The 72,089-nt window shown below is 36.1% G+C and overlaps 3 protein-coding genes and 4 pseudogenes across 3 annotated transcripts; 5 read left to right on the forward strand and 2 right to left on the reverse strand.

Moving 5' to 3' along the window:
• The first annotated feature begins 21,620 nt into the window (after nucleotides 1-21,620).
• LOC132364446 (keratin-associated protein 13-1-like) lies at nucleotides 21,621-22,191 on the forward strand (annotated as a pseudogene).
• Nucleotides 22,192-26,463: 4,272 nt separating this feature from the next.
• LOC132365536 (keratin-associated protein 13-1-like) lies at nucleotides 26,464-27,014 on the forward strand (annotated as a pseudogene).
• Nucleotides 27,015-33,651: 6,637 nt separating this feature from the next.
• LOC132364447 (keratin-associated protein 13-1-like) lies at nucleotides 33,652-41,644 on the forward strand (annotated as a pseudogene).
• Nucleotides 41,645-47,546: 5,902 nt separating this feature from the next.
• On the reverse strand, nucleotides 47,547-48,101 carry LOC132365537 (keratin-associated protein 13-1-like). Its single transcript, XM_059922255.1, has one exon. The coding sequence runs from the start codon at nucleotides 48,048-48,050 to the stop codon at nucleotides 47,547-47,549; it is 504 nt and encodes a 167-aa protein (XP_059778238.1). The 5' UTR covers nucleotides 48,051-48,101.
• Nucleotides 48,102-55,743: 7,642 nt separating this feature from the next.
• Nucleotides 55,744-56,253, forward strand: LOC132365538 (keratin-associated protein 13-1-like). Its single transcript, XM_059922256.1, is given in 3 exon segments — nucleotides 55,744-55,999; nucleotides 56,002-56,108; nucleotides 56,110-56,253. Coding segments are annotated over 3 exon segments (507 nt in total).
• Nucleotides 56,254-61,533: 5,280 nt separating this feature from the next.
• On the reverse strand, nucleotides 61,534-62,057 carry LOC132365539 (keratin-associated protein 13-1-like; annotated as a pseudogene).
• A 3,025-nt stretch (nucleotides 62,058-65,082) lies between these two features.
• LOC132364448 (keratin-associated protein 15-1) lies at nucleotides 65,083-65,529 on the forward strand. Its single transcript, XM_059920013.1, has one exon. It carries the CDS (start codon nucleotides 65,083-65,085, stop codon nucleotides 65,527-65,529), a length of 447 nt encoding a protein of 148 aa, XP_059775996.1.
• Nucleotides 65,530-72,089: the final 6,560 nt, after the last annotated feature.

Raw genomic sequence — 72,089 nt, forward strand, 5'->3', positions numbered from 1 at the left:
CCCAGGCACTCATGGAAGTCTGCCCTTGGCTGCTGCTTTTCCAGAGGTCATCCTGCTTCATTGTTAGAGATTCTTCTTGATACGGGTACTCCACTTGCATGACTGCAGCTTTTTCCTGCTTCAGATTGACCCATTTTACATCTGCAGAACTGCATCATCCATAACTTTTATTTGAAGTGAAAAGGCCAGGGTAGCTGACTTCTAAAGTGTTCTTCTTACAGACCTCTCTGATCTTACACTTGCATTTACCCATCGAAAAATGGAAACCATCTTTAAAAAATAACGTAATACTAATATACCTGCCCTCTTTCAGATGTTCATTCAAATCAAATTTTATTGCTTATCTTTATTAAAAGTTTTTTAAAGAAACCAAACATCTTTTAAATCCTATTAAATTTGATTGCTTCAAAATAGAATACACGCTCCAGCTGAAAAGATGCCCCAGTTGTCTTATTGCCATTATTTTTTATGGACATGCCTGGCCACTTTTCTACCTCACTTCCTCTTGCTGCCACATTTAATGGTGTGTTACTAAGGGGCAGAAGGTGGTGATAGGTTTCACCTTGCGTTTGAAGTGAAAATCCTTTCCTGGGGGCTGGGTGGATCATTTAACTGGTAGAGGTTAGTGGAAGTCCTCAATCTCCAGTTTGCTGGTCAGTTAATAAACACTTCTGACTCTTCTGAGAGGATTGAAAAATATCTAACTCCTATTTCCAAAACTTAGCTTTCAAATCTCCATGGAAAATTTTTAAAGATGTGCATAATCTGGAAAAAATTCTTAAGGGACCAGAAAAGGAGTCCAGTATCATATTCAACTCTAAGTTTTTTTATTTTATTGTTTTGTTTGTTTGAATTCAGTGTCGTGAACAAAACAGAAAAGCACCTAACTAGGAATTGAGCAAAGCACAGACATATTTCACAGAATTAGATATTACTGAACCTACCAAGGAAATGCTAGTGTGTGAAACCATGGATTATAAAGTCTAATTTCTTACACCGATAAAGGTAAGTTTTAGTGTATTGTGATGGGAACAACATTGAGTTACAGCACTGGCTATTACATACAGCAGAGGCAGGACTAGATGGCTGCTGAAGGTCCTGACAATGGCGAAATTCTATGACTCTGAGGTAAAATTCATGTTCTGATAATTCAATCTCCACCAGTTTTCGTATGACTACATTTTGTTCTTTATTTTTTTCCGTTTTTTTTAAAATTGAAGTATAGTTGATTTACAGTGTTATATTTGTTTTAGGTATACACAATAAAGATTCAGAAGTTTTATAAATTATCCTGTATTTAAAGTTTTGAAATATTGGTTTTATTCCCTATTCTGACTGTGAAGGAAAGGGTACATTGCCTCCCTAGTGAAGTTCAAGCAAGATTTGAGAAGCACATGGTCAATTTGATTAGAGAGGATACGGATAACAAACATTAAGGAAATCATCTATTTCTTGAAGAGTGTATTAGAGTTCTCCAGAGAAACAGAATCATGTGTATGATGCATGTATATAATGTATATATGAGTACGTGTGTATATATATATATATATATATAATGTGTGTCTTTATACAAGATATGTATACAGTATACACACTTATCTGTAATGTGTACTTATATGCGAGTGCATGTTGAGACAGAGAGAGATTTATTCTTAAAAATTGGCTCATGTGATTGAGTCTGAAACCTACAAAACAGACCAACGAGTTAGAAGTTCAGACTGATGAGGCAGTCTTAAGTCTGAATTCTATAACACAGCAGGCTGGAAGCTCAGGCAGTGTTTCTATGTTGCAACCTTGATAATTCCTTCTGAAAGAAACCTCAGTGTTTGCTCTTGAGGCCTTCAATTCATTGGTCGAGGCCCACCCCCATTAAGAAAGGTAATCTGCTTTACTCAGAACCTACTGATTTATATGTTAATCACAGCAACATCTGGATTGGTGTATGGCAAACAACTGGACACCATATCCTAGGCAAGTGGAAACATTAAAGTTAACCACTAGAGATGGTTCTTAAGGCTTTAAACAATACCTGCAAATCAAGTATTTTCAGGCATTAAAGTGTTAGCAAACAATGCTTTCATCAGAAAAATGTAATTATTTGTTGCTGTACCATGTTCTCCTTTTGTTGATTTAGTATTTATATGTTTGTTTCAATAATATTGATAATATAGAACTTGTGGAAATCTCAATATCTTTGAGTCATCAGGATAAAGTTATATTTCAAATTGCAAGCTTTAAAACCTCAACAGCACTTAAAAAAAAATAATAAGAATCTCTTGATACAAGTATTTTGCCAAAGCAAAGCACCATCTGGGAAAGACAAATTCATCTTGCTTACATATATAAGAAAGAATGTTTCAGAATATTCATATACCAGTGCTATTAAATGTAAACTAAATCTATATATACTCTAAACCTCATCATAAAGTTGAGGCTTGTGTATTTATTTACCAAAAAGTATAAATTAATTTCCCATAATATTGAAATGTTTATTATAATAGTTTTAAGAACTCTTGACTTTGAAATATGAGACACTAAATCTTTGTTATATAGGAAGACACATTTGTTAAGATATATTTATTCACTTAAAGTTGTAAACTATATTTGCCATTTGCTGTAGGATGTGAATTTTCCCTCACTATACTTGTGATTATTAATATTTTAACTATGACATTACTGAATTAATTATCATTAACTCATGTAAGCAGTGGGAAAGCCCTGGAGAGATCTTTGAAACTAGAAACATATAGGAAAGCATTCTTAGTTCTTAAAAACAGAAAAGCAGGTAAAATAGATTGCATGGTCTAATGACTAATTTTTTAACACAATGCCTAATCTCAATTTTCTCTCTTAATAAAATAACATTAGTGAATAATATTTAATCAGTGTTTTACATGGGCCAGACATTGTGCTAAGCATTATACATGGTGAATAAGGAATCCTATTTTACTCACAGTAGTTCTATAATGATTTATATCTTCTCACAGATGAGCAGAGACTATATACCATTATAGATTTATCTGAGTCTACACTCTTAACCGTGTACTGTCTCAGTAACAAGGAAGATGGATAAGGATGGTGGGGAGGGTCAAGAGTAAAAAATTGGAGGCAGACTAAAGAATGAGAAAATATTAGAAGAACAAAGTGAGAAATATTGGAATAATTAGGGTTGAGGAACGCTTAGGATCTATTTTGGTTGCAGTTATCCAATTCTGTTGAAAATAAATTTTAATTAGACTGTAGTCTGTGTATGATTGAACCAAACCAGAAAAACCAATACCTAAGATCTAAATACTACAACTTCATGCCATCCTAGGCTTCAATGACACCAAAAATGTTCTATATTCCTTAATAGAAAAAACAAAATCTTCCATCCTGATTTTCTACTTATTACAAATTCTTGAATCTTTCCTGAATATCTTCGTCTTCTTTTGATTCAACTTTTGATTCAAAGAGTTGAACTTTAGATCCACCTCAAATAATGGTACTCATGAGGACTTTCTAGCTTTGCTCTGACAAGATCCCCTTGGTGCAAATATATTCATCAGGATTATCCTTTTTTGTCAACTCTGAAAATTTTAGTTTCTAATTTACATGTCATAGATTATAAGCATATAAAAATCATAAAAAAGACAAGTTCAGGACTACTAATAATCAGAAGCAAGCTCATACAGGAGAAAGCATAGTCACAAATAATAAGAAGTTGAGAAAATTTAATCCAGAAAGTCTTTCTGGGTACAGAGAGATTAAAAAAAGGGGATATGGCGTAGCATAGAGGTTAGATGGAAAGGAAAGAAAGTAGAAGATTCAATATGTATTAAACAAACAAAAAAAGCAAATACATACCAGGAATTTTACATATACAAACTAATTTAATTCTCTTAAGAAATACATGCCATTATAACTCACATTTTCCAGATGTAGAAGCAGAGACAAACAAAATTTAGCAACTTATGTAAAGTCATTTCTTATAAGTGATAGAATTAAGATTCAAGTTCAGGTTTATTTTACTCCAAATTCCATTCTTTTCATTCATTCATTAATTTACTCTTTCTATTCATTTAATTTGCTCTCATAAGTATGAGTTTCTTACACAGAATAGGTATTTTATTAACTTTGAACAGATGAGTTGATATATAGATACACAAACAATAGAGCAAATGAAGAAAGTCTGAATTATTAGTAGCAAATCCATTCCCACATTCTCCCAAACTATGACTTTGTTAGGAGCCTGCAATATATTTCTGGATGACAAGAACTGTATTCTGAACTTAGTTTGAATTTGGATTCTGCTTCTTTGTGATAACACTTAGGTCTCAAATGGAACAGCTAGCATGAAAGAAAGATCTTTCCTCAGCACATTTCTTAAGTTGTACTCATTGCTTTACCTCACAAGGGATGGGGAGAGGCTAATTATTGTTTGGACTTTTAAAAAATATCTTGCTTGGGGCTCCAAGTTTGGATAGAGACCAAGAGAGGAAAATAGAGAAAAAGGAGAGATGATTAAGAAACTAACTATAACAATGACTTCAATATCTGGGGCACCTGGCTTGCATATTCTCCAGAAACTCTATACCTTGCAGTTACATGGTATTGCTTAGGGGAAGCAGGACCAATGTATGATCATGCCAAAGAAAACTGAGCAAAGGCACACAGAGCACACTGAAATACATAAATAGAAACATACACCTGACTTTTTTTCCTAAGTTAAGCAAATTATTGTAAAATAAGCTGGAATCTTTCTATTCTTTTGTGACATCCTAGATAGAGATGATCCAGAAAGTAGGGAAAATAAAATGTGTTCTGGAGGAGAGGACCTTCAAGATGGCAGAGGAGTAAGACATGGAGATCACCTTCCACCCCACAAATGCATCAAAAATGGATCTACATGTGGAACAACTGCTGCAGAACACCTACTGAACGCCGACAGAAGACCTCAGACTTCCCCAAAGGCAAGAAACTCCCCACGTACCTGGGTGGGGCAAAAGAAAAAAGAAAAAACAGAGACAAAAGAATAGGGATGGGACCTGCACCTCTGGGAGTGAGCTGTGAAGGAGGAAAAGTTTCCACACACTAAGAAGTCCCTTCACTGGTGGAAATGGAGGGTGAGCAAGGGGGAAGCTGCGTAGCCACAGAGGAGAGCTCAGCCACAGGGGTGAAGAGGGCAAAGTACAGAGATTCTCACACAGGGGATTGGTGCTGACCAGCACTCACCAGCCTGAGAGGCTTGGCTGCAAAACCGCTGGGGCTGGTGGGGGCTGGGAGCTGAGGCTTGGGCTTTGGAGGTCAGATCCCAGGGAGAGGACTGGGGTTGGCTGCATGAACACAGCCTGAAGGGGACTAGTGTGTCACAGCTAGCTGGGAGGGAGTCCAGGGAAAAGTCTGGAACTGCCTAAGAGGCAAGAGACCATTGTTTCGGGGTGTGCGAGGAGAGGGGATTCAGAGCAATGCCTAAACAAGCTCCAGAGACGGGCGCAAGATGCAGCTACGAGCGCGGACCCCAGAGACGGGCATGAGATGATAAGGCTGCTGCTGCAGCCACCAAGAATCCTGTGTACAAGCACAGGTCACTATCCACACCACCCCTCCCAGGAGCCTGTGCAGCCTGACACTGCCAGGGTCCCATGATCCAGGGACAAGTTCCCAGAGAAAACACACGGTGTGCCTCAGGCTGTTGCAACGTCACACAGGCCTCTGCCGCTGTAGGCCCGCCCCGCACTCCATAGCCCTCCCTCCCACTGGCCTGAGTGAGCCAGAGCCCCTTAATCAGCCACTCCTTTAACTCCCTCCTGTCTGGGTGAAGAACAGATGCCAGAGGGCGACCTACATGCAGAGGCAGGGCCAAATCCAAAGCTGAACCCCACGAGCTGTGCAAACAAAGAAGAGAAAGGGAAATCTCTCCGTGCACCCTCAGGAGCAGTGGATTAAGTCTCCACAATCAACTTGATATACCCTTTCTCTGAGGAATACCTGAAAAGACAACAAATAATCCCAAAATTGAGGCAGTGGACTTTGGGAGCAACTGTAGACTTGGGGTTTGCTGTATGCAACTGAATAGTTTCTGATTTATATATTTTTCTTAGTTTAGTTTTTAGTGCTTGTTATCATTGGTGGATTTGGTTATTGGTTTTGTTGCTCTCTTCTTTTTTAAAAATTACTTATACATTTTAATAATATATTTTATTAATTTTTATTTTAATAACTTATTTTAATTTTTTTCTTCCTTTCTATTTTTCTCCCCTTTCTTCTGAGCCATGTGGCTGACAGGGTCTTGGTGCTCCGGCTGGGTGTCAGGCCTGATCCTTGGAGGTTGGAGAGCCAAGGTCCAAGTTCAGGACATTGGACCACCAGAGACCTCCTGGCCCCACGTAATATCAGTCCGTGAGAGCTCTCACAGAGATCTCTGTCTCAACACTAAGACCCAGCTCCACTCAACGACCAGCAAGCTCCAGTGCTGGACACCACATGCCAAACAACTAGCAAGATAGGAACACAATCTCACCCGTTATCAGAGAGGCTGCCTAAAATCATAATAAGTTCACAGACACTCCAAAACACACCACTGGACTCAGTCCTGCCCACCAGAAAGACAAGGTACAGCCTCATCCACCAACACACAGGCATCAATCCCTCCACCAGAAACCTACAAAGCCCACTAAACCAACCTTACCCACTGGGGGCAGAAAACAAAAACAATGGGAACTATGAACCTGAAGGCTGTGAAAAGGACACCTCAAACACAGTAAGTTATGCAAAATGAGAAGACAGAGAAGTGGGCAGCAGAAGAAGGAACAAAGTAAAAACCCACCAGACCAAGCAAATGAAGAGGAAATAGGCAGTCTACATGAAAAAGAATTCAGAGTAATGATAGTAAAGATGACCCAAAATCTTGGAAATAGAATGAAGAAAATACAAAAACTTTTAACAAGGACTTAGAAGAACTAAAGAACAAACAAACAATGATGAACAACACAATAAATGAAATTTAAAATTCTCTAGAAAGAATCAGTAGCAGAATAACTGAGGCAGAAGAACAGATAACTTAGCCGGAAGATAAAATAATGGAAATAACTACCACAGAACAGAATAAAGAAAAACGAATGAAAAGAATTGAGGACAGTCTCAGAGACATCTGGGACAATGTTAAATGCACCAACATTCGAATTGTAGGGGTCCCAGAAGAAGAAGAGAAAAAGAAAGGGACTGAGAAAATATTTGAAGAGATTATAGTTGAAAACTTCCCTAATATGGGAAAGGAAATAGTTAATCAAGTCCAGGAAGCACAGAGAGTCCCATACAGGATAAATCCAAGGAGTAACACACCAAGACAGGTATTAATCAAACTATCAAAAATTAAATACAAAGAAAAAATATTAAAAGAAGCATGGGGAAAACAACAAATAGCATACAAGGGAATCCCTAAGGTTAACAGCTGATCTTTCAGAAGAAACTCTGAAAGCCAGAAGAGAGTGGCAAGACATATTTAAAGTGATGAAAGGGAAAAAGCCTACAACCAAGATTACTCTACCCAGCAAGGATCTCATACAGATTCGATGGAGAAATTAAAAAATTTACAGACACGCAAAAGCTAAGAGAATTCAGCACCACCAAACCAGCTTTACAACAAATGCTAAAGGAACTTCTCTATGCAGGAAACACAAGAGAAGGAAAAGACTTACAATAACAAACCCAAAACAATTAATAAAATGGTAAAAAGAACATACATACCGATAATTACCTTAAATGTAAATGGATTAAATGATCCATCCAAAAGACATAGACTGGCTGAATGCATAAAAAAACAATAGCCATATATATGCTGTCTACAAGAGTCCCACTTCAGACCTAAGGACACATACAGACTGAAAGTGAGGGGATGGAAAGAGATATTCCATGCAAACGGAAACCAAGAGAAAGCTGGAGTAGCAATTCTCATATCAGACAATATAGACTTTAAAATAAAGACTATTACAAGACACAAAGACAGACACTACATAATGATCAAGGGATCAACCTAAGAAGAAGATATAAAAATTGTAAAAATTTATGCACCCAACATAGGAGCACCTCAATACTTAAGCCAAATATTAACAGCCATAAAAGGGGAAACACAATCATAGTAGGGGACTTTAACACCCCACTTTCACCAATGGATAAATCAACCAAAATGAAAATGAATAAGGAAACACAAGTTTAAATGACACCTTAAACATGATGAATTTAATTAATATTTATAGGAAATTCCATCCAAAAATACCAGAATACACTTTCTTCTCAAGGGCTCATGGAACATTCTCCAGGATAGATCACATCTTGGGTCACAAATCAAGCTTTGGTAAATTTAAGAAAATTGAAATCATATCAAGTATCTTCTGAGACCCCAGCGCTATGAGTCTAGATATCAATTACAGAAAAAAAAATGTAAAAAATTAAAACACCTTGAGGCTAAACTCTACAGTACTAAATAACGAAGAGATCACTGAAAAAATCAAAGAGCAAATCAAAAATTACCTGGAAACAAATAACAATGAAAACTTGACAGCACAAAACCTATGAGATGCAGCAAAAGCAATTCTAAGAGGGAAGTTTATAACAATACAATCCTACTTCAAGAACTGAGACAAATCTCAAATAAACAACCTAACCTTATACCTAAAGTAATTAGACAAAGAAGAACAAAGTAAACTGCAAAGTTAGCAGAAGGAAAGTAATCATAAAGATCAGATCAGAAGTAAATGAAAAGGAAACAAAGGAAACAATAGGAAAGATCAATAAAAGTAAAAGCTGGTTCTTTGAGAAGATAAACAAAATTGATAAAACATTAGCCAGACTCATCAAGAAAAAAGGGAGAAGACTAAAATCAATAGAATTAGAAATGAAAAAGAAGTAACAACTGACACTGCAGAAATGCAAAGGATCATGAAAGATTACTACAAGCAACTCTATGCCAATAAAATGGACAACCTGGAAGAAATGGACAAATTCTTAGAAAAGCACAACCTTCTGAGACTGAACCAGGAAGAAATAGAAAATATAAACAGACCAATCACAAGCACTGAAATTGAAACTGTGATTAAAAATCTTCCAACAAACAAAAGCCCAGGACCAGATGGCTTCACAGTAGAATTCTACCAAACATTTAGAGAAGAGCTAACACCTACCCTTCTCAAACTCTTACAAACTATAGTAGAGGGAGGAGCACTCCCAAACTCATTCTCTGAGGACAACATCACCCTGATGCCAAAACCAGGCAAAGATGTCACAAGGAAGAAAACTACAGATCAATATCACTGATGAACATAGATGCAAAAATTCTCAACACAATACTAGCAAACAGAATGCAACTGCACATTAAAAGGATCATACACCATGCTCAAGTGGGGTTTATCCCAGGAATGCAAGGATTCTTCAATATAGGCTAATCAATCAATGTGGTACACCTTATTACTAAACTGAAGGAGAAAAACCATATGATAATCTCAATAGATGCAGAAAAAGCTTTCGACAAAATTCAACACACATTTATGATAAAAACCCTCCAGAAAGTAGGCATAGAAGTAACGTACCTCAACAGAATAAAGGCCATATATGACAAACCCACAGCCAACATCATTCTCAATGCTGAAAAACTGAAACCATTTCCACTAAGATCAGGAAAAAGACAAAGTTGCCCACTCTCACCACTATTATTCAACATTGTTTTGGAAGTTTTAGCCACAGCAATCAGACGAAAAAGAAACAAAAAGCATACAAATCGGAAAAGAAGAATTTAAACTGTCACTGTTTGCCAATGACATGAGAATCCTAAAGATGCTTCCAGAAAACTACTAGAGCTAATCAATGAATTTGGTAAAGTAGCAGGATACAAAATTAATGCACAGAAATCTCTTGCATTCTTATACACTAATGATGAACAATCTGAAAGAGAAATTAAGGAAACACTCCCATTTACTATTGCAACAAAAAGAATAAAATACCTGGGAATAAACTTATCTAAGGAGACAAAAGACCTGTATGCAGAAAACGATAAGACACAGATAAAAGAAATTAAAGATGATGCAAACAGATGGAGAGATATGCCATGCTCTTGGATTGGAAGAATCAACATTGTGAAAATGACTCTACTACCCAAAGCAATCTACAGATTCAATGTAATCCTTATCAAACTACCACGGGCATTTTTCACAGAACTAGAACAAAAATTTTCACAATTTGTATGGAATCACAAAAGACCCCGAATAACCAAAGCAGTGTTGAGAAAGAAAAACGGAGTTGGAGGGAACAGGCTCCCTGATTTCAGAATATACTACAAAGCTACAGTAATCAAGACAATATGGTACTGGCACAAAAACAGAAATATAGATCAATGGAACAGGATAGAAAGCCCAGAGATAAACCCACGCACATATGGTCATCTTATCATTGATAAAGGAGGCAAGAATATGTAATGGAGAAAAGACAGCCTCTTCAGTAAATGGTGCTGAGAAAACTGGACAGCTACATGTAAAAGAATAAAATTAGAACACTCCTTAACACCATACACAAAAATAAACTCAAAATGGATTAAAGACCTAAATGTAAGGCCAGACACTATAAAACTCTTAGAGGAAAACATAGGCAGAACACTCTATGACATAAATCACAGTAAGATCCTTTTTGACCCACCTCCTAGAGAAATGGAAATAAAAACAAAAATAAACAAATGGGATCTAATGAAACTTAAAAGCTATTGGACAGCCAAGGAAACCACAAACAAGATGAAAAGACAACCATCAGATTGGGAGAAAATATTTACAGACGAAGCAATGACAAAGGTTTAATCTCCAAAATTTACAAGCAGGTCCTGCAGCTAAATATCAAAAAAACAAACAACCCAATTCAAATATAGGTGGAAGACCTAAATAGACATTTCTCCAAAGAAGATATACAAATTGCACAAAAACACATGAAAGGATTCTCAACATCACTAAACATTAGAGAAATGAAAATCAAAACTACACTGAGGTATCACCTCATACCTGTCAGAATGGCCATCATCAAAAAATCTACAAAAAATTAATGCTGGAGGGGTGTGGAGAAAAGGCAACCCTCTTGCACTGTTGGTGGGAATGTAAATTGATACAGCTACTATGGAGAACATTATGGAGGTTCCTTAAGAAACTAAAAAGAACTACCATATGACCCAGCAATCCCACTACTGGGCATATACTCTGAGAAAACCATAAATTCAAAAAGTGTCATGTACCACAATGTTCACTGCAGCACTATTTACAATAACCAGGACATGGAAGCAACCCAAGTGTGCAATGACAGATGAATGGATAAAGAAGATGTAGCACATATATACAATGGGATATTACTCAGCCATATAAAGAAATGAAATTGAGTTATTGCTAGTGAGGTGGATGGACTTAGAGCCTGTCATATACAGTGAAGTAAGTCAGAAAGAGAAAAATAAATACTGTATGCTAACATATATATGCAGTCTAAAAAAAAAATGGTTCTGAAGAACCTAGGGGCAGGACAGGAATAAAGACGCAGACATAGAGAATGGACTTGAGGACACAGGGAGAGGGAAGGATAAGCTGGGAAGAAGTGAGAGAGTGGCATGGACATATATACACTACCAAATGCAAAATAGATAGCTAGTGGGAAGCAGCCACATAGCACAGGGAGATCAGCTCGGTGCTTTGTGACCACCTAGAGGGGTGGGATAGGGAGGGTGGGAGGTGGACGCAAGAGGGAGGGGATATGGGGATATATTTATATGTATAGCTGATTCACTTTTTTGTACAGCAGAAACTAACACAACCATGTAAAGCAGTTATACTCCAATAAAGATGTTAAAAAAACAAATGTGTTCTGACAAAGGGAGAGGAAGAGAAAGGGAGAGAGAGTGGGGAGTGAGAAAGAAAGAGAATGAGAGAGAGAGAATTTCAGAAGTAATAATTCGCAGATTCCTAGTTGTAGCTTGAATTACTGGTGAATTAAAAAGTTTGAGTTAGTGATTAAAAATGGATTTTAAAAGTGTAATTTCTTGGAAATTTATAGGCAGCTCCTGAGTTAGCAGATCTGAAATTTCCTTAGTAATAAAGTTTAAAAAATTTAGTTCTTTGAGATCTTGGAAGTGTGTTACACTGACCTGTATACTTCTGAACACACATGGGTTGGGAATAAGGTGAACCAACCTTTCCTGGAGAAACAGTAGAACTGTCCAGGAACCCCAGTCCATCCCTAGAGGTGAGGAAGGTCCCTGATCCATAGCCCAGAGACTGGAAACCACAGAGTCCACAGCCCCAAGCACACAGTCTCATCTTCCAGATACACTGATGTGGAAGAGCTCTCATACATGGTCACAGGATGGCTGGAAGGTTCCCTGGTGGTCAGAAAAATCTTGGTAGACACTGGGCATAGGAAGTCACTGTGTTCACTCTGTTCCTGGGAAGGGAGGATCCCCCCTTTGACAGTAATGTCCTCACTATAACTTGATTACATCTTTAAAGTCCTATCTTCTAACAAGGTCCTGTTAGGAGGTATTAGGATTTAGGACTTCAACCTATGAATTTTTGCAGGGGCACAATTCAACTCATAACAAGAGACAGTCATTAAAAATGGAAAAAGAGGCACTTTACAAAGTTGATCAGATACAGTTTCCCAATTTCACCTTTCTTTGGGTTTAATGAGGATTTGAGGTGAATTTTCTCCTAAAGAACTTTATAGACCTTTACCACTGGGTATGGTATATGCAGAAAACATCCTGGTAAAGTCCTCTGGGGTCTCACTAATCAGTTATATAATTAAAATGAAATTAACTTTCCCCTGCGCAGACATGGCTGAATATGTTTTATTCACTTACTTAAGAGACACAAATCACTCTTTTCTCATTGACAAAATGAAGGTAGCTATTTTCATAGCCAATAATCCAATAATCACCATGCAACAAAGCAGCACTCCCTGCTCACTGTCTGCTCTCTGCCATCTTACATTGACAAGATACCATGCTCTTTTATTTCTGTTTCCTAAGGAACAAGGCAGCACAATCTCAGTTCATGAAGTGATGATCAGGTATTTTCAATTGTCAACAAGTAAAAATAATAAAGTCAATACTAAGAGTTCTGATAGTCATCTTTTTAATAAACATTACTGAAAGTCCATTGTGAACCAGTAACTGAGAAAAGGACATCATCCTTCTCACCTAGGTCCTTCCAATCTGGTAGATTAAGACATGATGACAAGGGATTATTAATATCAAAAACACAAACAAACAACCCCAATCAAAATATGGGCAGAAGACCTAAATAGATATTTCTCAAAAGAAGATATACAGATGGGCAACAAGCACAAGGAAAGATGCTCAATATCACTAATTATTAGAGAAATGCAGATCAAAACTACAATGAGGTAGCACCTCACACCAGTCAGAATGGCCAACATCAAAAAGTCTACAAATAATAATTGCTGGAAACGGTGTGGAGAAAAAGGAACCCTCCTACACTGTTGGTGGGAATGTAAATTTGTGCAGCCACTATGGAGAACAGTGTGGAGGTTCCTTTAAAAACTAAAAATAGAGTTACCATATGACCCAATGATCCCACTCCTGGGCATATATCCAGAGAAAACTAATTCGAAAATATACATGCACCCCAATGTTCACAGCAACTCTATTTACAATAGCCAAGACATGGAAGCAACCTAAATGTCCATTGACAGATGAATGGATAAAGAAGATGTGGTTTATATGTATTATGGGATATTACTCAGCCATAAAAAAGAATTGAAATAATGCATTTGCAGGGACATGGATGGACCCAGAGATTATCATATTAAGTGAAGTAAGTCAGACCGAGAAAGTCAAATATCCTATGATATTATTTATATGTGGAATCTAAAAATATGATACAAATGAACTTATTTACAAAACAGAAATAGACTCACAGACATAGAAAACAAACTTATGGTTACCAAAGGGGAAAAATGGGGAGGGATAAATTGGGAGTTTGGGATTAACATATACACACTACTGAATATAAAATAGATGAACAAAAGGGACCTGCTGTATAACACAGGGAACTATATTCAGTATCTTGTAATAATATATGATGAAAAAGAATCTGAAACAGAATATATATGTGTATATACACATGTATATGTATATGTATGTATATATTTGTGTGTATAACAATGACTTTGCTATAAACCTCAAAGTAACACAATTTTGTAAATCAACTATACTTCAATAAAGAAAAAGTTATTGAAATTCTAAAAAAAAGACATGATGTGCACAGCTGAAGATTCCTAAAGCACCATGTAAGAAACAGACTAATGCTCTGGAAACCAGAGAGGTACAGTTATGAACTCAGTTTTATCAGGGCCACAGTTGCAAGTCATCTTGAAATTGTTTGACCTTGGTGATATTGGCATTATTACACTGAGATTTCAACATTTAAAATGAACAATGGAAATTTTTCATTCAAATATTTCTATTCTAAAATTAAATAAAATACCAATAAAACTAATTAAATTTCAAGCATTCTAAGAGAAATGAGTAGAAATGCTTAACTACTCTTGGAAATGACATAAAGAAGCATCAATTCTATTCAACCCATGAAACAAATAGAAACATTTCATTGAGAGTATTACCAGTTTAGAAAGTTAAACCAAGATGAATGGCAAATGAAATAAAAAGAAAGGTAAAAAAGAGAGAATGGAAAGAAGGGGAAATTAAGAGATGGATGGAGATGAGAAAGAAAGGAAAACTAGAGAAGGAAGGATAAAAGAAGCAGCACATCATGTGAGCACAACCTGGAATCATTCAGTTAAGAAGTCATTTATCACTGGTTTTGAACTGCTGATTAGTCCTATATAGGTTTAAAACAGTGCTTTCTGCAGGGGGTTGCAGATGTTATGCTCTTAGTTTTAAACAAGTATATTTTTTGAAATCCCAAGTTTTTCTCATTTAATCAGAGACATTTGGCTCTTTGGCTAAAGGATGACTCAGATGATAAAAATGTACTTCAGAGATTTATAGCAGTGATTCTTAAATTTGATTCCTCAACACCACGTGGGAAGTATTTTCTTTGTTTATTTGAGCAAAGATTTACATATATTCCTTACTAACTGCCAGGCCGTACTCTGGATATTTTACATTCATTATGTCCTTTAATTCTTATAATAATCCAATGAGGGAGGTACTGTTATTTGCATGTCACTGGTGAGAAAAGTGGGGCATGAAGTTCTCAAGTCAATGGCACAAGATCTCAGTACTAGAAAAGGCAGTGCCAGGGTTTGCCTCCCAGGGATTCTGGTGACAGAGCCTGTGCTTTAGCGTCTACCTTACATTGTCCATCAATTGGGATGGGAGGTCCCCTCCCCAGAGCTTCTCACTGTGCTGGTGGGATTCTGAGATCTGTTTTATCTCACCAGAGTTTTACATCCTGAGTGGTATATATACACAATGGAATATTACTCAGCCATAAAAAAAGAAAGAAATAATGACATTGGCAGCAACATGGATGGACCTAGAGATTATTATACTAAGTGAAGTAAGTCAAAGAAAGACAAATATCATGTGATGATATCAAGTGATGATATCACTTATATATGGAATCTAAGAAATAATACAAATGAACTTATTTACAAAACAGAAATAGACTCACAGACATAGAAAACAAACTTAAGGCTACCAAAAGGGAAATGTGGGGAGGGATAAATTGGTAGTTTGGGATTAACAGATACACACTACTATATATAAAATAGATAACAAACAAGGACCTACCGTATAGCACAGGGAACTATATTCAATATCTTATAATAACCTATAATTGGAAAGAATCAGAAAAAGAATATATACAACAGAATCATTTTGCTGTATACCTGAAACATTATAAATTAACTATACTTCAATAAAAATTTAAAAAATAAAAAATGAAAAGAGTGAAGAATAATATGTTATCAGTGAATATTTTGAGGTGATAAGATTCAAGTGTTTCTTACATATTTATTTGTTGCTTATCCGTACTTCTCAAATTTTCTGCATGAAATACTTTTGTAATAAGAAAAGCACAATAAAAACATTATAAATTTTTAAAAAATAGATAAACATCAAGGTCCTACTATATAGCACAAGGAACTATATTCAGTATCTTGTAATATCTTATAATGGAAAAGAATCTGAAAAAGAATATTTATATGCAACTGAAACAATTTGCTGTACACCTGAAACTAACACAACATTGTAAATCAACTATAGTTCAATAATTTAAAAAAATAAGATTCTGAGTGATCAAACATACTTCATTCCACAGTGCCCTATATGCTTGTTTGTTTTATTTAAATTCCACGTTTTTAGAAATAAATCAAATAGTGGTTTTAGGATAAGTTCAAAATTCAATATCAAAAAAGATAACAAGAAAGGAAGAAGGAACCCTGTGCATAACACTTCCCTAGAAATAAATGGACTAAACTATGCCTTACAGCCCTTTAACCACTCTTATCAAAACCTTAGTCTACTTTGTCTAAGACAGAACTCTCTGGGCACCAGCGATGTTGCCAGAACCAAATTTTAGCATCATAGAATTTGAGCACTGCAATGGGAAAATAAATAGAGTTAAGCAGCTTACCCTGCAAGTTAAGCGAGAAAACCAAAACAAAGACCCTAAATTAGAGGTTTCTCAGGTGTCAGAGCTCTCTCCAGTTGTCTCCAACAGACACTGGGATACCATGGCCTCTGCTATGTCTGTATCTCCAATCATCCAACCACTGCTGTGTTCAGCCAACCTAGCACTACAAAACCAGTCTGCTCGAGAGAAAATCGGGCTCCATTCCTGTCTAGGGCTCCACCTAATTACAGGGGTGAACAGCCTAGGAAACAAAGAAATCTCAAGTATCCTCTACTTTTAAGGCTCTGAAAATCCAGAAAGATCTTGGGATAAACTTTTCCTCTTCAGCATCCTTTTTCCTGCTCTCCCCTCCAGATATTCCCTACCCATATTCCCCCAACGCGCCTACCCCTACCTCTGGAGATGAAGAGAGTTTATGAACAGAAAGCTCATCCAATCCTATGTTACCTTCCAGAGGTTAGAAGAATAAATACAGAGTAAATATGGGTCTGCCTTCTGTATGCCACTCATCATGCCTTCAATCAGCAAAGACTTTGGGCAAAAAGAAATGAGGCAGGGGATGGTGACAACCCCAGATCAGGAAGAGGCCAAACCTCCACAAAGTGGCAGGAGAGGAAACGTGCTCACACACACATGTCTTCTAGCATTTTCTCTTTCCCCATCTCACTACTCTCCACTAGCTCAGGACTTGATACTAGCTGGATAAATCCAAGCCTATGAGTCTTATCTGAGCATGACTTCTGAGGGGAAAAATTTCCAAATCTGTTAATAGGTATAGTCAACCTTCACTCAGCTACCCGACCAAAGAAAGAACAAACAAAAAGTGGCTAATATTTGCATAACCTTCTTACATGCTTTATTTCATTTAAGATATCTGCTATCTAAATTCCCTTTTCAGTCAATCAACATATATTTATGGAGTGTCTACTATATGCCATGGACCGTCTCAGTTCCCCTCATATATTCAACATGCCATTCATCTGATTTTTAACTAAAAAGCCCTTTTTATTCCACTTCCCAATTGTAGCTATCATAGTCTGTCAAAATTGCTCTTCTCTCCTGTATTTATAGTGAGTCATTACTAGTCATCATGAGGCCATCTGCACTGTGTCACTGGGTAGTGACACGCAGCCTTTGTTCAATCCCTAAGATGCCGCATCTTGCAAGATGGATATTAGTGTTACTAAATCCATCTTCAACATTCCCAAACAACAGTGTTCATAACAGCTATTATATTTCTGCAGTAACAAGAAGAAGGGGTACTGCATATTATTAGCAGAAACCTCCCATTACAATAGAATTATGGTGTTATAAACAGAAAATAGATTTCTCTTTCTCTCTTTTTAATGTTCTGCTTTATATTCTTGGAAAGACAATTCCTGTACAAAAGTGGTTACACTTGTCAGGCATGTAGCATGATTTCACACAGCTATAAGCATCTCCTATGGGCTACCAGCTAGATGTTAAACCTTTAGTTTAACAATGGTTAAATTCTGATTTAACAATCAGAATCACATATGGAGTGGCCTGGGAAGGAGTTCAATCATCTGGGTTATTTTTAATTGTTTATGTATTTTTCAGGATGGTTTGTTGCATATTCAGCAGTAAGACACCACTGATTTAAGTCTTTGCCCAGTATATAAAAACCAACTCAAATTCTGCTGGCATCTAAAGAACTTAAGTCAGAGGATCATCAACATAAGTGAGGTGGTCCAATTGGCTTGTGATTTGTTCCATAATTGATGTTTTATATTCCAGCCCATCAACACAGATACATGGTATTTTCCTATTAAACACGGAAGAATATCCTTCAAGTGCACAAGGGAGTTGGTTTTCACAAATTGTCTTAACACCCAAAGCTTCTAATTCATCTCTCATTCTCCTATTTATGATGGAGGCATTAACTAACACAACAAAATAGTAGTGTCAGCTCAATGACTAATGGTAACTGAAATTAGTGGAGTGGTTAGAGTTGTTGGGAATTAGAGGGAAGCACACCCCATATGAATGGAGCAGCTTGTATGCAGCTCCAGGCAACGACAAGCAAGGGAGCCTGGTGTAGCCAGAGTTTCAGAAATTTTGGAAGTCATAAATCCACATTTTATGTGAATTCTTTTGATTTTTAAATATAGGCAACTAATTTGGAGTTTAATTAAAAGCGTATGGAGACCCACACTTGTGCAATAAACAAAACTATGTAGGTTGGATTTGATAGAGGACCTGAGAGTTTGTGATGTATTATTTCAACTGGTATCATTGATTACCACATTGATGTAAGGACGGTTAGAGGTGTACTGAGGAGAGAAGGGCATCATTGCAGCCAGAAGGTCGTGTCACTACAGACAAATTTTGCTGAATTTATTATTTTAATTAACACTGGTCCTGCCTTGAGCCAGTAAAAAGTCATTCTTACTTGTGATAAGGCAACTATATTCAAGAAAGAAAACAGAGATTTGAGAAAGGCATGGTCTTCACAGCATTGCATGGGCTAGGATTTTTACCCCAGTGGCTAGGAGTCCATATGAAAAAAATTAGAAAATTAAAAGATCATAAGATAAGCTTTCAAAAAGTAGCTGTTTGATGTGGGTGCAGCTACTTCATCATTCCTTTGACTTATAAAAATGCTGGATAGTGATTTCTTTTTTTAAGTGGCAATTAAACATAGTTTTACATTGAGGAAAGGTTGATAATTTAAGCATATATAGTATAATTTTATTTCATTTTTATTAAATAAAGCTACAATTCAGTGCCATAAGCCACGACATTAACTTCTTGAGTTCCTGCTAACACATATTTGACCATTGGTGTGTGTTACATCAGTGCATTTCTCTTGAAATTGTCAGAAACATAGCAATATACTTAAAGAATATGATAAATCTGTCAGACATGTTCCTATGTATTTTAACTTGGAGTTAAAGAAGATCAAAGACAAATAACAAAAGCGGCAATAAGTTATAACAATGTAATGATCAAAGCTTAGGTTGGAGCACTGGAGAGAGGCGTTGCCGTGGAAGGTATCTTGGAGGGAGATCTGGGCACTCCACATAGGTTCCTGATATCTCAAAGAGAACATCAATAGCACATATTCAGACATCTTGGGCAGGGTATCTAAGGTAAAGACAGAGACAGATTTAACCTAATGAAGCTTAAGTGTGAGGGTCCTCCTGAGGATTCTTTCACCTAACTTTTTCCAAAGCTCTCTTGGCACTCCTCTGGGGAGGCTTGGAGAAAGCTGTTGTTCCAGCTGGGCTGCTATGGACTTGATGTCACTTCTGTGTCCTTGTGGTAGTGCTGGGGCTGTGGATGAATCCAGAGAGCTGCCTCTACTACCTCTAGCCAACAGAGTCAACCTGATGAACCTCAGGACCTCAGGGAGCTTTGACCTCAAGAAGAAGTATTTGAACCAGGATACTGCTCTGCTACCTGCTAGGAGGCCACTAAAACCTAGGGTCCACAGCCATTTGCAGCTGATCCTCACACAAGCCCCCAAACCCCAGGGCCAGAAGACTTGGAGGGGAGGTGAACCAGGACACCTGGCAGAGCTAAGCATAACTCCAGGCTTGAAGCTCTGACCAAGAAGAAGTAACGGAGGATGTTACAGGTGCAGCATTAGTAATAACAAATGGCAATGTTGAAAGAAAATTTTCCATGTCATCAAAAATAATTTAAGTGTTTTTTGATATACAGTTCTAGAGAAAAACTGAATTATATTTCTATTCTTTCTAAAGAAAATCATGTTGATAAAACCATCATCCTACGTAGAGGTGATCAAGGACTGTGTAGCCAAGAAATGTTGGGGAAAGTTTATAGATGATATATTAATGTCTTGATTTTGTAATATTTGTGTCTTTAGTCAACCTGTAGGTTTTTGCTGGTTAATATTATCTTTATTCTAAAGTAGTATTCATATTTATATCTACTATTATATTCACATTGTTGTATTCTTTGTGCTAAAAAAGGACCCTGAAGTTATAAACTTCAAGGTTTTCAAAACCTGGGTCCACCTTAAGTAAGAAAGCTGGGACAGAATCATGTATTTAAGTAGGGATCTACCAAGGCCTTGGAAATGCTCAGAAGGCATTCAAAATTTTGTGATGGGGTTCAGAAATATCATGGGAGGGGAAACCCTAGGACGTTCTACAAATATAAATGTATCTACAAAAATCATGAATTGAGTTCATTTTGAAACAATTTTGATTTGGTTGAATTAAAAGTAGAGTATCCATAGGTTGTCCACTGGGTTAGAAGAAAATCCTGGCAGATTTGTCCCTCTTTCTACCACTGTCACTAGTTTCCTCACTTCATCTCCATAGTGTCTCCCACTTTGTTTTTCTTCACATATGTCCATAGTGGTCTGTTCTTGCTTTAGAATTGATTAACTTTTTAAACAATTTAAAAAATTTATTCAAGGTATCCCCATTCCTAGTGATCTCTCTCAATCCCTTTGGCATATTTTATATGGCTCTTCTAGAGTGGACATAGTAAGCACTGCTAATAGTTAAGCAAATTGGAAATAGTAAGTAAGTAAGATGGAAAATTATGTTGGAGAGTGAGAATCAATGGTTTGCTATAAAGGCAATGTTTGTAAGGTTTCTCGTCAAGACCTGATTTCTCCCTCTTGACAATTGGCACAAAAGGGAGATGACAGCATTGCAGTCCCCACTCTAGGAAGAAAACCTTCCCCAGCTGGACCAGGAGTAGATATACAAGTAGTTATTGCCCAAGAAAATAAGAGAGGCTTCCTTCGCCATGGTGAAGTAGACATTAATTCCATACCGTCAGACCATTCGTAACATAGATGTAATTCATTGACATAGAGCTATAAAAACGGGTTCACTTATAAATATAAGATGAAGGGAGTTAGTTAACTGCTATTACAAAAAGAATTACTGAGTTACATGTAAGCAAATGAGTGGGCTCAAATATGGAAAAGATGTTACTGTAAGGTGCTACACCCATTACTGTGAATATATAAATACCACAGTCCAGGAGTAACATTCAAACTCAGAATATTCTCACTGTAATTCAGCTGAACTCACATCTCCTGTCAATATGTCCTACAACCGCTGCTCTGGAAATTTCTCCTCTCTCTCCCTTGGGGACCACCTGTGCTATTCAGGTTCCTCCTGTGGCTCTTCTTACCCCAGCAACCTGGTCTACTGGGACTGGGACTGACCTCTGCTCTCCCACTACCTGCCAGCTGGGCTCCTCTCTCTACAGTGGCTGTCAGGAGACCTGCTATAAACCCACTAGGTATCAGACATTCTATGTGGTGTCTAGACTTAGCCAGATATCCTGCTACCACTCAAGAACCTCCACACTCTGCAGGCCCTCTAAGACAACTTATTCTGGGTCTCTAGGCTTTGGGTCCAGCAACAGCTGCTCCCTGGGCTATGGATCTGGAAGCTCCTACTTACCAGGCTGTGGTTCCAGTAGCTTCAGACCCGTGGCTTGCAGAGTCCATGGTTTCCCTTCTCTAAACTATGGATCTGGATTCTGCTACCCATCCTACTTCACTTCTGGGAACTTCCAGTCTTGTTACAGACCAACCTGTGGATCTGGCTCCAACTGATCATCTTACGTAATTTTTAATCTTGTCCAATGTCTTCAATGACTCTATTCATAACCTTTATTGTTTTCATCATCTACAGGAAGAATTGCCCTCTTATTTCTAATTATCAAATTGTCACCTTGTCTCTGGTCCTAAACGTTGACTGACAAACTTTATCTAAATTTTTTTATTATTAAAGCACTAACTCAAAATAAAGTCTAAAGTCTGCATCAGAGATAGAATTTACATTGTATTTTCTTCCAAAATTGTGTGAAAAGTCATTAAATCTAATAAATTAATTGATTCTGATATCCAGCTATGTTTATTGTTGTTAGTGTTTATTATTGTTTATGTGATTGTAATAGATAAAAGTGTGTATTGACTAGGGTTTGATTGTGATGGATAAAAGAGGTAATATGAAAAGATCAATATGCACATGGGAATAGGTTCTGAAATCCTACAAAGTTGGGGATTTGAACAAATTTTAGAGGACCTCAGATATTTTTCTTACTCAGACTATAACTGGTGGAAGAGTATTGTTTGAATAGAATATCTCAGAATCAGAAATTAGATTGATTCCCTTGTAGGATGTGGATTCCCACATAGATACAGTTATAGATATAGTTTTATATAGCTATAATTACCAATGAATATATAGCTATAAATGAATATGTAAATATAGATGAATATATAGATGATACAAATATAGTTATAGTTTGATATCCAAGGAAAATTTATCAGACTTCAAGACTTTAAGAAATTATTAAAACCAAAATATGTGTTATGTGGTATAAACAGACTTACAAGGGATTCAGTAAATGGAAAGGTAAGACGTAGATCTTATAATAACTATAATCCATATGCTTAGGAAATAAAGAGATAGAAAATTTTGGCATAACATTGAAACATATTAAAAGAATCAAGTAGAAATTCTAAAATTAAAAAATGCAATAAATTAAATGTAGAATTGGTTACAATTGGATTAAAAATAAATTAGGCATAGCTGAAGAAACAATTAGAGATTGTTCAGAAGAGTATGTTCAAACTAAAACGTTAAGAAAGCATAAAAATATTGAACAGCACTCCAGAGCATATGGAACATGGAGAATATGGAAAGGTCTAAAAATTTCAACTGGAGTCCTAAAACAAGTTGTGTGTGTGTGTGTATACATACACATATATGTATATTTATACACAGACACACATATATATACATATATATAAATATATATATACACATTGATATTCAATGAAAAATTAACAGCCATTGACAAGTCAAGACATCACCAAATCTAAGAGAAGAAGCATGGAATAGAAACAGATCCAGAGAGAATTTTCCAAATAGAGGAAAATCAATTCACAAATTCAAGAAATGTTACAAATCCCATGTATGACAAATATGAAGAAAGGCCCACACCTAGGCACAATGGAGTCAAACTGATGAACAAGAAGAAGAAAAAAAAAAAAATGTAAAACAACCCACGGGGAAAAAATCAAGTTACTTTCAAAAAAAGCAACAATAAAATTGACAATTGAATTCTAAACATATAGAAAGGGGAAGGTAGGAAAACAATTACATAGCCTCAAATTTGTGAAGAAAGAACAATTTAAAACTAGAATACATGACTAGTGAGTATCTGTTTCAAAAAGGAAATAGAAATACAGATATTTTCAGACAATTGAAAACTTAGAGAACTTGTCACTAGCCTTCTAGCACAAAAATATATAGTTAAAAGTTATACATAGTCAAAAGCAAAATGATCCTAGCATATAGCAAAAAGATGTAGGAAGGAATAAAGAGTAAATGAAAAATATATATTGGGTACATTTAAGCAAATATTGCCTGTAAAAACATGGGGACAAATATTTATCAATATGCATAAGCATACATAAAGCGAAAATACTAACATAATAATACATGAATTGGGGTTAGGATAAATGGCCTTAAGACTTCTAACATTCTTGCATTGTACATAAAACAGTAAAAATATGAATTTATATTAGCAAATCAACAATCGACTGTGATCTTTAAGGCAGCACTGCCCAGTAGAACTTTCTTTGATGCTGAAAATATTTTTTATCTGCAGTTTCCAATATTTGGTATCCATTAGCCACACGTTATCTGTTGTGCACTTGAAATGTGATGAATATGACTGAGGAACTGAATTTTAATTTAATTTAATTTAATGCATGCAAATTGAATTTGATATATGTGGCTAGTGCCTACTCTATTGGACGGTATGGCCTTAGTGTAACATTTAAATAACTAATGAAATAATGTGCATCCTCCTGGAAGTCTGACAGATTGATTGTTAAGAAACATCTTGCTTAATATACAATAAACTTCTTAACATATAGCAAACTTTGAGATTAATAAAGTAGAACTAGCATTTTTGTTTCTTTTGCCGGATATATCTTTTATCTTTCCTTTTCTGTTTCCTCATATTTAAGAAAACCTCTTTTTTTAATTTTTTTTTTAAAGAGAAGAAAGAAATTCGCCATGTATTTCTTCTTTAGGTCTTTTTTAAAAAAATTTATTTCTGTATTTATTTTTGGCTGTGTTGGGTCTCCGTTTCTGTGCGAGGGCTTTCTCTAGTTGTGGCAAGCGGGGGGCACTCTTCATCACCGTGCGCAGGCCTCTCACTATTGCGGCCTCTCTTGTTGCGGAGCACGGGCTCCAGACGCGCAGGCTCAGTAGTTGTGGCTCATGGGCCCAGTTGCTCCGCGGCATGTGGGATCTTCCCAGACCAGGGCTCGAACCCGTGTCCCCTGCATTGGCAGGCAGATTCTCAACCCCTGTGCCACCAGGGAAGCCTAAAGAAAACCTCTTTTATGTAGAAAATAGTTTTGATTTTCATTCCAGTCTGATATTCTAAGTCTTTTATATGGACTATTTTGTCATATTATATTTAACTTAATTATTGATACAGTCAGATTTCTACCTACATATTTACTATTTTACTGTTATTTAATCCATATTTTATGTTTCTTTTTGTCTCCTTTCATGCATTTGAGGAGTAATAAAATGGTTTAATACTATAATTTTGCTCTTGTATTATTTTTTCCAGGCTTTTCATTTTTAAGCAAAATCTTAGATTTTAATGATCATTCTTAATTTATTATGTTTATTTCTTCTTATATATTAAGAATCGCTTTATTAGTGCTGTGTACAATGTCTATTTAGACATAATTCACTCATATTTCAGTCTTCTTTTCCTCTCCTGCAATTCCAAATTTCCCTCTGAGATCACCATCTTTTTAATTTGAGAAAATCCTTCAATATTCATTTTAGTTCAGGATTACCTGATATGGAAAGCTCTATAAAAAGAAGATATCTGGATATTTTACAGTGGAAAAATAATCTTAAAGGAAGAGAGTAGGTAAAAAGTATGTTTTACAGTGAAAAAGAAAATCATATGAAAGAATCTGAAGGTAGAAATGTTCAGAAGGTATTGCTTGATGGGAGTTGTTCTAGAGAAGAAAGACCTTTAGAAAATTTTAAATATAGATGACAAAAGGGACAATATATATATGAAAAGCCATAAACTATACTCATATTGAACTTTTTAATTTAAACTACAGAGATGGAAAACCCCATAAAGTCACTCCTTATCTCCTCTTGCCTCTAAAATATTTGACTCTGAGTCTTTTCACATGTGCACATATTGGCATCCCCTGAGTCTCTGCTTCAAAGTAGACTTCTTTAGTCATTTTTGCCTCTAAACATTTGTTCTGGTTTATCTCTGTGATTCACCATATTTCTTATTCAATTTATCTGATCTATTTTCTCTTTCTAAAGAATTTGAGAAGCAATTTTATAATAAAATATGTAAAAGTAATTTTAGGCAATGAAATAAAGTTAGGGAAAGAAAATCATTGGTGGCAAATAGGGTGCCTTTATTCCACTGACAAAAAAAAATTTACTTCATCTTAATCTCTCCCCTTAGAACTAAGCATCCACCAGCCAATATACAGTCAAATGAACAAAGAATCTTGGCCAGTGAGACGAGTAGGGGATTTTCTGGTCATGATGAGATGGCATCAAAGGCATGTAGTCATAGAATTTCTGACTTTGGAACAGGTCACTAGCTTAGTGCTTTAACAACACAGTGAATTCACCCATGAATACGAGATGAAAGGAATTTTTCATCTTCAATTACAGAAAATATTATTGAATTACACATACAGAGATGAGAGATTACAAGCGTGAGAAAGGTGACTGTGTAGAATGCCACACCCATGGCTAAGAGTATAAAAACACCCCAGTTCAGGAGGTGACATTAAATCTCAGAATCTTCTCTTTGTCACTCATTGGAACTCACATCTCCTGTCAACATGTCCTACTGCTGCTGCTCAGGAAACTTCTCCTCCCGCTCCCTTGGGGACCACCTGCGCTACTCAGGCTCCTCTCCTCGTGTGGCTCTTCCTACCCCAGCAACCTGATCTACAGCACTGATCGCTGCTCTCCCAGCTCCTGCCATCTGGGCTCCTCTCTTCAGAGTGGCTGCTATGAGCCCATCAGGTGCCTTACATCCTGTGTGCTATCCAGTCCCTGCCAGACATCCTGCTACCATCCAAGGACCTCCATGCTCTACAGTCCTTGCTGGACAACTTATGCTGGGTCTATGGGCTCTCGGTCCAGCAGAGGCTGCTCCCTGGGTTATGGATCCAGAAGCTGCTACACACTGGGCTTTTGATCCCATGGCTTCAGACCCCTGGATTATGAAGTCTATGCCTTCCCTTAGCTGAACCATAGATCCGGATTCTGCCATCCATCCAACTTTGCCTCTAGGAGTTGCCAATCACTGTGTTACAGACCAATCTGTGGATCTGCCTTCTATTGATCAGCTTGTCGAACGTTCAGATGTGAGCAATGTGTCCAACCTCTATACAGAGCTTCTATCATCTTCATGACCTTCGGGAAGATCAACTGTTCTTCACCTTTTTTCCATTCATAAAATACTGACCAAAAAACTGTCTGCCACATATACTGAACTTAATGATTAATTTTATGGAATAAAGTAACAGAATTAGTAAAATAAATGAAATATATTACTAAATCAATTAATGAAATTCATGTTAACAAACAATGAACTAATGTTAATGAATTAATGGGATCCTTGTTCATGCATTTTATTCACAAAATGGATAAAAACCTAAATGAATATAATCTAATAAACTCATTCAATCTGGCTTGCAAATATGTTACTAATTTTATTGTTAGTTTTAACTAGTTAAGTGTTTTTTTTTTTTTTTTCTTTTGCTTTTTTTGGAGGTTGTTTTTGAGTTTACGTTTACTATACCGCTGAAAGCAAACTTTGAAAAACTAATATTGATAGATTTGAACTAATTTATTTGAGGGTTTAAACATTTTCTTCTTCAAAACTTCTGTTTTCTGAAATCCTTACATTGCATGCATAAACTTCACGTGAATAATAATCTCAGGAGTGGCATAGAGCACAGTTTCTTCAAAGGATATGGGGTCTTGATGTTTGCTGACTGAAGGACACAAGCAAGCAATTTGGAAAATACAACTGAATGGGGAAAATTTTTAGGTTATATGAAAAGTTTTGTATGTTAGTTTAGAGAGCTTTCTTTGATTCAGTCAGTGTTGGGTGGCAAAAAACCATATCCCTTCATCTCACTGAGTACCTTTGTATGTAATTGATTTCTTCACAGGTGTAAAGAGGGAGCCAATTATATTTGGTGAGAATTAATTAGGTTCATGAGATGTAGAGTTTCACCTTCTTGTAGCCAAGATCCAAACTAAACACGGCTGGAAAAAACAAGGCTTTCAAACCATCAGAAGTCACTATTTCATTCATATCGTAACACACATTTACACACTCCTTGTTTTTATGTTTTATGTTGCCATTCTGACATTTTATAGGTCACATATTTCAGAAAACAGCATAGTGCTAAGATAGATAACATACTGATAAGGTCTAAAGCAAATAACAAAAAGACAGTATCTTTATACAGAGATAAAGAACAAGGTTCAAAGAATTTTCCTATTCATCATTTTTCAGACTGCTATAAGAATCATGAGAAACACACATTTTATGAACTAGTTATTTTACACAGAAGGAAATGAAGACTCAAAGCAGATTAAGGGTTCGCTATAGGTCCCAGTCTTACAATAAAACCAAGATCCAAGACTTTATGATAGATGAGGATTCATATAAGAAGTGAAGACGTAAGCAACATGGGAGAGAATAAGGAGAATTCTGAGAAGGTGAAATAAAATGATCAAAGCAGAGAGGTACAAAGGTACTTGTGTTCAGGAAATTATTGAAAATCAAGTTACAATTTGTATGGATTAGTAATGGAAAATCAGCTAGAGAGGTATAATAGGTCTCTTTCACTTCATTGTTTTGGATATCTTGAGTTTTGGATCACATTAATCTTAGGATTCATCTTCTCTTATTCATACTGTTAAAATAGCTTTCTGCCTGCTCATTTTCATTCTATTTTCTACTTATTTAAACATTTTAAAATACTTTATAAAATAAAACTTTTGTCAAACATTATGTAAAATAGTATGTCGTTATATTTCCTTATTTTATATAAATATATTCATATTAAATATATAACATAATATAAAAAAATAAAATATATAACAAACAGTTAAATCTCTTAAATCCTCTACTACAAATAAAGTAGCAGAGCATCTGGTAGGCTTTTTGGGGTTCTGGAACAAACATACTCCCCAAGTAGAAGTACCTCTCCGGCCTATATACAAAGCTTCCTTTAGACCAGGAGCAGGAAAAGATTCTGTAGGTCTAGTCTCAGATGCAAGCAACCTTACTAGTTGGATCAAACAATCTGGCAGACCATATGGTGTTGGCGGCATCTGTGGCATTGAAACAAATAAAAATAAAATAAAATAAAACTGCAATGTGGAGTTTACGGCACACCTCAGTGGGAAAATCACAATGCAGGCAAATAAAGTTGTAGAACAAGGTCTTATAATTTGTAGTTGAAAATTAACATATCTTTGGATAATCAGATCCTTGGAAACTACTTGGATCTGGTAGTGATACAAGACTTGACTGTGGGACAAGTGATCATGCATCTGTAGCTGTCCATCGTGAGCTGCGTTCTGTTGAAAATTCCAAGTCATGAAGTCAGGTGGACTCAGTAGCAATCCATTGTAAGACGGAAATAGCTCAAACAGGAATGAACACTAGCAGGACAAGAAAGCAGGCTCCATAAGCAGAAGCCCAGACCCCCATGTCACCGACCAGCATTGCACCACCACCTCTTTCTCACATCACATGTGTGGTCACATTTGGTGCCTCAAATGACCAGCTGAAGGAGGAAAGGAAAAGCCCAAGAAAGGCTTGCAGATGGATTGGCTCATTGCATGGATGCCTTTAAACACCGTGATGAGAAAACTATTTTCTCTATGTGTAGAAGCATATGTCTAGCACCTGGTTATTCACTTTGTATAAAAGAGAAAAAGTGGTCCCAGTTGATGATACATCTAGATTCCTGGACAGTCGCGATTGACCTGACCAGCTAGTTAAAAACCTGGAAGGGAGAATATATAATATTCAGATAATAAAATCTGGTATAGAGACATATGGATGGATATATGCAAGTAGGTCCAAAGTGTCAAGGTCTTTGTATTTCTTCTTAATGCCCACCAGAATGCATCTATCATGGAAGAGGAACTAAAAAATCAAGTTGACACAATGACTCTGTCAGTCGAGCTAGCTTGCCTTTGCCAGAAGTCCTCACAATGCTGGCAAGATGAGCATGTGAATAAGTGACCACAGAGGCTATGAATGGGTCCAACAGCATAAGCTCCCACTTACAAATATGATATAATTAATGCCACTACAAATGTCCAATCTGTCAGCAATGGAGGCTAATGCTAAACTCCCAGTATGGCACTATTCCTCAAGGAGACCAACCGGTCACTTGGTTGCAAGTTAACATGGCCCCCTTGTGCTCTGAAAGGATCAGTGGTTCATCCTCAAACACATAACTACCTATTCAGAGTAAGCCTCTGTTTTTGTGCTTATCTCAGCAGCAATATTATTCAGGAGCTAATGAAAAACTTGATCCACCAGCATGGAATTCCTCACAAGGCAGAATCTAATCAGGAAATCCACTTCATAGTAGAGATAGCAAGAAGGCAGCATCTAATCAGGAAATCCACTTCATAGTAGAGATAGCAAGAAGGCAGCATCTAATCAGGAAACCCACTTCATAGTAGAGATAGCAAGAAGTGGGATCCACAAGTTATCCACAAAAACCACAGGACCCTGAAGCTGTCTGCCTGATAGTGCATTAAATAGTCCCAGTGACAGCAAAGCTGAAATTTGCTTGGAGCATGGAAGCAATGTCTTCAAAGATTGGGTCCCAAATATCCACTTACTCTCATCCCCAATGACCCATTTAAGAACTTTGTGCTTCCTATTTCTGCAACTGGAATTTCCAAGGATAGAAGACCTATTCCCAAAGATAGACTTTCTAATGGACATATCAAGGGTCTCATTGAACTACAATTATGACTGCTGGCTGAGCACTTTGAGTTCCTTGTTTCAGGTACCAGCAAGCAAAAAAAGGAGAGAGAGAATTACCATCTAATCCAAGGGTAGATAATCCTGTTTAGCAGAAAATAGTAGGGTTACTGTTACACAGTGAGGGTAGGAGGGAGTATGTGTGGAGCTCAGTTGATCTACTTGGATGGCCCTTGAAAACTCCTGCCCAATTGAGGATGTGATTTGTCATATGCAGTAACTATAGCAAGAAAAGGGTATGGTTATCAGTGTTCATACCTCTTAGGAAAGGGCATAGGTAATACCACCATGAAATCCACTGAGACCAATAGAAGTGGTAGCTGAGGGTGAAACAAATTTCTAATGGTTGTGAAGGAGGGAAATAATGAGTACCCACCTCAGGTCCAAGATCAAATGCAGTGACAGAGTCTGCGTTTCATCCCACTGAGTCACTCTTGAACATTTCCCCTCAGGAAGGGAGGCCAACCAGAGCTACGGAGAATCTCTCTCCTGATAAGTTGACCCTCAAGGTGAAAATGGTAGACTGTGACAGGTACAGATCTGCACTGGAACTCGCATCACATCACTTCAAAAAAGAATAGCTATCCAGCTGTGACAAGTGAGGTTAGCTGACAGCCTTTCTCTGTTGGCTTCTTTTGAATCTGCCTCGATTTCAAGCCAAGGTCAGGTTTTTCTCATGGCAGCCCCTTGTCAATGACTGAACAAGATGGTAGAATGGCTTTTTTTCTTTCACAAGTGTTACTCTCTTACAAACTTTTTGTTCTTCCATTCCTGTCTCAGTGCCTGCTTCCTGGAGAATCCAACTAGCAAATATTCTATTCTTTCTTGAAATTTAATGTTTCCTTTTAAGATTATTTTCCTTCATCCTAAAGAATTTCTGTGCTTATTTCAGTGCAAGTTTATCTGATATAATTAGCCCCCTGGAAATTAGCACTCAGCTATTATATTATACAACAGAAAAAATAAAATGGAGAACAGGGGTGACAAAGGGAAAATATTTTATATTTTTGAAAGAAATTACAGAAAAGGAACTGACTTTGAAAAATGCACAAAAATCATTCACAGTATGAGCAGAGAAAAGCCTAAGTTGTTCTAGGATGCAGAACCCAGGTTCTTTTAAATTTTTTATGAGGTAAATAAAAATATATGAAAATATATAAATTATATTCATTTTTGAAGTTTTTTTTTTTTAATGGCATTTAGATCCATAGTCTCAAAGCAGGTAGAAGAGATACCTGAAATCCCTGTCTCTTCATCCCTTTTCCCAGTTTTTCAAGCTACCATCATTATACCCACTCCCTCTTCACATGCCCCAAATCAGTTTCTTCCTGTGGTTCCATCCCAATTCAGTCTTCTGGAGTCACTTTGTCTTTAAATGTTTGCCTGGTTCCTTTCTGTTTCTAGCCATTTCTCATTATGTGTTATTTTTCTTCCCTCAATTGGATATGAGGAGCATTGTATAATAATATGTGATAGATGGAAAATAAATTTGAAGAATGTGAATCAGTAGGGACAAGTAGAATCAGTCATTAGAAGCATCCTTATAAAAAACAAAGCTATGCCACTGATCACTTGACATGGTAGAAAAGTGACAGAAGAAATCCCAGAGCAAAGCAGGAGTAGATATACATGGAGTCATGGCCAGGAAGTAAAAAATGGGCTTTCCTGGCCTTAATAGGATGAAGATAACAGACAAATTGTCCTAGAATTTCTGTACAGGAATGGTCATTTGCTTTGTGTTATAATAAATCATGGCACCAGTAAATACAATAGGTAGGAAACTAGTCAACTGCAATTACAGAGACGATTAATGAATTACACACATGCAGAAGGGGAGTGAAAAATGTGAGAGGATTGCACCAGTACTGTGCCAAACCATTGACAAGAGTATATAATTACCCAGTCCACAAGATGACCTTAGACCTCAGAATATTCTCAGTGTAATTCTGCTGAACTCATATCTCCCATCAAGATGCCCTACAATTGCTGCTCTGGAAACTTCTCCTCCCACTCCCTTGGGGCTACCAGTGTTAGCCAGGATTCTCCTGTGGCTCCTTCTACCCCAGCAACCTGGTCTACAGCACTGACCTCTGCTCTCCCAACACCTGCCAGCTGGACTCCTCTCTCTACAGTCAGGAGACCTGTTGTGAGCCCGCCAGGTGCCAGACGTCCTGTGTGGTGTCCAGTCACTGCCGACATCCTGCTACCGTCCAAGGACCTCCACACTCTGCTGGAAAACTTACCCTGGGTCTCTGGGCTTTAGATTCAGCAGGTGCAACTCCTTGAGCTCTGGCTCTGGAAGCTGCTACTCATTGGGCTGTGGATCCAATGGCTTCAGACCCAGGGTTCCCTCTGTTAGTAGCTTTCCTCCATTCCGTTTGTAACATTGCAGAGATCTCATATCCAATGGGCCTTCTCCATTGGATATGAGATCTCTGCATTAATATTTAATACTTGGAAATTAATTTTGGAGAAAAAAATGAATAGTCACAAGTAGTTTCAATCTTTAGAAGGCTTTTTAGAAGGCCAAAGCTATGCCTCTAACCAAATAAAAAAGAAAGATGGTACCATTTTGATCTTCATCCTTAGAAGGAATGCATACCCTAGCAAAGCCAGACTCAGATACACATGCAACGTATACCAGGAAGGAGGGACATTCTTGGCTGTGATGGGATGGCCATTAATATAAAACGGTCATAGCATTTGTGACATGACTAGTTTATTGGCTTTGTGTTGTAACAAAAACTATTATAGCACCCATAAATACAATGTGTAGGAAACTATGCAGCTGCAGTTACAGAAATGATGATTGAGGTAATACTATGCCAATCAGGGAGTGGACATGTAGGAATGGTGACCTTACCTAGCTGTAAACACCTATTTCTGAGAGTATATAAATGCCACAGAATATTCTCAGTCTAATGCCACAGAATACTGTCAGTCTAATTCAGCTGAACTCACATTCCCAGTCAACATGTCCTACAACTGCTGCTCTGGAAACTTCTCCTCCAGCTCCCTTGGCAGTCATCTGTGCTACCCAGGCTCCTTCTATTCCAGCAACCTGGTCTATAGCACTGACCTCTACTCTCTCAGCACATGCCAGCTGGGCTCCTCTCTCTACAGTAGCTGTCAGGAGACCTGCTATAAGCCCAAAATGTGCCAGGCATTCAGTGTGGTGTCCAGTCCTTGCCAGACATCCTGCTACCGTCCGAGGACCTCCACTCTCTACCATCCCAGCTAGACAATATATGCTGGGTCTCTGGGCTTTAGGTCCAGCAGAGGCTGCTCCCTGAGCTCTGGATCCAGAAGCTGCTACTCACTGGGCTGTGGATCCAGTGGCTTCAGACACCTGGGTTATAGAGTCTGGGGCTCTCCTACCTTGGGCTATGGATCCAGATTCTGCCACCCAACCTATTCTGATGTTCAGCCTATCTGTGGATCTGGCTTCTAAAGATCCATTTATTGAATGTCCAGATCTTTTTGCAGAATGACAACTATTTTATTCTCACAAGAAACAACCCTCTTCATGGTCCCCAAAGACTGGCTGTTCACTCACTCTGCAGCCACCCAACCTAACTTACAGATTGGGTCTTGTAGAATGTAAAACTAAGTAACAAACCTAAACTTTAAATCATATACCTACATTGGTGATAGAAATCATCCAATTACTAGATATCCTTCAAAATTTAACAGTATCTAATTATCTTAAGTAAATAAACACATTTATTCTGGCATCCATATATGTTGTTATTATTATTATTAGACTTAGTATAAACATCTCAAGAGCTATAAAAGCCTTGTTCTTTAAATCATGTGTCCTTATATCTCTCTTCACAGGAGAAGAAAACACAAAAGTTAGTGAATATGTATGGAATGCAGAGAGAAAGAATAAAATTTAAATATACTGCTAGGTTTGTACATAAAACAAAAATTAAATATAAATCTAACTTGTGTCTGTATATTTTCAGAAAATACTAAATATAAAGCTTAAATAACTTCTATTAAGTTCATCCAAATTTGGTTGGTAAAAGTGACCGAATTTGTGAATCTCAGTAAGTACTTTTCCACGAAAGTCATTTTTTTACAGCATGTAAGAAGGAAGCCAATTATTCTTGTTGTGAAGAATTTTGATTCAGGATGTGTGGGTTTTTATCTCTATGCTTTCCAGTGGCTCAGGCTATATATGGCTGAGAACCACAACTCTTATGTCAGCAAAAAATGGATATCCTTTACTTTTATTTTTTCATAGTCATGTGCTAATCTTTTTTATAGGACACAGATTTCAGAAAATGGTACATTGCTGTTGGACACATTTTGAAAAGGAGACAAATCTAATAATAAAAGGGCATTATCTTTGTGTTGAGCTAAATAAACGTTCAAAGAAATTTTCAAGTCATTATTTCTTTAGAACCTTAAATAGCACTCAGAGGAACATAAATTTTGTGTGCTACATGTTTGTATGTTTGTTTGTTTGTTTGTTTTATAAACATGAGGCAATGGAAGTTCAAAGGGACTCAAGATCTGGCCAAAGATCCCAGTCTTACAGAGAAATTGGTGTTCACAATTTTCCTAAAAGATGGAACCTGCTATGAAAAGCAAAAACAGAAGTAGTATAGGATATAATAGAAAATGTTTGGAAAAATAAAATGGAATGGACAAAGCAGAGAGATATAAAGTTACCTGGTATGTTCAGGGACTATTTGGGCAATTAATTTACAGTGGGCAATTAATTCTTTTGGTAAATAGGTTTAGATAGCATTTCTAATGGCTGCACATTACTCCATCATTTTGAAGTTTGAGTTTTGAATGACGTTAATGACATTAATCCTAGGTTTCCTATCCACCTATTAAATTTACTGGAACAGATTTCCAGTGATAATTCTCATACCAGATTTCTTGTCTATTCTAAATAATTTTTCATATATTGTAAAATAAATATTTTTACCAACCATCCTTATATATAGAAGTGTAACATGATATTATTTACCAAGTATAACTTTTGTCAGCATCAGAGTGGGTAGTTCAAATCACTACTAGAACGCTAGTAAAACTGGATAAAATAATCTGTGCACAAACACTGGAGCATTACCAGGCTAAGAACTGCTAGGTCAAAATTAGGAGAGGTTTTAAGTCAAAAGAAATGTTGGTATTTGGGCTAATTTCTTCCTAGAGTTGCCCACTAAACCCAAAAACGTCAATGGGCTCATAGTGTGAATGAACAGAATTAGACTCCCATGGCATTGTAAGGAACTGGGGATATTGGTAAACATTCTAGGCTTTTGAAACATTATAGGATTTTAAAGACTCCACTAGAATTTTAAGGGTATGCAAACAGAATATGTTTCACAGGAACTGAAGTCAACCTTTGAATTACATCAATCTTGATGATATGACAGTATTAGTAAACTTACCCCAGCTTGGTACGTCCAGAGTAAATTCTTCTGCAAATAGACCTCAAATTACCTATAGTAATTGATTAAAAACTATCAATACTACAAAAAAAAGCAAGACAAGAACAAGAGACAACATAGAGTACAAACAAGTCTACAGGAGATCCAGATAATGAACATATTAGAAATGTACACAAAAATAATTGTGGTTATTTTTCTTAAGAAATTAAAGACAAGTTTAAGAATTTTGACAGAGTGCTTGAATATATAAAGATGAAAATGAAAAATGCAAAAACTGTAAAATACAGCAACTAAAATGTACAAAACTCAAATGACTTCAAAGGCAAACTAAAACAGTCTGAAACTATGGGCCAATATCCCTCCCAGCTGAAATAAAATATAATAATGAGCTCAGATCAGGGAGTGGCAGAATACCTGGTCAAAGTATAGGCAAACTAGAGGTTCAATCAAGCTGATTAAAATTTGATGACATATATACACTAATATGTATAAAATGGATAACTAATAAGAACCTGCTGTATAAAAAAATAAATTAAATTAAATTAAAAAAATAAAAAAAATTAGAGACAGTGACTGCCTAACTCAGTTATTAGAGGAATATTACTGATAAGCCCTTGACCCATCTAACATGCAGAAAAAAGGACTTACATTCTCTTGAAAACATTAAATCAAAATATTTTCATATATATATTTGTGTGTATATATGTGTATCAATTACATAATTATATAATCATGTGTACAAAAATATAAATATTTATACTACAAGATACACTGTTCTTTTATATACAATGTCCTAATGCAATAAAACATTACAAAAAAAAGTCAGAAAGCATGTAAGTGTTACTACCCCCATCAAAAGAATAACAATCAATAAGAGGAAATTCACATTTAACACACTTATTAAAATTAGTTGGCTAAAATGCCCATGATGGATATGTGAATAATTTAAGAGAAAGATGGATATAACTAATAAATATATAGGGAATTTTAAGAGATATGTACATTTAAAAACAACAACAACCTAATGGATATTCTCAAACAGAAAGTTAAAGATTTAAAATTTTTTAAAAAGTCAACCTATATCAGTTCAAAACATCCTTCAAAAATAAAGAAAAAATAAAAACATTTTTAGAAAAATTTTATCCTCAAAAATTTTCTGTAAAATAATTAATTTGACCCCGCCTGATTTGATTAACAATTTCTAGAAGTAGGTGCAGTTGTAAAAGTACTATAATCTATGGATAACACTTCTCATATCAGAAAGACTCAGATCCATATCTAAGGAATACAGAGTCACAAACAAAAAATTTGCAACTCAATATTTCCACAGTAAAGACCACACATATTTTGGAAATGCCCAGTTTTATAATTAAGTTTTTTTCTTAAAAAAAAAAAAAAAAGCTACCCTTGGAAGCCTACACTGTACAGAATAATCAATACAAGACTGGAGCTGGGTTGACCAGGTTCTGAGTTCCTGGGAAGTCTCCTTCAACTGATAACCCTCATCATTCACTTTAATACAAATGTAGACTTAAAGATGAAAATAAACTAGTAAAGAATGAGGCCATGAGCCTCTTTGATTGGTGCAGAGGTTATGAACTAAGATTCTATACCCTTGGAAAACAAATGGATTAACTTTCCACTTTGTCTAAGAGTAGTTCTGCTTCCTGCTCATCCTGTAGTTACTCTTAAGTTTGCCAACAGGGCTATTTTGAGGAAGTGTTTGGAAAAGAGGGAGAATGAGGAAGGCTAAGATATTTACCTCACTTACTGGAAAAAATGAAAAAAAATTAATTCTGCTTTGGAATATAGAAAAATAAATATTTTTCCAAATAATTATGAACATTTTGTGAAGCTATTGGTCACTTCTTTTCTTATATGCTGTTTCTTTTAAAAATTAAAATAATTGATTTTCTCAAAATCTAAATTTTGACCTTGTTTTTTTTCTGTTTCATATTTGACTTCTCTTTCATTGATTTCTGTTCTTACCTTTCTTATTTCTATCTTAAATTTACTTTTGGTTTAAATTGCTATTTTTTTCTAAGTTCCTCATATAAAGTACTAAAAAAATTGATTTCAAGCTTTCTTGAAGTGTTATATATACTTTAAAATCTAAAATTTTCCTTCTAAACAGCTGTACATCTCAAAATTTACTGGGTTATATCATCATTATGCATTTTAAAATATTTCCAAATTTTAATTCATTTTTTTCTTTGATGTTTGAATTTTTATGAATGATGTTAATTAATTTACAGCCATATGAGGTTCTTTTTATTTAAAATTTGTAGTTTATTTTTATCTTATATCTACTAATTTCTCATCTTTTAAAAATGTATTGCCAGCAGTAAACTGAACAATAAACCAAATTTAAAGTCTAATGTCACCATTTGTGATAGAATTTATTTCAGTAGCTTTTCTCCTCAAAATGAAATTCACGTGAATTAAATGTAATAAACCCCTTAATCCAAAAACAATGTGGTGGTTTGTTATCTGTTTATTTTCTAATTTTGTTCTCTTGTCCATTTGTGGGATTAAAACAAAAGATCAATATTCCCCTGTGAATGGGCTTTGAAATCTTAACTCTGTGCAAGGTCTTAACTAATGTCTTCAGAATTTTAAGTGTCTTAATATGGTAATTTCCTGGAATTTCATTGAAGGCACAACTTTCTCTGACTATAAATATCGAAGCAGAGGAGAGCTGAATTCACTCATGAACAATTGACTATGTGTTTGTATCTGCAGAAGGACAGAATTAGGAAAGCAAGGAAATAATTTAGTTCATATGTTCTGGTTCATATGAAAAAAAAGTAAATGAAGGACTAGTATACATTTGTAAACTTGAGGAAAAAATGCCTACGATCTTTCCTTAACTGTAATTGAATTAGCCTCATTTTGGTTGGCAAAAATATCTGAATTTTGCATTTCAACAACCAGTTTCTAGTCTGATTCATTTCTCTTAAGTGTATGTAAGGAGGTTATCTCTAAACCTAGGTGAGATAAAACCAAAACGGATATATGGGCTGCTCTAGAAGCTCTAGAAGGGTCAGGTTCAGAAGACATGTGTTTCATCTCAATGCCTTCCCAAGGCTCAAACTCAAAGCAGCTGAAAATGAGCTTCTAGAACTGCTCATATGTCTGTTTTGGTTGCATCTCACCATGAAATTGGATATTATTTGATTTTTTTATGGTTATTTTCTAAGTTTTTATAAATATACATATAATTTCAGGAAATAATAAGTTGCTAAAAATATAACTTGATGTAAATGAGCCAAACATAAAAATAAAATGCTATCTTTGTGTAGAGCCAAGGAATCTATAGAAATTTCCTGTGGTTATTTCATTATACCCTCAGGCAGACCTGCGAGGAATTTGCTCATTATATTTTAAGGTCCTTTTAGCATTTAAGAAAAAAGACGCTCAAAGAGAACCTGACTTGCCAAAGATGGCATTTCTTTAAGGAAATGAAAATGTCCCACTCTCTTCCTAAGTACATTAAATATGAGTGACACAAGTAACTGTATAGATCCCCAAGTTGAACTTATTTATCGTATAGATGTAGAACTAGAGAACTAGAAGCATTTGTTTCTCGGTCTCTCAGAAAGTTAATGGTAAGGCTAACAGCAGAACTCCTAATTCCTATTTCATTTTAATGTAATTTCAGTTGTGCCACACGATCTCATCTTCTCTCCCCTTCAGTCATTTCTCTCTCTTCTTCTCCTCCGCATTATCATCACCATCATCATCACTATTAGAATGCTTGGGAAATATTCATGGTTTTAGACTGTTACTGGGAAATCTAAAGGGATCAAAATAATGAGAGAAAATATAGAAATTTCATTTGGCATCCCTGACAGAAATTGAAATAGTAATGTCGGGTTGCTCCCCTATGAACGTAATCTTATTTTGTTTATAACTTCCATAAGTTTTGAAAATGTAATAATCTAAGTTATCGCCATATGCAAATGCCCACTTTGGTTACGTCGGAGCAGCCTCTGATGATTAAAAATTACCTGCGTATTTCAGATGTGAAAGTGGTTCTCTGGCCTCTGGAAGTACTCTAGTTAAAAAGCAAACTTCCTTTTAAAGAAGAATCAGGGATAGTTTCAATAATATTTATACAGCCATAAAGTGAAGTACTCACACACAACTAGTAATTATAATGTTGGAAAGAATAAATTTGTAATATCACAACTGGTGCTGAAGTTAAATCTAATAAAGTCTCATTTAAAGATATAAGTATCAAAGTATAAAAACTTTTATCATTATTTCTCAAGAGACTGTCCCAATCCCATACAACAGCTGCTCTAGAAACAGCCCAACCCCTACCTCTGAAACTGAGCAGGACCCTGTGGAGTTCCTGGGCACAAAAGCCTTTCTGTGTCCCCTTCCCTGAGTTCCAAAGGGCAGGTTCAAACCGTTGCTAATCAGGGAAGGGAGGGGATGCAGAGATAAGGGAAGAGCAGTCAAGAAACACCAGGGGGCAGCCTTGGGGCAGAGTCCTGGTTCCCGCTCAAGGGAAACACATAACAATATCTTGGAGCTCTTCTGGAGAACTACAACCACCACCAAATGAAGATGTTAACTACTTGATGAAGCATTCTTCATTCCAGAGAAGGTCACAGTTCAACCCTCATCACCTGATGCCAGATGATCTCCGGATTGAGGGAATGTGCGCCCTGCATGCACCACGATCCCTATCAGTAACCCTGCCCCTTGATTATAAAACTCCTTACAACCACTCCCCTCCCCCCCAGTTCTTGGGACACACAGTTTTGAGGGCACTAGCCTGCTGTGTCTCCCTTTGCCTGGCAAAGCAATAAAGCTATTCTTTTCTACTTCACCCAAAACTCTGTCTCTCAGAACTCTGTCTCTGAGATTTAATTTGGTGTCGGAATACAGAGGCCGGATTCAAATCTTTTTTTTTTTTTTAACATCTTTATTGGAGTATAATTGCTTTACCATGGTGTGTTAGTTTCTGCTTTATAACAAAGTGAATCAGCTGTACATATACATATATCCCCATATCCCCTCCCTCTTGCATCTCCCTCCCACCCTCCCTATCCCACCCCTCTAGGTGGTCACAAAGCACCGAGCTGATCTCCCTGTGTTATGCGGCTGCTTCCCACTAGCTATCGATTTTACATTTGGCAGTGTATCTATGTCCATTCCACTCTGAATTTATCAGGATCAAGATAAGGTTCTCCCTATATTCCAGCAACAGTGATTCTGGGTCTTCAGTTCCCTACAAAAGCAGCCCTGCTCTCTACCAGATTCCCATTACCTCTTTTATAGATCCTGCCCCAGCTAGACTTCTGATTTCCTCCTGCTGTCTTCCTTGTCCATCTGTTACACTCAATGTCTCTATGAAATTCGAACTCAGGTGTTCAGCTCCCAACCTCCTGCTGCCAAAGCAACTTTATTTCCAGGAATTGCCAGTCATCTTTTTACCAGCCAGCATGTGGTTCTTACTTCTGGGGATTAATGTATTTAGTTTCCCAGGAAACTCATCGTGAGTCATTTCCATGCAATTGATTTCACCAATTTCTAGTTATTTATTCTTGTCACATTAGTGATTATAGGTAACAGCTTTGTTCTCCCCGGCCTTAACTCCCATATTTTTTATTAGTCATGCCTCAGTAGTACCTTGTCAAACATCTTGTCAGCACCAGTCCTTAAAATAATATTCATTTAGCTCTGTTCTTAAGGAATGCATGATGAACAAATGTTCTATTACATTTTTTTTTCAGGGAGAATGCATTCATTCATATACTTCTCTATATTAAGAAAAATTTAAAGCTGGTTTTTAAGTGGGATTCCCATTTCTCTGAACTTACCAACTAGCAAGGTTAACCAAATAACGATTTAATTACAACAATAAGTAAAGCTATAAAAGAGCAGTTCTTCAACATATAAGTACATTTAACAATGAGACCTTAATAACGATCTGAGATGTTAACAAAGCTTCCCAGAGAAACTATTTTATAAGCTAAGTCTGGAGAATGAGTAAAAATGGCTTGATCCAGGTAGAAACTGGAGCAAAGATACCCAATTAGATGATTGTACCAATTTGAACAGAAATAATAAAACCTATAATTAATGAAGTCAGCATATCCACATGTACCCATCCTATATTGCTATCTCTGTCTCTCATTTCTACATAAATTTCTTCTTTTAGTATAAACCAACTGAACTTCAATTCTTCCCTGAACACGTGTGTATTTTTCCCCTCTGCTTTGGTCATTTCACTTCATCTTCATATATTTCCCCTTATCTATTCTCATAGCTTTTGTGTTTTCAATATTTAAGAGAGTCTCAACTTTTACATTCATTTTTAAATGCCATTTCCTTTATAATTCTTACATCATCGAATAAAAGTTTTCTTTCCATCTTCTGAAATTGGAACTGAACTGAGTTACAGTGAAATTTAAAGAGTGAGGTAATAGGGATAATATGGTAGAGTGAGTATGGCAATCTTGAATTAGACATTTAATTAGTCAATTACTATGTGTAAAGACCCCATTTCCTGATCTCAGGAGAGTTTGAAAATGGAATTCCCAGGCTCATGGGGATAACAGAGCAGGGATTTTGTTGCAAATGCCTTCTAAATGTACTAGATTAATAATATCAGTCATTTTTCACTCACTCCCTTTGTCAGATATACTTAGATACTATAAACAACAGGCTCATAAAACTAAAAAGATACATATTTATCAATTGTGAATAGAGAAGGTAGCACACTACCTACTCATATAAACACACACAAAATCAGCCACATTACCATATTCCCACAACATTTCCAGTCATCATTGTACTATAGGTCTTAGCCGGAGCAGTAAACAAGAAAAACAAATAAAAGGCATAAATATCAGCAAGGGAATAAGAAAGTTGTCTTTATTCACAGGTATAATGTTTGTCTACATAAAAAATCCTAAGGAATGTACAAAATTACTACAGAAAACTCTATTTTATTTCTATATACAAACCAAAAATACATGAAAAATTAAGTCTAAAATATGTTGTAATGACAACAAAACATATAATCTAAAAATACATTTCAAGATTCTAGATTTCCATATTAATACTTATAAAATACTGCAGAAAGAAATTAAATAAGACTCAAATAAATAGAGACATATCACAGATTGAAAGCTATTCAATATCCCTAATTTACAGATTCAATACATTCTTTTTTAAATTAATTAATTATTTTTTTATATCTTTATTGAAGTATAATTGCTTTACAATGTTGTGTTAATTTCTGCTGTATAACAAAGTGAATCAGTTATAAGTGTACATATATCCCCATATCCCCTCCCTCTTGAGCCTCCCTCCCATCCTCCCTATCCCACCCCTCTAGGTTGTCACAAAGCATGGAGCTGATCTCCCTGTGCTAGGGAGCAACTTCCCACTAGTCATCTATTTCGCATTTTGATTCAATATATTCTGAACAAAAAAGCCAGCAGGCATTTTAATAGAAATTGAAAAACTGATTCTAAAATTTATATGAGAGCAGGGATAGGCAAAATAATCTTTAAAAAGAGAATTAAATGTGGAAGTCTTTTATTATCTCATTTCAGGACTTAATATAAAGATATATTAAGATATTATGGTACCGCAAAAAGTATAGGTGATTATTCGGGGGAACAGAATACAATTCTGAAAGAGATTCACAAGTATACTGTCGATTTCTTTTTACGAAGATGCCAAATCAATTCAAATGCAGAAAAATGTATTTTCCACAAATGGTATTAAAATCACTGGATACATTTAAAGGACTAAAAAAAAAAAAAGGAAAAATGTGTTGTGCAACAATCTTATACCTCTGCTTAAAACCATTCAACAGCTCTTGTTGCTTTTAGAAGAAAATGCAATGCTGAGTTAGTACTAAAGACCTGGGGAAAATGGCCCCAAAATCTTTCTGGTCTAATTTCAAGTCATTCTTTCCTTTCCCCTCAATGACCAGACAAAATGGCTTTCAGTTTTATAATGCACATCTCAAGACTTTGGTCCTAAAAACACTTCTGCAAGCCCCACCTACCTATGCCCTACTTATTCCTTAGACCTGTTTCAAATGCAGTTCCTCTGGGAACCTTTTCTTGACTTCTAAGACTAGATGAGGTTCCCTTGATGTATGTTATTGTAGCATCAAGGACTCATTCACAGCTCATTATTTTATATTTGCTTTCTCTGTTAGACTTTCAGTCCTGTTAGAACAAAGAGCACACATTTTTTTACTCTATTTTTCGTTATGGAGTAATACACAAAACAATTTTATTTTAAAAGATATATTCAACAATATATTTCCATAGCAGAGATTTTGGCTCAGGGTAGAGGTTTAATGAAAATATTGTGAAAATAGTAATACTGGCAAAATGTTTGACAATGTGTTCTGAGGTGTGACTAATTAAAAAACAAACAAACAAACAAACATGGGTACAGGGAGTTGGGAAGGATAAAGATGTTCTCTGTAATTACTAATGAGATAAATATTGATAAATAGAAATTGTTATATCAAGTGCCTAGAAATGATTCATGAGAGAATTTCCTGGGAAACTGAGTATATTTATTATTGGAAATCAGAACTGGAAGCAAGCTGATAGACAGATAATCAGCAGCTTCTGGAAAGTTAGTTGTGGGGGCAGCAGCTTGGGACTCAAACCCCTGGGTTCACAGTCTATGATGTTATGAATCTGTGGAAGCATGCAGCAGGAGGAATTCGGAAGCTAGAAGCCAGATAAGTGCCAGCTGGTGTCCTCTTCTTTGTGCAGAGTGGGATTAAGTTAATGAAATCTTGATGACCACTATATTATTCACTATACTATAATTAATTGATGAAATAGAGAAAGAATAAAATCTTTACTCTGGGTAATTTATAATGTGCCAGAGACTTGGGACAGAGGAAGATGCAGTTTTCTGAGTGGTAGAGGCAAGACATCAGTTCAGGAGTTGTGTTTCTTGTTGTAAAAATAATACAGTTTTCTTATTTTGACTATCTACCTGAAATGGGATATTATATTTAATTTCAGACATAACTGTAGTATTATAAATTCATTGTCTCCACCATTGAATTTTAGTGTTTGTTTTTGATCACTTCATTATACTGCTAGTTACACTTAATCTTTGAGTTGTTTTTATAAATTTGCTTGTTTACTAGTTTTGGTAGGGAGGATAATGGCCTCTTAAAGTTATTTATATACCTTTTGAATATGTTACGTTATGTGGCAAAGGTAATGAAAGTAGCAGATGTAATTAAAGTTGCTAACCAGTTGATGTTAAAATAGAGATTGCCCAGTGGACCCAAAATGATTATAAGCATCCTTAAAAATGGAAGAGAGAGGCAGAAGAGTAGGTCAGAGTCATACATTGTAAGAAGAATTTGACCCACCATTGATGGCTTTGAAGATGGAGGAAGTGGGACATTGGCTAAGGAATTCGGATGGCCTCTAGAAAACAAAAAAAAGAGTAAGTAAATAGGTTTTCCCCTAAATCCTCTGGAAAGAAATGTAGTCCTTCCAGCACCATGATATTAGTACAGCGAGACTGCCTGAATTTTGTCCTACAGAATTATAATAAATTGTTGTTTAAGGTATTATGTGTATATGTATATGTGTATATATATATATATATATATATATGTATGGCTTATTTGATATAATTTGTTATAGCAATAATTTAAAAAGTAAGATATTAGTATATTCCTAAAGTCAGAAAACTTTCCACTCCTGCATCTCAAATTGAGAGACATTAATAGATGAGGCATCAGCTTGGCCAAAATCTTCAGTTGTTCTGCATGAGTGTTTTGCAGTTGCTTATGTTTTGAAGTTTAAAATTTGATTATTTCTTTGGTTGGAGATTATGCACATGAGATGAACTTGAATCATTAAGATTCATAAGCAGGACAGTTTACAGAGGAGTTTACTGTTTATCATTTAAATTTTTATAATGCAGTGGCTGATGAATTTTTTCCCAATTTTTTTTTCATTATTCCTTTATTTTTTTCCTTCTAACTATACAGTCACCATAACTATTTCCTAAACATGGGGGAGGAGAAGGAAGAGAGATAAGAAGATGAGGAAGAGAAGGAGCATATGAGGGAAGAGAAAAGAGAGGATGGTACAGTTGGATGGAAAAAGCCATTCTACTTCGTCACTCTACTATAACTTGCTGTGTAATCTTGTAAAATTCTATTTAACTCCTTTATGTTTTATATTTTATCACGTTGGTAGTAAAGGAAGAAGTAAAGAGAATGTGATGAGAAGACTGAGAAATACTTATAAGACTAGGTTTTTGCTAAGCCTCTCATACCCTGCAACCCATTTTCTAATTTCAGGGATGTTTGAGAATCTTATAAAATAAAGATAGGAAGAATATTTGAACATTACTTGTCTTATATGGATATTAAGTTTCCAGTTATTATTATATTATGTCAGTATGTTACTTTGTGTAACACTTGGATGTCAGAAGAATGGCGTAAAATAAAGAATATCCAACTTTATTTCAATATACAATTGAAACATTCATTTTTGATAATATTAAAGCTTTCTTCTTTGCAGTTAGATTCAGTTTCTATGTTGGCTAAGAACCCAGGTGCAACGTCACACCTGCTGAGCCTAGTTCCTTCCCATGTAAGTTTGTTGCTTGCCTTCTTATACAAATGGTGATAATTAGAGCAGACTGAAAAAAGTAACTGGGATACAGGGATTTAGTCAATTAAAAAAATGAGAAAATTTCCACCACTGTGATAATCTAAAGCTCAGAGGTGCTCCTAGTCTAAAAATGTACACCCACACACTAGTCTTCCATTTTAATAGCCTTTATGCACATGCCTCACCATAGAAGTCTAAATTTTATTCCTACACTCTTAAAACCACTCTCATACATAATATCTTTAGAGATGCATGGTCCATGTTTATTGTGTGAATAAAGATATTCAAATCTCTTGGATTTTCTTTTAGAGAAAGTCTGTACCAAGAAACTGTGGGCATCCGGGGAAAACTCTTGCTTAAAAAAAGAAAAATATCTAAACCTAATCAAAATTAGTGCATAGTCCCCCAAATCTGAGCTTACCAAAGCCCATTAACAGAAGCAATGACAATACAAATCCTAGCTGACACATTACTAGTAAATAACAATATTCACTGCATATTTGGATAGCAGAATAAAGAGTTTATTAAAATCAAATTATTTGACTTTCCATCTATCTTTGGGAGAAGAACAAAACCATAAATTCTATCAACAATTCAATTTGAGTTTCTCATTAATTTTGTAGGTTGACAGAGTTAATCTATCACCCAGTGTTTGAGGGCTGGAGAGGTAAAGAGTTGCGGGTGATCAGGGAATATCAGAATACTTTTCAATGGAGGAAATTAAGATAATAGATAATCACAGTACAGAATCTAAATTTCTTAATGGATTTGGCTCTTCTACAAATTAATCAGTAGAAGCCAGATCTACAGATTGACCAGTGACAAGATGAATGGAAACTCCTGGAAGGAAATTTGATTGGGGGCCAGAATCTGGATCCACAGCCCAGGAAAGGGAAGCCACAGACTCCATAACCCAGGGGTCTGAAGCCATGGGATCCAGAGCCCATTGAGTAGCAGCTTCTGTATCTAGAGCTCAGGGAGAGGCAACTGCTGGACTTAAAGCCCAGACACCCAGCATAAGTTGTCCAGCAGGGACTGCAGAGCCTGGAGGTCCTTGGGCCGTAGCGGGATGTCTGGCAGGGAAAGGACACCACATGAGATGTCTGGCACCTGATGGGCTCATAGCAGGTCTCCTGACAGCCACGTAATAGAGAGGAGCCCAGCAGGCAGGTGCTAGGAGAGCAGAGGTCAGTGCTGTAGACCAGGCTGCTGGGCTGGAAGGAGCCTGGGTAGCATAGATAGTCTCCAAGGGAGCAGGAGGAGAAGATTCCAGGGCAGCCGTTGTAGGACATGTTGACAGGAGGTATGAGCTCAGTTGAGTTACAGGGAGAAGATTCTGAGTTTGAATTTAACCTTCTGGACAGGTGTGTATATATATATACTCTCAGCAGTAGATGTGGTAACCTACAGGGTCATTTTTTACATATTTGTGCTCCCTCGTTTACATGTGTGTAACTCAGTAATCTTCTCTGTAATTGCAGTTGGAATCGTTTTCCCCATATTGTATTTATGGGTGCTATAATTTTGGTGTTATAGCCAAGGCCAATGAACTACACCTATGTCAGAAATGCTATGACTGTTTCACACTAATGCTTATCCCATCATAGTCAGGAAATGGTGAGATAAGCATCATTTTCCTTTTCCTCTTGTCATAATCCTTGGGTGTCTTGTGTCTGGCAATGATGAGAAAACACTTTTCTCAAATGGTGGTTAAATAAGATAAAATTATTTCTCTTCTTTGTCAATGGATCAGAGCTGCAACTTTGGCTTGAATGAGGAATCTACTAAAAACTGACCTTACTTGTCCTTATGTTTTCTCGTTCTCCAAAATTATTGCCTATCTATTACATTCTATTACACATGTGTCTCATATACAATGGAGAGGAAAAAATATCAGCCAGGACAAACTGAATATCACTGATGGCTACAACCAGAGAGAAACCTGGACAATTATTTGGAGACATAGTGACAGTGAGGAACAGAACCAAGACAGAATCACAAGTGCAGGCCAGTTTGGACCCTTATGAAGAGAATCAAAGAGCTAAGAAATATTGAGATGAGGGAAGGAAAAATTGAGTTTTAGATTCAGTGTATCTGATATGAGACCTGTAGTCTTAACAGATTCTCATCTGTATGTGTAGCAGCCCTGAGAATTTACTTCTCAGATCTTCATCTGCAGGAGGCTTGATTGACCAAAGGCCCCCCCATGCTATGGTCTGAAATCTAACACTTCATTGGCATGGAAGCCTTCCTTTCCATGGGGCTGCTCCCAGGCAATGACTGAGCATAACAGAGACACATGGAATCCTCTGATGGCCAACAAGTGAGGATTCTCCAATGGCCTTGAGGAACTATCTTTAATCTGTGACTACCTGGGTCATGTCCTCCCCTCTCTTCTTCACTCTGGTCAGACTCGCATGGAAGTCTGACGTCTCCTAGCCTTCTTCACTCCCTCCTCCAATTCTTTTCTCCCACAGACATTTCCCAATAAAATCCTTGTACCTTTAATTCCATCTTGGTGTCTGCTTCATGAATGACCTGTACTAACACAGTAAGTTATGGAGTGACTTTTGCCTGCCCAACTATGTCTCTTCCAGGTCTTACGGATTCGTTGCCAAGAATCTATCTGGTGTTACTGATTTTCCATTTCCTTATTTTTTTAACAGTATATTCTGCCCTTTTGTTATTTCACTCTTTTGCTTAATCTGGGATTAATGTACTTTCCAATTTCTACTCCTTAGTGTGGATACGGATTCAGTGACTTTCAGCCATTCTTCTAAAATGTATGCATTTAAGGCTATAACTTTCCTACGAAGCACAGTTTAATTTTGATATTTTATATTTTATTGTGCTTTCTTCTTTGAGGATGGATTGTTTACAAGCATAATGCTTAACTTCCAAAATATGAGGATTTACTAGTTAATTCTGTTGTTCTAGTTGCTATTGCTTCTTAGCTTATACCACTATGATCAGCATATGATCTATTTTGGTAAATGCTTTGTGGGCACTTGAACATAACTGATATTCTGAAGTTTTGACCGCAATGTTTTATGCATGTTACTTAGGCCATATTTGCTAATCATGTCGTTAATATTTTCTATGCCCTTATTGTTTGTTTGTCTGTCATCTGTTTCTATCAAAAGTGAAAGAAGAGTGTTAAATTTCTAGTTGTGATTGTGGATTTGTATATTTCTCTTAGTAGATTGTCATTCTTTTTGGTGTGACAGCTTGAGCCATCTTTATCTTTGTATTTATTGTGTTTGAAATTTGTGATGGTTCCTTAATCTCTGTGTCAAAGAATTCCCAGATGCACTTCTCTGTTTTGCATGTTAAACATTCTAAATGCTTACTTTAAATGTAAAGGAGAGAGTCGTTAAATTTTGTCTTAAAGAAGCAAAGGCAAGATAAGATTTAAAATACAAAGGGGAGGGCTTCCCTGGTGGCGCAGTAGTTGAGAATCTGCCTGCCAATGCAGGGGACACGGGTTCGAGCCCTGGTCTGGGAAGATCCCACATGCCGCGGAGCAATTAGACCCGTGAGCCACAACTACTGAGCCTGCGCATCTGGAGCCTGTGCTCCGCAACAAGAGAGGCCGCGACAGTGAGAGGCCCGCGCACTGCGATGAAGAATGGCCCCCACTTGCCACAACTAGAGAAAGCCCTAGCACAGAAACGAAGACCCAACATAGCAATCAATCAATCAATCAATAAATCTTAAAAAAAAAAAAAATACAAAGGGGAGACTCTGGTGAGGGAAAAATGCAGGAAATCAGTATGTTGAATCTTGTTTACACATTTTTGTAATTAAACTAAATGGTTGGTGGGTAGTAAAACATTCAGACTGGACATTCTGTCTTGTACATGCCAACCCGGGTTAACAAACAAAATTATTTCAGTTATTTAATAATTAAAGAAAACAATTTGTAAGTTTAGCTTTGGAGCATTTGTTGCAGGCTGTCTCTGGGTAACGTTTGCTAAAGCCCATCTTTCAGCCATCTCAACCTTAAGCCAGCTCTTCTTATTTTCCTCATTACTATTTCACATGTGAGATGATGCCTTTCACAATTTTGATAAATTGTCAACTATAGTCTCTTCAAATATTGTTTCTGTCCCATTCTTATTTCCTTTTTACCCTGAGATTCTAATTATAAGCAAAATACACTATTAAACTATGTTATATATGCCTCTTACAGTCTTTTCTCTATTTTCAATCTTTTTGTCTTTTTATGCTTTAGTTTGGGAATTTCTTTCTATTCCATCTTCTAGTTCACTAATTGTCTATTCAGCAATGTTTAATCCCCTGATAAAACATATAAATTAGGTTTTCCAAATCAGTTATTATTTTGTAAATTTCTAAAAAAAAAATTTCAATTAGTTTCTGTTGTTTAGTTTTCAGTTTTCTGCCAAAATCTTCAATCTTATCTTTAATTCTTTAAACATAACTATTCCTTAATAATAGTATTTTCCTATTTCCTATTGTTAAATTCTTTACATAAGTATTTTAATGTCTGATTTTGACATGTCCATTATATGGATTGTGTATTTCAGATTCTATTTTCTGCTGTTCTGTTTTGTTCCAGTCTTATTTTCTCATATTCCTGCTGTATTTTTAGAGTAATAGATATTTCATATATATTTTAAAAACCTGGGTGACTTTACCTCCCTCCAGAAAGATTTGCTTATGTTTTTGGAAGGCTGCTAGGATAAAGATGTCAGAATTCTAGATTATTTTAATCCAAAGAGGGATTGAGATAATTCAAACCTGGGCTTCAGTTCTTTAGGAAGCTGTCTATTAGCAACTCAGTTTTACTTCTAGGAACTGGTTCTCCATGGTCTGGGATATTTTCCATGGTCCCAACTCTTTGGTAAGCCCAAAATTCTAATTTTATTTCTCTAGCCCTGTTAGTTTATGAAAATTCTCTCAGCCTCTTAGTCACTACTTTCAAAATCAACATATAATTTGAAGGGAATAGCAACTCCAGATATAGGCTCTTTTCTTTTGATTGCGGTTCTGACCCATATAGTGTCTCTGTGACTCTGGAACATTTTGATTGGCTCTGAAGTTTTCAAACACAGATTTTTTTTTTTTTTTAAATTTCTCCAGCTTTTCTATTCTCATTGAGAAGAATTGTTCAATGTTTTAAACAATGTTAACTTGCTAATTTTATGTAATTTTTAAAGGTTTATTTATGTTTAGAATACATAAGAGCGTTTCAAATAAGGGAGTACCTACAGTGAAGATGACCATTTAAAAGTCTGTTACAGCAGTTTAAGTAGTAATAGATGACACCAGAAGTCATGGAATTTAAATGCCACTGTTGTGAGTATCAACCTTTCTTTCTAACCCTGTCTCCCACCCCCATACCACTTCCCGTGCCTTAGACTATTAAAATATGGCCTACACTCCCCACGTGCCTTCATACCTTTCTGATTGTCTCACCCCGTTTTAACCTTCCAGACCTTATTTTGTTCTGTTCCATATTTATTGCATCTTTGCTTTTCTAAGTGACACCCCACTCCCAACGGAAGCTGTCCACACCCTGCCTACGTCTCCTGGGTAATCATCTGTACAATCTGAAGGCTGATTCTTCAGGGCATCTGTAAAGCTCTGCCTAAGGACTTTTTCACTTCCCAGGGCATGCTGAGCCCCTGCACAGGGAATCCTCCACTAGAACTGAGCTCCAGCTGTCTACAGTGGTGCCTGGCTTAGCAATGCACCCTGTACTGCCTTCCTTCCATTCCCTGTCAATCTTCCCACCCCCTGCAGGTGTTTACTGTGATCACCTCCCAAGTAAAAAACTTGCCCTTGAATCCATGTTCTCAAGCTTTGTTTCTAGATAATTTATAGAAAAATACTTGGATGCCTCATTAATACATTTACTGAAAAATCTTCGATGTTTCTCCACCTTGTAAAATTGTAATTATAGCGCAAGGAACTATACTCAATATTTTATAACTTATAAGAGAAAAAATCTGGAAAAATATATATAATATGTACATTATAAGTGAATCTGTGCTGTACACCTGAAACTAATGCAGTATTGTAATTCAACCATACTTCAATAAAAATAAATAAATTGTAATTTTAAATTCCTAGGGAAAAATACCAAGAATATATTACAAAGGGAAATGTGCTTTAGTATTGTATGTGGCACATTTAAGAAAGGCAGCCATGATATCTTTGTCCATTGAATATATTTTTAAGAACACAGAATTCAAAAGTCTTCTAATCTATGTTGGATAATAGTAAAGAACATATTTTGTGGCTAATAGGTAATAATAGATAGTGATTAAAGGGGATCTTTATATAAGAAGTATTGGCTTTTGTTTATTGTTTCAAACCTAGATGATTAATAAAAGAAAGATCCCCAGCAGGTTAGTGACCAGTTGACTGGTAATTTGGAGAAGAGCAGTAGGTGGGTGCTGACCACTGTAACTTTCAACTATGGATGAGATTCTGCTGGAAACACACCTCACATATCAAAACTATTTTGTTCATAACATAAGGGTTTAGACTCTGCAATTAAAAAATCAGAAGTCACTGGATGCACAGCTCAAAGTGATAAATTTTACATGAAATATATATCTCAATTTTTGTTATAAATAACTCAGTTTAAAAAAAAAGAACAAAAATAATGGTGGAGGTTTATGTTACATAGAACAAACAAACAATCTAATCTCTGGGCTTAATTTAGTCCACGTTTAGGGAGTTTACAAATTCTTCTTGAATTTATATTAATTTAAGGTAGATGAAAATTTAGCAATTTAGATCAAAGGGAAGAGAAGAATACCTCTTGTCAGGGAATAGTCCTTGAACAAGGAAACTGGAGTAACTGAAGACAAATTCACTCAATTTCCCAGTTTTGCCAGATAAATTTATGCTCCCCTTTTAACTCAGGTATTTTATATTCAAATATTTTTAAAATTTTGTCTAGCTTTATTGAAGTATAAATGACAAATAGCAGTTGATATATATAGTATGCAATGTGGTGTTTTGCTATAGGTATATATTGTGAAATGATTACTGAAATCAAACTAACATATCAATCACTTCATGTGGTTACAATTTGTGTGTGTATGTGTGGTGAGACCACTTAAGATCATCTCACTTAGGAAATATCAAGTATACAAAATAGTATTAGTGGTATCATTAACTATAGTTACCAGGCTGTACATCAGATCTGCAGAAATTATTCATCCTGCATAATTAAAATCTTGTACGCTTTGGCCAATATCAGAATAATTTTAGAGTTGTGTTTGAAAACAGAAAAAATGGGGAAGGAATAGTGTCCATAGTATTGTATCAATTAGACATTTTACCTGCTTGCTGAGGCACAAAGTAAGGAGAAATGAATTCTGGTCTTGAAGAACAGAAAATAAAGGACTCACCAAGTAACTATTTGAATTGAGTGTATTTACTTCTTTCCTCGGTCCTCTTCCTTCTAGACGGTCTACATTATGTTACTTTTAAAGTTGCCATAGATTTTATTGATAAAATTCAATATTTTTAACATTATTATTTTTTGTAAGTTTATAACAGTTTTATTAGAAAATAGAATAAGAAAATATTGCCATCAACCATAACACCATATTTCCTTGAGTCTGGAATATAATTTAACTGGTTTTATTCTAACATTGAATATTTTGTGAATGAACTAGAAAGTATCTGTTTATACTCTCAGAATATAAAAATTTAGCAAACTTTGTTTTTAAACTTAGAATCTATAGTTAAGGAGAGGTTATATATATATATATATATATATATATATACACATATATATGTATATGAAAAAACAGAAGAGAAAGTCTAAGTAAAGCACAGAAAAAGAAGGAAAGAAAAATGCTACTGTGGGGACAGAAAAAGAGAAGAGAGAGAGAGATTCATACGTTCTGCAGAGGAAAGAAAACTGGAAAGAAAAAATCCTTCAAACTGCAGCTCTGCAAGTGCCAGTAAGTCATTCAAAGCCTGTGCAGAGAAAAACTAGAGATATTACAAGACAATAGAAGTCCTAGGTATTTATAAATGTAGATGATAAAAGGGACAACCTATCAAAATTCATAAAATATACTAATTTTGAAAATTTTAAATTAAGAAGACATTAGGAAACAGACAGTAATTTGAGTGCAATAGAAAAAACAATTTTCCTGAGCCTTCCCTGTTTCACTTTCATTTGTTTCCTCCCCTCATCAGACTCGTGTTTCCCTCCTGGCTGAATAGAGATGGGCCCAGATTGATCTTCCCCGGTACTATTTCAACTGAGCTTTTTTTTCTTTTTTTTTGTCGTCTTATCTTTACATACACAGCAAAGTGTCTTTCAGTTTCTAGCCATTTCTCTCTCAGTCTCTTTGTTTTATCTATTTTTGGTCTCTCTTCATTGGATTAGAGACACACTGTAACTGTGATACTTGGTGTATTAGTTTTCTATTGCTGCCATAACAGATTACCACCAAGGGATTTTGGAGAATGGGAATGAATGTTGACAAGGTGGATCATTCCAGGAAGGATTCCATCCAGCTAGAAACTGTACCTCTGATCCATTGTACCAGAAGAAAATTGATTTTGTCTCATTCCCCACTCTTAGGAGGAAAGTATCTACCAGTAAAACCAGATGTGGATACACAGGAATCAGATTAGCATAAACCAGAGGAAAAGCTTTCCTGGTCTTGTTGCTTTCCTGGCCATCATGGGATGTGCATTAATGTAAAACAGTCAGCATTTCTGACACAGCAGTGGTCCATTGGCTTTGGCTATAACAAAATTACAGCACCCATAAAAACAAATGCGGAAAACTATTCAAATGCAACTGCAATTACAGAGAAGACTATTGAATTACACATATGCAAAAGAGGAAATCTAACATAGGAACCATGACCCCATAGGTGTCACACCCATTGCTGAAAGTATATAAATGCCATAGTGCAGGAGTGACATTCAAACTTAGAATCTTCTCACAGTAACTCAGCTGAACTCACATCTCCTGTCAACATGTCCTATAATTGCCGCTCTGGAAATTTCTCCTCCCGCTCCCTTGGGGGCCACTTGTGCTACCCAGGCTCCTTCTACCCCAGCAACCTGGTCTACAGCACTGACCTCTGCTCTCCCAGCATCTGCCAGCTGCATTCCTCTCTCTACAGTCAGGAGACCTGTTATGAGCCCATCAGGTGCCAGACATACCTTGTGGTGACCAGTCCCTTCCAGACATCCTGCTACCGCCCCAGGACCTCCAGTCTCTGCAGTCCCGCTGGATAACTTATGCTGGGTGTCTGGGCTTTAGGTCCAGCAGCTGCAGTTCCCTGAGCTCTGGATCCAGAAGCTGCTACTCACTGGGCTGTGGATTCCGTGCTCTCAAACCCCCGGGGTTATGGAGTCTGTGGCTTCCCTTCCCTGGGCTGTGGATCCAGATTCTGCCGTCCAACCTACTTTGCCTCCAGTAGCTGCCAATCATCGTGTTACAGACCAACATGTGGATTCTGTTTCTATCGTTCAACTTGTTGAGGGTCTAGATCCTTTCGAGTATTGAGATCAAAGTCTTTACTCAGTACAGCCATCATTTTCATTCTCACAATTTACCACTGTTCTTTTATTCTTAAATCATCAGTTTCTTGCATCATCAACTTTTGAGAGACTCTGAATTTAATGAATAACCCAATATGAAGTCCTAATATCTGTGCTATTGATAGAAAATATGCTATTGGATTTTCATGGAAGAGCAATTGAAAATGAAAATCTTAATCTGATAAATTTATGTCGTCATCTAGCACCAAAATATATTGTTCGTCTTATTATTATTTGCCTATAGTTTATTTAGGATTTGGGAATTTTAAATAAAGATCACTATGACTCTGAAACTGGGTTTGGGAACACACATTTTGATAGATTTGAGCAAATTTCTTTTGTCAGTGCATGCATTCCCTACTGGGAGTATTTATTTCCTGGAGGTCCATATTTTGTATGTCTCAATATCAGTGACACTTGCCTGAGAATGGAGGCATGGATTTCTGCTGATAAAGGAAAACAGAGGGATTGGCACATAACTAGAAATGCAGACAACAAGAATACAATATAATTTTTAAGATAAGGTTACACGTAGACCAAAAACATACCTGAAAGTCTAGTATCTGAGTGTGGATCTTCAGCTAAGAGAAAAGATGAGCCTTAAACAACTGCTAAGATGGATGTTTTGCTCCCTGTTGGATGGCATAAGAAGTGCCATGATCCTTCCTTGAGCCTGGTCCCTGAGCATGATCCATTCCTCAGCCGTCCCTATGAACATATGTAAAGAGATTCACAATGACCTTAAGTGGGGAGTAACTGGGTTAAGGAGGTTGGGAAAACCTCCTGATGCTTCTCCAAGGTTCAAACTGCATCAACTAAGAGCAACACACCTGAGCAATGCTGAACAAACATTTGTATCCATTAGTCTTAGCCTGAACCCCTCTCTCCCCGAAAGCAGAGCTGAAGTCAATACCTTGGGTGCAGACAGTGTATTTGCCACGAGACCCCAGGGAGCTAGTTTGGGAGACCATGGAAGGTGAAAGAATCAAAGACGAAAATTTCACAAAGGGACATATTTTTTGGTTGACTTTATGGTGGGCAATGGGGACTCAATCGTTCAGGGCCTTTTTAGGAATGTATAGAATGACTTTTGGAATTGTCCACCCCAGGATCTGATCAACAGGGGGAAGCATTTATGCATCAGCTTCCGTCTTCTATTGCTAGAATGTTGTCCCTGATGTTGGTTACTTTCCTGGAACCTCATTACCTGTGCAAAGAAGATTCATAGTGTGTTCCTTTTGTTTTCCTGGCTGTGCCCTCTGAGAAGGCCAGGTAGAGAGTGAAAGAAAAGTTGCCTATGCATGAAGGGAGAGACTGTGCAAAGAGGGTTGAAAACTGCATGAAATTGTTCACCATAGCTGTGCCTGGGATCATAGGTGAGAAAATGAGGATATAACGGAGAATACAAGGGTACCAGATACACCACTTGCATTTAATGCTCAAACATCCTTGTGAGAAAGACAGACATTGTGTCATATAGACCTTTCTAGACATGAAGGAATGAAAAGTCAAAAAGTATTAGAATCTTGCCCAAGGTTATACATCAAAGATCTAGTAGAATCTGATCTCTTGAATTACTCTTTTCTTGTTCTTTCCTGAAGTTTTTTAAAACTCCTTTTTTAACCAAGATCCGTGAGTATTTCTCTACAGAGATTGCTTTATCTGAATAGACTTCAGCTCCTATTGGATTTAGTTTCATTAGCCTCATGAGCAGTATTCATAATAAAGAGAAAAATAAAAATAAATGCAGCATTTAGGAGAAGGAAGTTAAAGAAAGATGAGCTAATTTCTCTTGAAAACATTTGCATTAACCATAATATTTAATAATAGTCCAAGAGAAATACTTGATTACCCCTCAGGAAGATATTGCTAGAAATCTTGAGTGCTATGACAAATCCTATATTAATTATCATTATTAATGTCACATTATAATGTTCCCTTTCTCAATAACTAATGCTATGAACAAGAATAGTAAAACAAAACAAAATGAAACCCTCCCTTTCACAGCCACACATACACAATTTCAATACCAGCAACCAAAAAATTGAAGATAATGGGCTTATTGTTAAAAATTAAAAAGAAATAAGAGATAAAGATGATTCTTATATAACTTGGCAGATTTCTTATCTTCCCTCGAAATTCCCCCAACACAAACATTGTCACTCCTAGAAGATTTTCTCTGAAAATTAAAAAAAAAAAAAAAAGTAAAATTACCGAACTGTGACATCTCACTAATCTGTAAACTGCATTCCCATTTTGGTGAGTCAGATTGAAGGAGCAAGGAGTCAATCAGGATAAAATCATGGGAAAGTTCCTGCAGAGAGAAAAGTAGTATAATTGGATGCAAAAGTAACATAGAATGTGGAAGAAAGATTGAGAATCAGGCATTGAAGAATGTATAGCCCAAGCAAGAGACAAAAATAATTTCCCTACGTGTGTGCTTTGTTATGTAAAATAACATACTAATGACATAAAAATCAACAACACAAAGGCATGAGGAAAACAATAATACAACAGAGGTGGAAGAGGTGATTGATGAGGTAGGGAAAAACTTGCCAAAATAACCTACTCTGGGTATATACAAAAATGTTTTAAAATTACAATTTCTACTCTGAGTAGCAGAATATTACAGCATGTTTGGATTCAATTATGGATTATATGTTTACAGCAATTGCAACTGTATTTTTTTCTCCATAGAAATCTTACTTTATTGTTTTTACCATAATGTTGTCCTTCACCAAAATTTGTATTTTTATTGTTACTGAGACAACCAAAAATTTTATCTTTGATGTTGAACTTTTTAAATGATTTTATATTAGCATTGCCAAATAGAGTATTATGAACTTTCAATAGCTTTACATGGATTCTTTGGACTGCATGAAGAAATCAAACCACTATTGGAATTAATTCATTTTTGATTTGAAGCATTTAACAATACTGACATAATACTGGCTTCATTAATCCTTAATGAAGTTTTTCTTTTGCTAATGGAGGAGCATATCATCAGCTACTGCTTCATTTGTTGTTTTGTTTTGTTGTTGTTGTTGTTGGATGTTTTTGTTTGTTTTTACTTGCACAAGAAAACTTAGGATTTAACATGAGTGAAAATGATTTAGAATAGTTATGTGACCTAAATGAAATGTATGCATCAGAGTGATATATTAACACAGCTTTTGCAACTGCTAGTGATTAATCATCTTTGGAAGTAATCGTCTTAAAATTTTTATCTTTTGAAATAGATACTGATGCTTCTTCAGCAAAATTGTCTCTTTTATTTTTCATGTGGTAAGTGATATTTCTGAACCCAGTGGTGGAGAGTAAATGTTATTGAATTGCTGTACAAGTCATATATTCACCATCAATTTGCTTTAGTAATAGAAATTAAGTATTCACATTTTTAAATTAAATATGAACTTTTAGTTTTTACTCTTTGCTCCTAAAAAGATATTTTTTTTGCAAAGTTTAAAGAAGAAAGATGTTCCCAAACAATAAAATGAATAGTTGTAGATTTAAACAATACGACATGTGGCCAAGCCACTGTAGCAAGAACATTTAGATTAATATTTATATGCTGTGTGCCACCCTCAATTTAGGCCCATATTTTATGTACACCTAATCAGTAATTCTAAATTCCCCACTATCTCCACCTACTGATAGTTTGGGGTGTATTATTGCATCTTGCAGGCTGTGGAAAGAGCCATAGTAGTACTGGCTAGGTTAGAATGACAAATGACCCTTCACCAAGATTTGAACATGTGAGCTGTCCTACCGCTTGTATCTGAGTGTAATTTGTTTTCCATGATCCCTCTGCAATAAAAGGAGTAGTTCCATTTTGTTCAGGTAGGATGACCAAGGAAAGGATAGGATATGACTTGTCTTCTTTCAGATTTAACACTGGTTAAAGTGAAAACTCTGTACACTATACATGTATGTCATACACCACTAGATGAAACCATAGCAAAAGCAAAGTAGTTTCCTAAACTGATCATCACTTATGTTAACTCAATTATTCATTATAAATAAAAAGTGAAAACTCTAAGACAATTACCAAATGGGACTGGATGCTGAGACAAATGGAAAAAACCAAGACATATGGTTACTCTGTGGGTGAGAATCTAGGTCATCTGTATCTTTCAGTAATGTTGTCCTTGACATAATGGATAAAAGTTTGGAGCATAACTGCTGATTCAGGAGTGATCAGCTGCTTAAATATTTAGTTGAATCTTGTAACAAGAGAATATTTGCATTGTTTTTGAGTTTCATTTTCTTTTTGTTTTGTTTTTTTTCCAAACAAATGTTATCAACAGAACTAAAAACATAGTAGCAATTGGGACTCCATCATACTTGTATAACGGATTGTATGGAAAATGTTGGGCTTACTTGCTAATAAGTACTGGAATGTGTTAGATGTTTCATTTATAAATCAATTAGAAATTTCATTTGATTTCTTATATGCCTGTAAAGCTGGGAGAACTGGAATTCTCAACAAATCTAACTCACTAAAATCTAAGTTCTTACTGAATATCTCCATTTCAATTTCTCAAATATTTTAGAATGTATTTATGATTAATTTTCCTTCCAGAATTATATGATGTAGTCAATTTAATATACCTTACAATTTGTAACTATTTTATTTAAAAATATTCAAGTTTCTAACCCATGACAAAACCAAAGGTCACAGTTATTTGTAGTCTTAAAAATGTATTTTCAGGTTTTATCATATGAAGGTATTAACAGATGGAGTAAACATAAAAGATGAAATAATTTCTTCCAAACCTAAAGGACACTGGACAGTTTTACATTTTAAAGTAAAGATTTTTAAAGTGATGAATACAAGATACAGAAATATCCAGCCAGATATTTAGAAGTAGTTTTGAAGACACAAAGTAAACAAATAATGTTAAAGCCAATATGTGGATGTCATATACCATATTTTTATTTAAAATTACAACATTTTTTTCTACTAGTAATATTTGAAATAGACTCATTAGGAGAAATAAATAGGAAATAAATGTGCTTCAATATTTTTGGCATGTTTCTTCAATGAATACATTTACAGTTACTGGTATTCAAATTATCCCTAATCTATAGTATGTAACAGTAGAAGTCAAATTTATAAGCTAAATGTAGGAAAAAAGGTCAATAAATAGTATAGATATTGATATAGCAGGTATTGCATTAAATTTCTAGATGTAGTAGGTACTATGTTCAGGCATAATATTAGTAGAAGCCAGGTCCACAGGTTGGTTGGAAAGAAAGAGACTGGCAACTCCTAGAAGAGAGGTATGTCAGAAGGTAAGAGCTGGATCTACAACTTAGGGATGAGAAAGCATTGGGGCCACAACCCACTGATTGGAAACCACTGGATCCAAAGCCCAGAGAACGGAAGCCACAATCAAAAGATTGAAAGTTACTTGGAGCCAAAGCCCAGAGGCCCAGAGAACAGAGTAAGTCGTCTGTCAGGGAATGAAGAATGTGGAGGTCCTCCGGTGGTAGCAGGACATCTGGCAGGGACCGGACACCACATGGAATGTCTGGCACCTGATGGGATCACAGCAAGTCTCCTGACAGCCAGTGTAGAGAGAGGATCCCAGATGGCAGGAGCTGGGAGAGCAGTGGTCAGTGCTGTAGACCAGGTTGCTGGGGTAAGAAGAGCCATAGGAGGAGCCTGAGTAGCGCAGGTGGTCCCCAAGGGAGCAGGAGGAGAAGTTTCCAGAGCAGCGGTAGTAGGACATGTTGATAGGACATGTAACTTACAATGGGAATACTGTAAGTTTGAATGTCACTTTTTCGACAGGAGCATTTATATAACCTTATCATTGACTGTGTCATCCACATGGTTTATAAAAACAAGTCACCTTCCTCTTTTTAATTGAATTGGAAAGATCAGCATAGTTATACATATGTAGTATTTGTGGTTTTACAACTGGAAAGTGCAGTCATGTTTGTGCCTTGGAATTCAGGTAATAGTATTGAATTTTCAAAGCTCTTAGTCATCCTTCTCTACCAAAGGTCACTGAGCAGATCACTCAGAAAACTTTAGATGTAGTGTCTGGGCTGAGGGAAGCTGGCTTAATTAAAAATAATTGATACCCCTTTCACAGTCTGTCTCAAAATCGTTGCCATCTGGATAGCAAAGTTGCTAACTGATCTACTCAAAGTCATTTTTTTAAAAACAAAAACATACATTGATTGTTACCAGGAAGTGGAAAGTTTACCTAATGGACAGTGCCATCAAGAAGCAGCAATGGTAACATGCAGATGTATGAAGATTTTTGTTTTTTTAATCGGATCTCGATTTTAATGGCTTTAGTGAAATATTAACTGAGAGACCCCCTTATTTCTGATGTCCCTGCTTAAAATTGCATGCAAACTAATGAGTCAGTCTTAGCTTTTCTGTCTTCTGTGTGTGTCTTTACTGTAGAATTAGTTAGATATTAAATATAAATATAAATTTCTTTATATTATTTTGGAATGTTAGAGGTTATTTCTCTAAGATGCTGGAAAAAAAAAAAAACAACATTAAAAATGTGGCAAAAATGCCTAGTATTTCTCTCTCATCAGAGGCGATGTTTACCACTAAAAGGATTCCCCAGAATCTGAAAAATGCCCCTGTTCTATAGAAAGTTTATAATTTAATTGCCTTGAACTTTTGGAGCAAAGAAGTTATCTTAAAGAGATTCTTCCTTTGCCTCAGGAAGCGACATATATCACTTTGACTTAAATTATTTTCAGGTGTTTCTGACAAGTATTATAAAATTTCTAAAATAATGGTCATTTTTTTGTTGTTGTTTTTCTATGACTTGTGTTCCACCTCTGTGTAGTAGGCTAATGTAGATTGACAACTTTGAAGAAGAGGAGAGATTAAGAAGGTTTATCTTTCTGTGGCTTCTGTGCTGTTTAATTTGTTCATTTCATAGAAAAACATTTCCCTTCTACTTTTGAACAAAAGTGCTTGGGTACACAAACCTCCATTTTGTTGAGAAAAGGATGCTCAAAATTACTTAATAGCTGATCTCATAGAATATTCTTCCACAGAAATAGCTTATATAAGAGTGGATGACATTGAAGCAAGCAAATTCAATTTAGCTGAGTTAAATATTTATATGGATGTTCTGATGTTCAATAATTTATTAACAAATAAAACAGGAAGGTTTGGAATCTACTAGAATGTTTTTTTCTATTCATAATTAAGAAGCCTAATAAATAAGAATTGTTTATTACAGAAATGGAGCACGTATTATGTTACCTAGTATATGCAACATCATTGAAGACCAATTTGTCTACTCAAAACGTTCAGACTCATAAAATCTACAGTTTGGAAGGGAGTTTTGCAATTACCTTCAGTACTCTACCATGTTGGAATCCCATTTACAATACCTTTTTAGGTGGATATCTAATAAGTGCCCCCAAGATGGAAATCTCAATTACCTGCAAAAGTACCTTGTTTTAGATTTTTAGCTGAATCTTTCCTCAAAACTTCCACTTAGTAATTTCAAGTCTTCATAGAATGAGTCACAGGTCATTTCCATTGGACAATACATCAGTTTTTGAAGATAGATGTCTTAAGAGATTTGCCTTTACCTGCAGGTTATCTTAAGCCATCCCCTGTATCAGGCACTACTCGATTTATAGTTAACGATGATGAACTTTATGGGAGAGTCTAGAAAAAAACTCATACTAGTTCTCTAGGCAGAATATTTATACATCATTTGATATATTTACCACATCAGAGGTCCCAAAAGGATTCATTCTCTTTTTAACATTATCATACATTTTGATACCCTCCACTCTCAGTTCAATTTATAAAGATCATTTGTAACTATGAATTTTTCTAACTTGATCTTTCTTTGAAGTTTACCTGGGGTAGACACTTTCCTAATTTCTTGATTTTACTTACCTTCTGTAATAAAAATCCTACTCCATGAGTGAAAACTAAGGGAATAAAAGCCCATTTTTAATGTATACTGCTTATCATTTACTTCTCAGTAACATAAACACCACCAAAAATTACTTAAATTTTATAGGGATAGAGATTTTTTTGAGAATTAAATTTATTGATGAGTTCTTTCAAGAAGCAAGTCAACTTCAGAACAAAAATTTCTTAAGTATTTTTATAATGTAATCTTCAAAGCACTCCTGCAAATACTGAACCCTTATTTTTAAATCAAAAACTCATGCACACAAGAGCAGCTTGGGTACCTGTGCTATAAGAAAACTAGAATGTAAATGTGTTAAACATGCATTTAATGTTTGTACCAATTGAGGATTGTAAGTGGGTTATTTCTTCTATAAGGTACACAAGATTTGGGAGATGGAGCAGATATTGAGGGTTTCTTTTTCTCAATTTGGTTGCTAAACTTTGAACTAAACAAATGTCCCATCGAGACTACAAAGTATTTTTTAGAGCCTTAAACACAACAAAATTCTCACTGTGTTACCCATTCAATACAATATCTTTAAGGATAGGATGACTAAAACACCAATCTTATAGGTACAATTATAGTACAACATTTTTGCTTCATGAACAATTACTTTGAAAAACTAATGCAATTCTTTCATTTAAAAGTCCACATTCATAAAAAAAAGGTCTTTGAAGGTTAATGCATTTCATTTTGACTAGAACCTAATTAAGTGTTCTTATTAAAATGGGCACATGCTCTTACACCCATTGCTAGAGTACAGTATATAACTGTCCAGTATAGAAGGTAACATTCACACTCACAAACTTCCCTCTGCAACTCAGTTGAACTTAGAACTCCTGACAACATGTCTTTCAACTGCAGCTCTGGAAACTTCTCCTCCCTCTCCCTTGGAGATTACCTGGGGTACCCAGTTTCCACCTATGATTCTTTCTACCCCAGCAATATAAGCTACCCCCACCCCAGCACTTTCCAGCTGGGCTCCTCTCTCCATGGTGGTTGTCAGGAGACCTTCTTTAAGCCCACCAGCTTCCAGACACCCTGGGCTGTGACCAGATCCTACCAGACATCCTACTTCCATCCAAAAAATATCATCTTCCACAGTCCCTGCCAAACAAATTACACTGGATCTCTAGGTTTGGGAAATACTGGCCTTAGATCTTTTGGTTATGGAAATACTGGCTTCCAGTCTCTGGGGTGTGGATCCAGCTTCTGCTGCCCAACTTACTTTCCTTCCAGGAATTGCCAGTCATCTTGTTACCAACCAGCCTTCAGCTCTCGCTTTTTTGGATAAATTTACTGAATGTCTCCCATTACCTCATGGTTATATCTGCACTTTATGAAACTTTAGCACTCAGCCTCTCCAACATCTTTGATTACTGACCATCTTCAACACTAGGACTCGCTAACACAGTCCTCCCAGAAGTAACAAAGTAACCTTGGCCTGTAACCTTTTCTAAATCAGACATATGAGATATATCTTGAATTTTCATTCCTATGCCAATGCTCTGAATCATTTCTGTTGCTACCTTAACAAGACTCTTATTTTCCTCCTAAGATTCTTTCACTTAAGTGTATTTCAAATAGATATGGCCTTTAAAATAAACTTATTTCTCTAGCATGAATTATGGCATTCTATTTTTTTATCCGTATGGTACATTTAGTGAATGCATCCAGTAACTTCAACTGTCTTCATTAGCTAAACACCTTGTTGTTGTTGTTTCCTTTGTTTCATATGTTTCATTAATATTTTGCTGGGTAGAAAAGAGGAAGTTTGGAGAATCTAAATATATGGCATATCTTATGTCTTAACAGATTTATATCCCTCAATGGGTGCATTTGTTCATCTAATTGCTTTAGAAAATTTTGTTTTTAGGTAGGCATTCGTTGAAAAATATTTATTGTGTTCTGGTTCTAGATCAGGTATTTATGCTGAATGAAGACATAAATTCCCTGCCTTCACGGAATTCACACACACACTATTTTAACTCACTGCCATGTAGCAAGTGCAAAATGGTGATAAAAACATGTTTCAAAGGGAACACAAAGAACAGGAACTTCAAAGAAGGGTGAGAATATCACACAAAATTCATTATTGACAATAGTATGTGTAAATTACCAGTTCATATAAAAATATAAATCTTGCTGTTCTAATGTGTTAGTTGTGGTCCTTTGAGAAATAGCTGCTATCTAGGATTTGACATGACAGATATTTATTGGGGAAAATACCTGTCAGTGAAAATGGGGAGGTAGCTGGAGAATTCTGGGAGATCCAGCAGACAACAATGCAGGTCTGAACTCAGTGAAGGAAAGAGGGAAGGAAGGAAGGAAGTTTGCATTAGAATAATCCTCTTCAGGCAGTTCCAAGAAAGTTTTGGTAAGTCACCCGCAAGTCACAGAGATGGGCCTGCCTGAGTATCCCTGCCAAGCTCAGTCACTGGCCAAGAACAGGGCACAGCATGACCTTGGCATAAACGCGGGGGTAGATTCAGAGACTGACAGCTGGGACTGTAAGTCAGTTAGGCTCCCTGCAGTGGGAGATATGAGAGCTACATTTTTTTTTTTAATTTATTTATTTTTGGCTGCGTTGGGTCTTTGCTGCTGCCCGCGGGCTTTCTCTAGTTGCAGCAAGCGGGGGCTGCTCTTCGTTGTGGTGCACAGGCTTCTCACTGCAGTGGCTTCTCTTACTGCAGAGCACAGGCTCTAGGTGCACAGGCTTCAGTAGTTGTGGCAGGCGGGCTTCAGTAGTTGTGGTATGTGGGCTCAGTAGTTGTGGTGCATGGGTTTAGTTGCTCCGTGGCATGTGGGATCTTCCTGGACCAGGGCTCAAACCCATGTCCCCTGCATTGACGGATGGATTCTTAACCACTGTGCCACCAGGGAAGTCCTGAGAGCTACATTTTCATAGCTTCCATGTTCATGAAATTTATTCTGATTTCAAATAAGCCGAAATAATGACAAATAGTAAAATCATAACTGAAAACAGACTTTTCCATGAATTAAGTTCAATATACTTTATTTTACTTTCATCAATCAAAAAAATTAATTACTATATTAGACCCTATACAGGACTCACTGAGTGAAAGTCAAACCTTACAACTGAATGTGAGAAACAATTGAGAATTATTGGATGGCCATCTTTTATTTTAAATGCAAGTGATGTATTAGACAGATTGGACCCAGTAGGGCATAATTAGGAAAGTGCTTCATTTTTCCCCTGCTATGGAACTTCACTCTTGACCTGCAGACTCTTAACTTCCCTGAATTTCTGAATAATACCTTGTGCAGATCTATGATCACATTAAGATATTAAGAAACATTTTATTCCATATTAGTAGTTAAGTTTACTCCAGTATAAATTAAAAACCAGTCTCACAACCATATTAAAGCCCCTCCCTTTTTCCTGGGTTCAAGCCTGTCATGTGATTACGTAGGCCGCCTGTGACTTGGAGGGGCCCAATCATTTTATTTACCCGCTTTGCTCTCCCTTGTCTTCCATTTATGTGCTCCTCCTGGCTTCTCTTCTTCAAGCCAAAGAGAAAGGATGGGAGGAAAGGAAATGACAGCTGAGGCCATCTGTCTCAACCTCCTTTAGACCACCTGTGTCAGCATGAGCTAGTTGATTCAGGAAACTTTTCCTGGGAAAAGATGAGACTAAACCAATAAATCATTTCACTGTATGCTTCAGGAAACTCCTGTAGTATTGAATACAACAGTCTGCAGACCTGAAAAACAGCTCTCTAATTAAGCAACAGTTAACTTATCAAGAGACTCGTGTTGGTACCCTCTCTTTGCCATGCCCATCAATTCTAAACTATCAGCTAATAAATTTGCCCAGTGTCAATCAGTTCTGTGCCTTGAAACCATCTGAGCCCAAGATCTCACTTCTAATGTCTGTCTATAGAGACACAGCTAAACACCTCAATGCAACGGTGTTCCCTTTTCTGCAGGAAGTTTGAATACACTTCGTTTTGCTTAGTTAGCAGATTGTCTGGTGATATTCTGAGACATTCAAAAGTGACATCAAAAGTCTTTTCACTTAACCAGTGCTAAGTGTTCCCTATGGTTCTGTCTTTGCTGTTGAATATCCTCACTTATCACTCATGTCTGAATACTAGCTCTTTTCTGGTGGTATGTTTTCCAGAAACCACCGTCTTACCATTACCCTGACAGCACACACTTCCATAACTTCTCCTTAGCTCCTCACCCTCAGTTCCTGCCCACCACCAGTGCTGCACCCACCCAGCTTTCCTCTGCTAGGATCCATTTGCTGTGGAACCAACCCTCTTAGCCTAAAGGAAACACACACACACTTGCTACACTACTCATGAAAGCAGAGTCTGGCAGCATGCTTCCGATGGGCAGAATTTCTTTTTCTCTGAAGGTCTTAATTGGTTGAATGAGTCTGCCCACATTAATGAGAGCAATCTCCTTAAAGTCAACTGATGATAAACGACAAATTCATCTGCAAAATGCCTTTGCAACAAGAGCAAGACGAGTATTTGACCAAACAACTGGGCACCATAGCCTAGCCAAACTGACATATAAAATTAACCATCAGAGTCTCCGTTTTCAAGAAAATCTGGGCTCACAGTTTCTGTTTCATAAAAAAATATAGTTTAAATTACTGCACGAGACTGAAAGCGAGAGTAAATTAAAATTTTACTTATAAGTAATCTTCCTCTCAGTTCAAAAAATTATTTTCATACTTTTTAATAATCACTTTCTCAGATTCTTATGTCTAATTTGTAAGAGAGATTTCTAGCACAATTTCATGATCACTCACTAGAATAACTAAGTCTCAATAAAATGTCTATATTTGTTCACAAAAATAATTTCTTTTCTGCTAATGAGCCCTCTGGCTTCTTTAGTGTGGTTCTGCTAAGAACACAACTCTGACCCAGCTGTGCACAAGAGACTTATTAGGGCAGAGGGCAATGTTCAGAGAATTTATTTCCAAGATCATTTTTAATCTATTTGCTCAACTTATGCTATTTCTGTCATCATATTTCTCATATTTGCTTCATTCATTTGCTTCTTTCATGCCCCTGTTTTTTGTCATGCCCTTCTTTTATCATTTTCTACTTTTCTGCTTTGTTTCCTGGACTTTATACATGTATTCATTCTCTTCACAGTTTCCATAACTTTTGGCACTATCAACATTTAGGATGGATACTATTTTGTTAGGGCTGTTTTGTGCATTGTATGATGTTTAATAGCATCCCTGGTCTCTTCCCACTACCATCCCCTCTTCATCCCAGTTGTGACAAACAAGTATGTCTTCAGATATTACCAAACGTCCCCTGGAAGTGAAATTATCCCTTGTATAGAACCACTGATTTAGATGTGTATTCTGAGAATGAGCTGTTTGGGATAGTTCTTAACTGCGAACACTGGACCTATCCCACATTTGGGATAGGGCTAGAACAGTAAAAATGCAGTAGTACTTTATTCCATGGATTAATGAGGTGTTATGAATGATGACTACCCAATAAATATATTTATACTTCATAAATCTAAAATAATGTTGAATACTTACTTGACAAATATTATTCCACTATTGCACATAAATATAGTAGTTGTGGTTATGTTTACCACTATCACAATTATAATGATCTGTTCAAATGCAATTAGAGAAAAGAAAATGGTATTTTTGTGACAAGTTTCTCAGCTCTAGAATGTCTAAGTTGGGATCACACCTATTCTGATCCTCCTAGACCAAAAAGTAGTAGTAAGACTTAGTTATCTTCTCACTCTGTTTCAAATAGTCAAGACCAATTGAGGCCAATTGCTGGTTTATCGACTCTGCTGCAATACCTCTTGGACATTCTGAGAGCTTTCTTCAATTTGTCTGACTCATTCTGTGTACTCCACACAAAAGACTTCAACTTTTTAGTATCTGCCAGCAGTGATGAAGTTGATCATAAACTACATTTCTTCAATTTGAGGCTTTGAAGCTGACATCATAGGTTTTACTCTCTAAGAATCTCAATATCTCAATTCAATTCATCATATGGGTACTTTACTATGAACTTCTTTAGTTGTATCTACCAAATATTTCATGCTAAATATTTCATCTACTCAAAGAGATTCATATTTCAAATACAAGAAAACAAGTTTATTTAAACAAACATTTATTTGTTCCTACTATATGCCAGGGTTTATGCTAGGTCCTGGAGAATACAAGTTTAAGTAATAATGTAATGAAACTGACCCACAGCTATCAACAATACTGTAAACTAACTATAATTTTAGTTAGACTGATATAATCTCACAAGACAAGACATGAAGATTGGAAGACATTTCCCAGAAAAAGTAAAGCTCAAGGTAGGACTTAGAAGATAATACATTTGAACAGGCAGATTAAAGTCACAGGAAATAGGACAAGTGACATAGGCAAAGAGTATGTATGAGGATACTCCCTTGCCTTTGTGTGTGGAAAAGAAGCTTGAGCTTGAACTAGAAAGGTTATTTGGCCATGGGTATCATAGTTACAAATTTAGATTATATTATATAAGAAACTGGAGATCAATAGAAATTTCTGAGTAATAATTTTAGAATTGTGTTCTGTCACCTCAATTTAATGTGCATTTTAGGGGGCAGATTTTTAAATGAGAACTTTCATTTGATTGTTTTAGTCAATTTTTTTTTTCAATATATTTGCAATTCACTTTTTTTCCTCATGTTTTATCATTTGGAATCATTCTGGCCAGAAAGGTATTAGAAATATTTTGTAGTTAGGGGGTTATATCCTTTTTTTCCAACTCTTGCCAACTTGCCTGAAAGGAAGCCCCAAGACAAGAACTGTATCTTCTTCATAATTTGTTACTTTCAGAGTATCATTTAATAAAATGCTAACAATTGATTCACTCTTCTTTTAAGGGAGCACAGCACTTTAGTTATAAATTATTTATTAAATGTAGAAAACTACCTTGATATCTTCTGTCCCTCAGAAGTTGTCTTGATCGACAAAAATCTCTGTTATTTCCTGGTGTTTCTGACATGTATCTTATTATGTTGCAAACAGGTCATGCTTCCTGATGAACAGGAGAAAATTTCGGAGACAGAGCAATCCTCTCAAAGGAACTGAATGCTCCATCTCAGAAGTAGCTCATATTTCTTATTAATGACAATTTCAAGCATGCTTGTGTGTAAGGACATTTTGAATAATGTCGCTCCATTAATACCAAATTATATTGTTAGGCTTTTATTGCTGGCTGAAAAAAAGATCACAACATTTAAAAAGTTTCATTGTAGACAAAAATCAAAATTAATTATCACAATTACAATCATTAATCCATCCACTTTTATGTTACTTTTAAAAGCAGTAGTCTAAATTTTGAGGGCTTTCATTGTTAATAATACATGTTATAACAATATGCTCTTAAAATCCATAACACAAGACAAAGAGTTGAGTTGGGTATTAGTTCAGTTTTTGTTTGTCTGTTTGTTTTTGTTTTGTTTTTAAATAATGTACAGAGAAGTCAATTTGCCCAAGATCATACAGCTAGTTAGTGATGTATTATAAACTCAGTTTTACTTTGAAAACTTTATCTTTTTAACATATCACTCAATGCAAGGAGTAATAATTAATTAATTAATTTAAAAAGAACACATCCTGATGATGGTGAACCATCACGCCTTCTAGGTAATAAAGGATCTATTTTCCTTATTAATATTTTCTAAGCTTTTGACATCAAGGAATTACTGAGCATTACTTTTTCAAAGGCCTTGAAAAATGTAGCATTTTGTTATTAAGAATCTATGCCATTAACAAATTGCATTTCTTCAAATTTATTTTGTAAAGCCCAGTAAAAGGTAAAATGAATGCTGAAAAACACTCTGAATAATTAT

The sequence above is a fragment of the Balaenoptera ricei genome, chromosome 4, assembly GCF_028023285.1.
Source record: "Balaenoptera ricei isolate mBalRic1 chromosome 4, mBalRic1.hap2, whole genome shotgun sequence".
NCBI lineage: Eukaryota > Metazoa > Chordata > Mammalia > Artiodactyla > Balaenopteridae > Balaenoptera > Balaenoptera ricei.

Bases quoted from the DNA above. Each gene is read 5' to 3' on its own strand.
- LOC132364448 (XM_059920013.1), top strand. From the start codon at position 65,083: ATGTCTTTCAACTGCAGCTCTGGAAACTTCTCCTCCCTCTCCCTTGGA.
- LOC132365537 (XM_059922255.1), bottom strand. From the start codon at position 48,050: ATGTCCTACAACGGCTGCCCTGGAATCTTCTCCTCCTGCTCCCTTGGA.